At 44.3% G+C, this 60,948-nt stretch overlaps 1 protein-coding gene across 1 annotated transcript; it reads left to right on the top strand.

Annotated features, from left to right (window-relative positions):
- Positions 1 to 9,861: 9,861 nt before the first annotated feature.
- Positions 9,862 to 30,792, top strand: CIMAP1D (CIMAP1 family member D). The gene is made up of 4 exons (XM_077475616.1): positions 9,862 to 10,216; positions 10,511 to 10,621; positions 11,092 to 11,205; positions 27,618 to 30,792. Exons 1-4 carry the CDS (start codon positions 10,165 to 10,167, stop codon positions 28,100 to 28,102), a joined length of 762 nt encoding a protein of 253 aa, XP_077331742.1. The 5' UTR covers positions 9,862 to 10,164; the 3' UTR covers positions 28,103 to 30,792.
- The last annotated feature ends 30,156 nt before the right edge of the window (positions 30,793 to 60,948 follow it).

The raw sequence follows: 60,948 nt of genomic DNA, 5'->3' as shown, positions 1-60,948 counted from the left end.
CAAAACATGTACTGAAAACATTATTAGTGCCGTGTGCACAGTGAGGGCAGTGTGCAATACATATAAAAGAATTATATATAGAACTTGCATATTTCCATTACAGTCCCCTCTCTTTTGATCAATATTTTGATCACTAACCATACCTGCTATCACCTTTAACCTGGAACCTCCACACGCTTAGGTGGAGGTAGTCCTGGCCAAAGAGGCAAAAACTCCATTGTGGATAAATTAATAGCTGAGCAGCTTTTTTCATCACAAAATGACTTTTCATTGTGAAAAACAAATGATTAATAAGACATATTTATAGAGTACTGGCTGTACACTCCTGTGGCCAGAATGGCCTTCTAGCTTAATTGCTGGTATGCTGACTTATCAGCATATGTAAACACAGACAATTCTACATACAATGGAAGAGATACAAAAGACAAATATGACTTCAACATGGCTAAACTACTTTTCAAATATATATATCCCTTACAATTAAAGTAATTGAATCAAAAAGTACCCTAGACTGTGATCGCAAGAGGGAAACTCAGAGATTTCTTTAATTTAGACATTTTTGCAGTGTCTGGTGTGGATCCAGGTGACTTTTCCTTCACGTTTTGCAAAACTGTACATGAAATAGATGCTGAATTGAGCCTCCAAACATTTCCTTATATATAAATGTCTCTTAACAATCCCCAAGTCACCTGGCTTTAGTTTTAGATCCTTCCAAACTTTTAGGATCTGGAATTGGGGAGAAAACAAATAAATTAGTTTGTCAAAAACCTTAAAAGATCAGCAACATTCTCTGTGAGATCCGAATGGAGGACTTCAGCTGATGAGACAAGATACAGTGGTGTGAAAAAGTGTTTGCCCCCTTCCTCATTTCCTGTTCCTTTGCATGTTTGTCACACTTAAGTGTTTCGGAACATCAAACCAATTTAAACAATAGTCAAGGACAACACAAGTAAACACAAAATGCAATTTGTAAATGAAGGTGTTTATTATTAAAGGTGAAAAAAAATCCAAACCATCATGGCCCTGTGTGAAAAAGTGATTGCCCCCTAAACCTAATAACTGGTTGGGCCACCCTTAGCAGCAACAACTGCAACCAAGCGTTTGCGATAACGTGCAATGAGGCTTTTACAGCGTCCTGGAGGAATTTTGGCCCACTCATCTTTGCAGAATTGTCCTAATTCAGTTACATTAGAGGGTTTTCGAGCATGAACGGCCTTTTTAAGGTCATACCACAACATCTCAATAGGATTCAGGTCAGGACTTTGGCTAGGCCACTCCAAAGTCTTCATTTTGTTTTTCTTCAGCCATTCGGTGGTGGACTTGCTGGTGTGTTTAGGATCATTGTCCTGCTGCAGAACCCAAGTTCGTTTCAGCTTGAGTACACGAACAGATGGTCGGACATTCTCCTTCAGGATCTCTTGGTAGACAGCAGAATTCATAGTTCCTTTTATCACGGCAAGTCTTCCAGGTCCTGAAGCAGCAAAACAGCCCCAGACCATCACACTACCACCACCATATTTTACTGTTGGTATAATGTTCTTTTTCTGAAATGCAGTGTTCCTTCTACGACAGATATACTTGGACACACACCTTCCAAAGAGTTCCACTTTTGTCTCATCGGTCCACAGAATGTTGTCCCAAAAGTCTTGGGGATCATCAAGATGTGTTGTGGAGAAATTGAGACGAGCTTTGATGTTCTTTTTGCTCAGCAGTGGTTTCTCCTTGGAACTCTGCCATGCAGGCCATTTTTGCCCAGTCTTTTCCTGATGGTGGAGGCATGAACGCTGACCTTAACTGAGGCAAGTGAGGCCTGCAGTTCCTTGGACGTTGTTGTGGGGTCTTTTGTGACCTCTTGGATGAGTCGTCGCTGCGTTCTTGGGGTAATTTTGGGCGGCCGGCCACTCCTGGGAAGGTTCACCACTGTTCCATGTCTTCGCCATTTGTGGATAATGGCTCTCACTGTGGTTCGCTGGATTCCCAAAGCTTTGGAAATGGCTTTATAACCCTTTCCAGACTGATAGATCTCAATTACTTTCTTTCTCAATTGTTCCTGAATTTCTTTGGGTCTCGGCATGATGTGTAGCTTTTAAGGATCTTCTGGTGGACCTTACTGTGTCAAGCAGCTCCTATTTAAGTGATGCCTTGATTGTGAACAGGTGTGGCAATAATCAGGCCTGGGTGTGGCTAGAGAAATTGAACTCAGGTGTGGACAACCACAGTTATAGTATGTTTTAACAAGGGGGGCAATCACTTTTTCACACAGGGCCATGATGGTTTGGATTTTTTTTCACCTTTAATAATAAACACCTTCATTTACAAATTGCATTTTGTGTTTACTTGTGTTGTCCTTGACTATTGTTTAAATTGGTTTGATGTTCCGAAACACTTAAGTGTGACAAACATGCAAAGGAACAGGAAATGAGGAAGGGGGCAAACACTTTTTCACACCACTGTATAAGCAAGTGAGTAACACACTCCCAAACCAAATCCCATAGGGAAAGAGTCCAACATCCACTTAGGCGAAAGAGGGAAGGGGGCTCTCAGTGGATCAAAAGATTCTAGTGTGGTGGTCTCATCCCTGATACATTTTGAACAAAAAAATCCCCCTATATAAATGGGATTATGAGTGACCACCAACACCACACACAAATCAAAAACATGAATATTTTATTAACAAATACAGAACAAAAGATACACATAAATACATTTAAAACCAGAGGGACTACTAAACAAACAGTGTCCCAATGGTGTAGCAAAATGTTATAAACACATAATTACATAAAATATCTTCACCCCTGAGGAAAGTTTTCAGCAACTAGAAACGCGTCGGGTGTGGGGTCATCAGCTTAGAGTATGATTAATATTTATTGGTTGTTTTTTTTAAATGTAATTATGTGTTTATAACATTTTGCTGGTCACTCATAATCCCATTTATATAGGGGGATTTTTTTGTTCAAAACATCCACTTAGGGCAGGGATATGCAATTAGCGGACCTCCAGCTGTTGCAGAACTACAAATCCCATAAGGCATAGCAAGACTCTGACAGCCACAAGCATGGCACCCAGAGGCAGAGGCATGATTGAATTTGTAGTTTTGCAACAGCTGGAGGTCCGCTAATTGCATATCCCTGACTTAGGGGCTTGATAAAATATAATAAAACATTCAGGCAAAAGTTTTCTAGTTTCTTACTCTACTTTGTCCGCTACATTGTAGACAGTAGGGGGTGTAAAAATAAAACCTCAAAACTTCTAGTAAGGACTCTCCTATAAAAATTATTTCCTCTGTTACTCTCTGTAGATTCTGCACTCTGTACTTACAAACTACTTCTGATAACACTTTTTACTGTGGCCTTTTGCAGTAGCATTTGCCACTGGACATCCAGAAAACATGTCCATACAAACAAAATACATACTCGTAAGATTCTGACTTGATTATCTGGATATATCTTTTTGTTATCTCTGAAAGGAATGTTCAGCTGTTGGTAACACCTTTGGTAACAGGTAAAACATGAAGTGGTATGTTATAAAAACAACTGTGGTGAACCCTGGCTCTATCCTACGCTCATTTACTTAGGCAGCCATAGCTACTTGTGACTGATGACACAGACCATGTGTCAAGCTGGAGGGAAAAGAGTGTCTGGCAGACATAAATTATCACCTTTTCCAAATCATGCTTCCAGAAGGTAGCCAAGGTCCAGCGCACCTCTTCACTCCCCTCCTTGCCGGAGGAGTACCGCGATTTTAGCGATGTCTTTGACAAAGGTAAAGCTAGTAGTTTGCCTCTATATCGGCACAATTGACCTTCAAACTGGTGCCATAACCCCCCCCCCCCCCCGGCCGGGTTTACCCTTTGTCAGTCTCCGAGGATAAGGCAATGGAGGAGTATGCTGCAGACACCCTTTCTCAAGGTTTCATCCACAAATCCTCATTCCCTGCTGGTGCTCGTTTCTTCTTTGGGAAGAAGAAGAGTGGTGAACTGAGACCTTGTATTGATTATAGGAGTCTCAATCGTTTCATGATTAAGAATGCCTTTGCCTTTGCCTCAGATTCCATTGATTACGGCGTTATTTGACTGCCTCAAGGGAGTAAATCTTGATTTGAGAGGGGCATACAATCTCTTGAGGATTAAGGAGGGTGACGAGTGGAAAACTGCATTTAATACCAGAACAGGCCATTATGAGTACCTCGCAATGCCTTTTGGCCTTTGTAACTCCTCGGCAGTTTTCCAGGAATTTATTAACGATGTCCTCTGAGATTTCTTGCAGTTATGTGTGGTGGTTTATCTCAATGATATCCTCATATGTTTCAAGTCCCTGGAGAGCCACCACACAGATGTCTGTTGTGTGTTTCAGAAACTAAGAGAGAACAATCTCTATTGTAAACTGGAAAAGTGAGAGTTCCATCGTGAACAGGTTAAATTCCTGGGGTATGTAATTTCCACTGCTGGTTTTTCTATGGACCCAGAAAAACTTTTGTCAGTTCTACAGTGGCCCCAACCCATGGGTTTACATCCTCTGCAGCGTTTCCTGGGCTTTGCCAACTATTATCGGAAGTTTATTCATAACTTCTCGTCTCTGGTCAAGCCCCTGACTGATATGACCAGAAAGGATGGTAACCCACAAAGTTGGTCTCAGGAGTCCATTAAGGCCTTTGAGAGCCTCAAGGCTGCCTATGTTTCTGCTCCTGTGTTGGCACATTCTGATCTTTCGTTACCTTTTATCCTTGAGGTTGATGCTTCTGAGATTGGTGTTGACACCCTTCTGTCTCAACGTCATACCTCTGAGAGCGCTATGCATCCTTGTGTCTACTTTTCCAAGAAATTGTCACCTGCGGAGTGAAATTACGAGATTGGTGACAGATTGCTGTTGGTGAGCATTTTAGCCCTGAAAGAATTGAGACATCTCCTCGAAGGTACCACTGTGCCGGTTCTCATTCTTACTGACCATAAAAATCTCACATTCTTGTCTGAGGCTAAACACCTCTCTCCCAGAATAAGAGGTCTTGCAATTTTGGTTCAGTTTCAGAAAGCCACACCAAAACAATGGGACATCATAGAAGTTTGTGGGAAAACTATGCTAACCCATACAAAATCCGTGGATTAGCTACGCCTTATATGATGTCTGGCAGTTTTGGTGTGGTTTCAGAAAGCACATCAAGGATGCAGCATGCATTAGTTTTCATGCACTTTCTGAAACCGTACCAAAACCACAGGACCTCATAGAAGTCTATAGGAATGGGCAGCTAACCCACACAAAAACTGTGGGTCAGCTGCTCTGTCGGCTGAATCTGGGTAACAGGAGTGCAGAGCTAAGGGCACTCCTGTGACCAACTGGAGAAGTATGACCAAAAGAACTTTGTGCTACAAGCGAGAGTCTACAAGACATGTACAAACTTCAGTACACTCCTTTGTAAAAAATGTAATTCTTTAAGGGAAAGCGCAATTAATCCGTGCGAAAACCACGGGTTAGCTGTGTTTTAGCAATAGCTTAGCGGGGGAGTGTGAAGCCACCTTGGTGCTTATGTATCACATGCTACCTAGAAATAAACCTTAAAATATGTGATCAAAAAAGATGAAAACACTAAATGCAAGTTTCACAGCATGGCTGCATCAAAAAAGCACACCTGCGTTGCATGTGTTTATGTGATATGCATTGTGAGATCCCATAAAAACTCTGAGTAGATTTGATATAGCTATTCCACTGCTAGAAAAAATGCTTAGTATCCTAATAATAGCTGCAGACTTAGGCCGCGTACACACGGGCGGATTGTCTGCCCAACTAAGTTCGTCAGACAATCTGACAGACAGTCCGTTCAAAATTTGAATGAACGGACTTGACCACACACGATGAGCAGACAGTCCGCTGAAAGCGTGCGTGATGACGTGTACAGCACGTACGACGGGACTAGAAAAACGACATCCTATACACTGCAATGCAACCTTCGGCCGTGTAAATCCTTTCTGAGCATGCGCCATACTTAGTCCGTCCAACTTGCCTACACACGAGCGGACTGTCCGCTGAAACCAAGTTTGGACGGACAAAACCAAGTTTGAACGGACAAAATTACGGAAATTCCGTAAGACTTTGTTCGTCAGACAGTCCGCTGAAGCCCACACACGAGCGGATTGTCCGCTGAAACACGGTTCAGCGGACTAAGTTGGACAGACAATCCGCCCGTGTGTACGCGGCCTTATACTTTTTGTATTGATAAGTACTATGAATATAGAGTTATAGTAGAAGTTCTGCATGAGCTGTACTGGTTAGTTTTTTTATGAGAAAGATATACTAAGCTCTGAAAGGTGAGCGTAACATTTACTCAGTTTTATGTTTCATGCTTCTGGAAACATGCCTTGTATGACATGGTGTGTTGTTCTAACTTCCCAGAAATCGCTAAGGGTCTTTCACACCATCACATTGGAAAAAAAACTGCTTTTTATTCACTCATTTACTTATAAAGCTTTTTTAACCTTTAAAATTGAACAACACAAGACACATTTTACATGTATATTAAATGCGTTTTTTTTAATGTCTTCTGAAAACATGTGAAACCATGTATGTCTAAATGAAAGTGCACAAAGTTAAAAACTTTTTGGTGCTTTATGGTTCACTTTAATGTAACGTGTTTTTCCAAAAACCACACAAAAAACACAGAAAGCTAATTTTTTCTAAAACAACACACTGTAATGTAATACAAAGCACTGATGTAAACATTTTCATACAATATAAATGAAACCTTTTCATACGGATTTGGGTCTCTATGGTGTGAATGGGTCCTAAAAACAGAATTAGATATTTAATACAGTGTACTGGAAAACAGAAATGAGAGAACAGTTACAGTAATTTTTAGTTCAATATTTATTGAAGTTTCAAATATACAGAATGTAATAGAATTATACAGAAGTATACAGGGAGATTAGATATCATATTCTATTAACAATAAAGTATAATATCGAATCATAATGGTTGACAGAAGTTTAAGAAATGGTCACACTAATACTGTATATGTGTAATGATTGAGAAACAAACCAGGTTGGTTAAACCTCAACTTTCATATGTAGTCTCGGTGCTTAAAGAATATACGGGTAGAAGCTGGCAAAAGCATTAAGAGTGGCATCACTGTATTAACTGTAGGGGGGGGGGGGGGATTACATGAGTAGAGAGAAAAACAAAAAGAAAGGGGAATGGTCAGGTACTCCACCATGGCCCTGGAATGGTGCAAAAATGTTAATCAGCAATCCAGTTTGGAATGCAGATGAGAGTTGGAATACAGTTACAGGATTTTTTTTAAATGAAAACACAGTTATACTAAAAGTCCCAAAATAAAAAAAATAAAAATTTTGCTACCTTCTTGCAGAGTATGCTGTAGTGAATGCAGAAAAATATTATTTCACAGAAAATGTGCAGTGACCTGTTAAAGTGATTGTAAAGGTTTAACCTGTTGCTGACCAGCCACCGTCATTATACAGCGGCAGGTTGGCGCGGCTGTGCAAACCACTGTAGGTGTACGTCGGCCTGTTTAAGAGCTGTGGAAGGTGCCCACGGCGTGACGCGGGAGCCGATGAGCGTGGCCGGCTCCCACAATGTCTGCCTACCATCCGCGTTCGCTCCACAGAGAGCCAGAACTGAAATCTGTCAATGAAAACAGACAGATCCCCGTTCTGATAGGGGAGTGAACAGGAACAGCGATCTCTCTCCTCCTCCAGTCAGTCCCATCCCCCCACAGTTAGAAACGCCTCCCAGGGAACACATTTAACCCCTTGATCGCCCCCTAGTGTTAACCCCTTCCCTGCCAGTGACATCTACACAGTAATCAGTGCATTTTTATAGCACCGATCGCTGTATAAATGTCAGTGATCCCAAAAAAGTGTAACAAAGGGTCCGATCTGTCCCCTGCAATATCGCAGTCCCCCTAAAAATTGCTGATCACCGCCATTACTAGTAAAAAAAAAAATACTAATAAAAATGCTATAAATATATCCTCTATTTTGTAGACGCTATAACTTTTGCGCAAACCAATCAATATACGCTTATTGCGATTTTTTTTTTTTTTTTTTTTTTTTTTTTAGCCAAAATATGTAGAAGAATACATATTGGCCTAAACTGATGAAGCATGGATCCAGCAGCCTCACAGGACAAGCAGGAGAGAATGGAAACTCCTCCTACAAGCTTTAACCAGTGCTCGGCTGAACACTGATAGAAGACACAAAACTGCTATATCCTGCTGATGAGAAAAGGTATTTAGCAGTTCATATTTACTAACTGTATTGCATTTCAATGTTCTGTGGGAGACCAGATTTAGTGACAACAGGGTCTTGGGTTAAGTAACACTTTAACCTTTTAAAGAAAAACTAAAACAAACATGCTATACTTACCTGCTCTGTGCATTTTGCATAGAGCAGCTTCGATCCTCCCCTTATGGGGTCCCTGCCGGTGCTTCTGCCCCGTCCCCGTGCTGAGTGCCCCCATAGCAAGCCACTTGCTATGGAGGCACTTGCGCTTACTTGCTCCCAAGCTCTGCTCTGTGTATCCATAAGACTACTGCTGTGTCTGAGCCAATGAGGAGGGATAGAGCCTCTGATCTCGTACACATTGCTGGATCGAGTTGGGCTCAGGTGAGTACAAGTGGGCGGGGGGGGGGGGGAGGCTGGGGGTGGGTTGCTAGGGAGCTGCATACAGAAAGTTCTTTACCTTAATGCATACCTCCCAACACCTATCAGAAAAAGTATGCAGGCATAGGACACACACCCTGTCACGCCCCCTTAAAGGAGAATTGTACAAAAAAACAAGATTGGTTATACACACAAGTGCTTTTTTTTACCACTACTATTCCTTTATATTGACTTTTGGAATTTACAAATGCAGCAATTTAGAAATCAGATGAAAGGTTTAGTGCTGGAAAACACTTTTTGATAGATAAAAAGTGCATTTTATATACATCTATATGGATCAGACCAAAATGAGGGACAAATGAGGAGGAATGAGGGACAGAGAGACATTGCTCCAAATCAGGGACAGTCCCTAAAAATCAGGGACAGTTGGAAGCCATGCCTAATGCATTGAATGCATGATATGAATGCATGAAATGATAACTACTTTACTATGGGGGTTATTTACTAAAGGCAAATCCACTTTGCACTGAAAGTGCACTTGGAAGTAGAGTCACTGTAAATCCGAGGGGGGCATGCAAGGAAAATAAAAAACAGCATTTTAGCTTGTACATGATTGGATAATAATATCAGGCATAATGCTCCTACTATTTCCTTATCCTCAAAAAGGTCTCACAATGTACTGTATATTGGCACCTGATACTTAAATTGCAGGTTACAATGTCAGTATTGAATTATGAGACAATTATGAAAGAATTATAACATTTGAAAGCTTACTTTAAAAAAATAAAACAAAAAAAAAAAATGATGTGCATGTCTGAGGGATATCGTTTTTCAGAAATCTTCAAATCTTAAGAATATATTTGCAGACTGCCCATGAATGCTCATGGGAATGCAGATAAATCTTCAAATCTTAAATTATTAAACAGTGTCTTTTTATTTAATGCTATTGAAAATGTATAAATATGTTTATCAATGGTGTCAACGGTTTCCATTATTAACCAAAACACTCTCTAAATTACAAATATTGGATGACCAATATCTATATTGGATCTATGTAAAGGTGCTCAATCTTTTTTTACAGTGCTTTCCTATACTAGGGGCATGAATCCATCATTATCTTGTAATGCTCCTAAATCTAGATGTACAGGGCAGAGAAATGGTTAAGTAACATTCATGAACTATCATAATGAAGGTGTTCTTGCTCCAGTGGCTTGGAACCCGCAGGAGAGGGGCTGATGGGTGTGTTTGGGAGGGAGGTGATGAGATAGCATACGGATAAGCTTACACATATTGGAACATCCTCAGGTCACATTACCATGATGTGACCTACAGGATAACTGAAGAGCATCCTTGACAAGAAACCCCTGTTTATCAACAATTGCATCTGATTAATGAGCAAAAACCATTTGCTATTTTTTATACATTTTCTATAACCCATAAACGTTACCTCTGTATGGTCTTTTGAGTTTTCTGTGTATATTTTATTGCTTTACAAGAGCTTTGAAAGGGAAATAACAAGGAGAAATAACATAGGCGAAAAGCTGACATTGGATAAAATGGGAGAGCACACAGAAAGAAAAACACCAATGATTGCAGCTAAGGAAACAGGTAGGTGAGCATGTATTGCTTGATACTACTATGTAACTTTTTTTGTTTCTCTGCTCAAACATTTTTGGAAGGTATCCAGTCATGTAAAGCAAAGTTTAAAGTAGACTGATTTAGTTTGGTTTCTGATTGAGTACTGTAAAGAATATGTTTTGCACCGATTTGTTGCTAGAAAGAACCAGGAATATATAAGTATCTAATGTCTCCTTCAAATAATATTAACTATTCTGTTTCCTCCATCCTATATTCCCAAGTACCTCCTTCATTATGTAACTCTTGCAACATCTTCTACTACAGGTCCTGGTCCAGGTCGTTACAACTTGCCGCCAACTGTAGGGTTTGTAGGTCATGATTATACAAAACATTCCAATCCAGCTTATTCTTTCCACGGACGACCAAGCCATTCTGGTGCGTATGATCTTTATGAAATCTCTGTTAAATTATTGTAGGTAAAAAGATAATTTCACTAATTCATATCAATGTTTACATGTAGTTACTTCTTTATTTTTCCATGTATGTTCTTGAAGGTTACAACATCGATTTAATGGTGTAGTGGTTACAATTATTGACTTGCAGTTCTCCATTCTTGGCCTGGAGTCAACCATAGCTTTACTTTGCATAGAGTTTATAGATGCTGCTGTGTTTGCATGGATTTTTACAAAGTGCTTCCCTTCTAACATAATATTAGGGTAGTTTAGATATTTTTTTAACAGGTAATAATATGCTTGAATGTTTGACCTTAGGAACATTAGATTGTAAGCTCCACTGACTCTGTCGAGGCACTGTAAAAATATATATAATTAGTACTCCTTTTTATTTATTTCCTACGTATATGTTTCCAATGTATTTCTGTATGTTATTTCCTTGCTTTCCAATAGCTCATGTTAATGATTCCAGCCCGGGACCTCGCTATTACGTGGAGCCATGCCTGACACGCTTTGGCAGAAGTGCTGGACCTGCTTACTCCATTCAGGCTCGGGGAAAATCAGCTGGTAGGTCCAAACAACACTAAACATTCAGTCTGTAACTTAAAAGCTTTTTTAAAACATAAAACAATATTCTGAGTTCATGGGTGTAATTAGAATTTAAAGAGTCCATAGAAAACTCCATCCAGCAGAAAAAATGCTTAAACACCCTTATTAATACAGTGATGTAACACAGGCCTTACCTACATAATGTGAGTACTATTTTCCATCATATACATATATAAAATAGATAATACATAAAATACAAACGGGCATATGTTCTTTGTCAGCAAACAGCGTGGCTATCCCAACTGTTTGTTGCTGTTTTTAACTTGGATCTTGTAAGTGTTACTTTATCTTTTTAATAAATGATGGTCCATCAGAATTATGCTATGGTGAGTTCCCTTTTCATTCTGGGCAACATCTGAGCAACATCTGAATATTCTGAGCACTCTGGTGGAACCTCCTAGCTCGGGAGATCCGCGCTGTTTGCTGACCATATCTCTAGGATCCTATTGAGGCATGGTTTCCTTTCTGTCCTCGATAAAGACCCTGGCCGGGTTATTGGCCTGTAAGCATACATAGCTTGCCTTGCGGTAAGCGTGCATTCTTTGTGGTGCTGACACTTTGTGGTGGAGGAATTGTCACTATCAACATTTTTTTAATACACCTGGTTTATGGATTTCTGTCAAGGACAATTTTTTTTACTGATGAACAGTCATATCACTGATAAACTTTATTCCACATTCATTATTTTGTTTGATTAATATCCATTTCACCTATATTATCCTTATGTATATATGTTAGCACTTACTATTACTTATTACATGGGATGTTGTTTTTGTGTCTCTAGAATGTCAACCTGGAGTGGTGATCCCACTCTTGAAGAAAGGGAAACATAGGGTGTATTCCAGCTTAACAGCCTGCGGGTAAAAACATTTGCCAGAATACTGTAGAGAGAGCCCCACTTTTTTTAATCCTATTATACAGGAGGAACAATATGGATTTCATCCTGACTTTGGAATGGTGGACCAGCTCTTTTCAATTTACAGCTATGTGAGGGGGCATGGAAATTTGGTAAACTAGTCTAAAAGTACCTTGTGGACTTGCAAACCCATATACCATAACCTTATACCAAGATATATTTCCAGGATGTGCTGCATATGCATGGATTAACAAGCCCACTTTTTTCAAAATTTCTGGACTCTGCATTTATTCAGTGTTGTCTTTACATACTTTGCATCAAGACAAACCTGTTGAGGGTTAGGCTAAGGCAGGCCATACATGTTTCGAATCTCAGCCAGTTCATCAGGAACCGGCTGAGATTCAAACCTTGTATAGGCAGGCTGAATGTACCAAGTTTTTCGATCTATCAACTTAGGTACAACCAAAATGCTGGGATTTACCTGTGATTATCAATAGGACTGCTATAACCTCTAGCAATAATCACTATCTTCTCCCGGCGGGAGAGTTTTCCCCACTCCCCTGTCGGTAGAAGACAATGGCCTGACATGAGGGTTTTCCACATCAACACTGTCTGTGTTGATGGGGGAATTTCTTTCCTGCAACCTGTGTATGGCCCACCTAAGGTGAAGCTGAATCTTGTGTCTATTACTTTTCCTTATATTCATGGATAGGATATGAAGGTGCAGGGACTGACAAATAGTGTTGAACTCTGAAAATGTCATTATCCTGGTCCCTCTTGCTGTTAACTTTATAAAGTGCAACATGGCACAAATGAAGAGCAGCACCTTTAAATCTGAAACCACTTTCTTAGGAAGGACTTACTGAATAAATTCACTTTCAGGCAAATTGCACTTCTTGTTTTTGTCTGTTTGTACTGATCTTAACGATCCCACCCTCTCCCTCTCAAGATGGTTGCAGCCTTCGTCATTTGTTTTACATTCAGCGGTGAAAGGCTCCCTCTTCTGGCCAAGCCAGGAGATGGAAGTACGGTAAAAGAGCTGCCATTTTCCAGAATGGGGAGATATATATTCAACGTGAATGAACTCATACATCCATATAAGTTGCACCTACAAGGTTATTATATTACCCATCCCAGCTTTAGGGATTCTTACAGAAAAAGGTGCAGAGCAAAATCTAACCACACACTAAACAAAACAATTGAGACCAAAAGCCTAAAATTGACAGTCCAGCACAGAAATCAACAATTCCTCTTTTATTGCAACACTTACATGTCTGGAACGAGCTAAGCCATTCTTCCTAGGTTGCTAAGAAGTGCTTGCAAAGCTTTTTTTTTTAAAGCTTTGCAAAGGCTACCATGAAGCACCATTAATGCTTGTCAAACAGTAGCGGTTGTATAGTCAAAATTTGAACTTTCACCTACAGGTAAGCCTATAATAAGGCTTACCTGTAGGTAAAATAAATATTTCCTAAACCTGTATGGTTTAGGAGATATTCCCCTCGCAATGAGCCGCTGACTGCAGCGGTGCATGCACACAGGGGATTCTCGTGTGGAAGCCCCTACAGACGCCAGACCCTGCTGGAAAGGAATCTCCCGCACACATGCGCAGGAGTGACGACATCGCGGCTCCGGCAAATCACAGCGCCGGAGCTGCGATACCCAGAAGACACGCCGAGGGAACATGTCAGCTCCCTCGGCGTGGATCGGGTCAGATGTCGGGGCCTCGTTCTAAGGTAAGTATTTCATAATGAGCTAGTATACGGTGTATACTAGCTCATTACGCCTTTTGCCTTACAGGTGTGTAAAAAAATAAAACAAAATGTCAGCAGATATACAACCGCTTTAACGCTGAGAATCACTGGACATGGTTTTGATTGTTACAGCCCAAATAAATAAAGCCTAATAGCAAAGTTTTGAAGATTTTTCAATTTTTTTTTAAACCACCTCACAAATTTGTATTTGGTTTTGTTTTGCTTTTTTATGTTTTTTCATAATGGGAGAGTTGATCCAAACAAAAGACTATTCTGAACAAAGTCTGATTATTTTATATCACACAAAGTGGACAAGCAATGCCAACCTGCTGCTAACAATGCAAACAGAATATTGGCATGCATTAAAAAAGGGATTAACTCCAGGAATAAAGCGATAATTCTCCAGCTCTACAAGACTCTGGTCCGGCCTCATCTAGAGTATGCTGTCCAGTTCTGGGCATCAGTTCTCAGGAAGGATGTGCTGGAAATGGACCGAGTACAGAGAAGGGCAACAAAGCTAATAAAGGGTCTGGGGGATATTAGTTATGAAGAAAGGCTGTGAGCACTGAACTTATTCTCTCTGGAGAAGAGACACTTGAGAGGGGATATGATTTCAATTTACAAATACCATACTGGTGACCCCAAAATAGGGATAAAACTTTTTTGCAGAAGGGAGTTCAATAAGACACAGGGCCACTCATTAAAATTAGAAAAAAAGAGGTTTAACCTTAAACTGCGTAGAGGGTTCTTTACTGTAAGAGCAGCAAGGATGTGGAATTCCCTTCCACAGGCCGTGGTCTCAGCGGGGAACATCGATAGTTTCAAAAAACTATTAGATAAGCATCTGAACGATTGCAACATACAGGGATATACAATATAATACTGACATATAATCACACACATAGGTTGGACCTGATGGACTTGTGTCTTTTTTCAACTTCACCTATGTACTACTATGTAACCATGTAAATACACAAGAAATTTGAATTCCAAAACATTTTAAACACTGCTGCGCTTATTCTGCAGATAAAGCCTATATTTTACCAATATGTTATGCAGCTTTGTGGACTTTTATGTATCCACTAGATGGAGACACAATACCGCAGTACTGCTGCAGCTACAGTATTTTAAAGAGAAAGAACAGTGAACACTTGTTATTGTTACACTTGTTATTTTTTTGCTAGGTTTATCTTAACCACTTGAGTACCAACCTATATATACCCTTTTGTTACCAGGTCATTTTTAAGTTTTTAGTGCTTTAATATTTTGGCACAGGTCCCTCTGTCGGCAGGGGCAACATATTTTTATTTGTTCCATTTGGGATTCCCTGGGGTTTTTTTTTTTTTTCCCCTCTCTCTCTCCTCGGTTCTATAAGTCCCTCACGGGATTTAAGGCCTTGGAGCAGAGGGTTGTTGAGGGGAATCGTTTTTGTAATATTGTTAGTTGTTTAGAAGGGGAAAAAAAGAGGAAAAGAAAAAGGAAAATTCGCAGGAATGCAATGTGTATCATTGGTTAAATTAATAAGTTTTTGTTTTGTAAATTGATTTGATAAGTTGATCTATGTAATTATTATTTATTTATTTATTTTTTGTGATCTTTGTCATGTATTCCTGCAGAGAAATAAAGTATAAAAAAAAAAAAAAATATTTTGATCAACAATTACTTAGGTAATAGTGTACCCAAATACATTTTTGAGACAGACAAAGATTTAATTTGGTTGCTTTTAATAACTACTCTTTTGTATGTGGTGTGTGTGTGTGTGTGTGTGTGTGTGTGTGTGTGTGTGTATATATATAAAAAAATATATACACAAAATCTATAAATTAAAACAATTACATAGTTACATAGTAGGTGAGGTTGAAAAAAGAAACAAGTCCATCAAGTCCAACCTATGTGTGTGATTATATGTCAATATTACATTGTATATCCCTGTATGTTGCAGTTGTTTCTTGAAACTATTGATGCCCCCCACTGAGACCACCGCCTGTGGAAGGGAATTCCACATCCTTGCCGCTCTTACAGTAAAAAACCCTCTACATAGTTTAAGGTTAAACCTCTTTTCTTCTAATTTTAATGAGTGGCCACGAGTATTGTTAAACTCCATTCTGCGAAAAGTTTTATCACTATTGTGGTGCCACCAGTATAGTATAGTATTTGTATTTGTATATTGAAATCATATTCCCTCTCAAGCGTCTTTTCTCCAGAGAGAATAAGTTCAGTGCTCACAGCCTTTCCTCATAACTAATATCCTCCAGACCCTTTATTAGCTTTGTTGCCTTTCTTTGTACTCTCTCCATTTCCAGTGCATGCTTCCTGAGGACTGGTGCCCAGAACTGGACAGCATACTCCAAGTACTTTAAGCAAGACCAGAGTCTTGTAGAGCGGGAGAATTATTGTTTTATCTCTGGAATTAATCCCCTTTTTAACCACTTGCCGACCATCCGCCGCAGTGGTACTACGGCAGAGGGGCACGGCTGGGCGAAAAACAACGTTATGTAAAGTCGCTTCCCCCTGTGGCCACTATAGCACTGATTGCTGTATTAATGCCAATGGTCCCAAAAATGTGTCAAAATTGTCCGATGTGTCCACCATAATGTTGCAGTCCCAATAAAAATAGCAGATTGCCGCCATTACTAGTAAAAAAATAAATTATAATAAAAATGCCATAAAACTATTCCCTATTTTGTAGACGCTATAACCTTTGCACAAACCAATCAATATGCGCTTATTGCGATTTATTTTTATTTTTTACCAAAAATAATAAGAAGAATACATATCGGCCTAAACTGAGGAAAAAAATTTTTTTTTATATATTTTTGGGGGATATTTATTACAGCAAAAAGTAAAAAAATTATGCGTTTTTTTCAAAATTGTCAACGTCAGTTTTGTTTGGGTGCAACGTAATTGTCAGTTAAAGCGACACAGTGCTGAATCGCAAAAAGTGCTCTGGTCAGGAAAGGGGTAAAATCTTCTGGGGCTGAAGCACTTAATGCATGCCAATATTATGTTTGCTTTGTTAGCAGCAGCTTGGCATTGCGTGCCATTCCTGAGCCTATCATCTACTAGGGCCCCCAGGTCCTTTTCCCTCCTAGATTTCCCAGAGGTTCTCCACCCCAGTGTATAGATTGCATTCATATTTTTGCCACCCAATTGCATTATTTAAAATTGTTCTACATTGAACCTCGTTTGACATGTAGTTGCCCACCCCATTCATGTATTCAGATATTTTTTTCAAGGTTTCCACATCTTGCAGAGAAGTTATTGCCTTTCTTAGCTTAGTATCATCTGCAAATACAGAGATTGAACTGTTTACCCCATCCTCCAGGTCGTTTATGAACAAATTAAATAGGATTGGTCCCAGCACAGAACCCTGGGGGACCCCACTACCCACCTCTGACCATTCCAAGTAATCCCCATTTATCACCACCCTCTGAACTACCCCTTGTAGCCAGTTTTCAGTTCATGTACTCACCCTATGGTCCATGTCAACGGACCTTATTTTGTAAAGTAAACGTTTGTGGGGAGTGTTTCAAATGCTTTTGCAAAATCCAGATACACCACGTCTATGGGCCTTCCTTTATCTAGATGGCAACTCACCTCCTCATAGAAGGTTAATAGATTGGTTTGTCAAGAACGTTTCTTCATGAATCCATGCTGATCACTGCTAATGATACCGTTCTCATTTCTAAAATCTTGCATATATTCCCTTATCATCCCCTCCAAGAGTTTACATACTATTGATGTTAGGCTAACTGGTCTGTAATTCCCAGGGATATATTTTGGGCCCTTTTTAAATATTGGTGCTACATTGGCTTTTGGTTCCTGTGATGTGTCATGAGGATAAACATTGCAGTTTTGGTTACTGAAGCTCCCGATTCCCTCGTGAAGACTGAGGAGAAGAATAAATTCAATACCTTTGCCATCTCCTCATCCTTTGTAACCAGATGTCCTTCCTCATTCTTTATGGGGCCAATATGGTCTGTCCTCCCATTTTTACTGTTTACATACTTAAAGAATTTCTTGGGATTTTTTTTTGCTTTCCTCCGCTATATGTCTTTCATGTTCTATCTTAGCCACCCTTATTGCACCCTTACATATCTTGTTGCATTCTTTATAAAGTCTGAATGCTGATGATGATCCTTCAGCCTTGTATTTTTTAAAGGCCTTCTCCTTTGCTTTTTATGCATTTTTACATGAGAGTTAAGCCATAGAGGACTTTTGTTCGCTCTTTTAAATTTATTACCCAATGGGATGCATTGGCTAATGCTCTTATTTAATATGCTCTTAAAGGAAACCCATCTCTCCTCTTTGTTCTTTGTTCCTAAAATGTTATCCCAATTTATGCCTTCTAGCAAGGTTTGTAGTTTAGGGAAGTTAGCTCTTTTGAAATTCAGTGTCTTTGTATTCCCCTTATGTTTCCTGTTTGTGTGGTTTTGTCACGTACCTTACAGCGGAGTCAGACTGCTGGGGGTGGCCTCTAGCACGGTTCCGGTCTCCACACCCCTGGAAGTGGCAACAGGAAGTGTGGAGGCAGCGAAAGGGTGCAGGTGCCTGCGGCTTGGAGATGCAGACCTGAAGATACTTGGTCCTCCCGGATGAAGAGGCGTAGGCCGGTCACTGGTGGAATACAGCGGCAGCCAAGCAGGTGTGAGGAAGACACTGCACGTCAGGAACAGGCTAGGTTGGCAACTGGCAGGCAACGAGGTACACAAACGGAAGGCAGGTGCGTAGACAGGGGCAAGCAAGGGGTCTGGTAACGTGCTGGCAATGAGGTACCAAATCAGGAAGCAAAGCCGAAGTAGGAAGTCCAAGCCGAGGTCAAAAATAGTCCAGGAAACAGTACACAGGGATGATCCGAAAGAATAGTTGAACAAGCCGGTAGTCAGGAACAAGGTTACAGGTACAAGAACGATCAGGTATTCCAGGGACAGGCTGAAGACGATCCAGCACTGGTATCAAGTCAGGATCCTGTTTATATAGGGCGAGATGTGCCCGGATTGGTGGACGTGGCCGTGCGTGCGTAATTACGTGCAAACGTTCGGTTAGCGCGAGTGCGTCCACGTGTTCGTATTGGCGTGCGTCCGTTCGTACTGAAACTCACACACCTCTGACACCGCACATGATCCTTGGGACGAATGTGAACTGATGCTACACGGGGATGGATCTTCACATGGTGAGTTCTCTGACAGTGCCCCCCCTTAAGGGCAGCCTCCGGATGCCTCTTCGAACCAAACTTTGAGAGCGATGAAAGGCCCGTATGAGCCTCTGGGCATGGAGGTTTGCTTCGGGTTCCCAGGAATTCTCCTCAGGACCAAAGCCTTTCCATTTAATTAAGTATTGGTTTTGTCCTTGGCGTTTCCTGTAATCCAAAATGGCTTCGATTTCGAACTCCTCCTCCCCATCTACCAACACAGCTTCTGGAGGGCCTATCTCATGACCTGGAAAGGAATTGGGTACATCAGGTTTAAGTAAAGAAGCATGGAACACAGGATGGATCCTGAATGAATCAGGAAGTTCAAGTTCATATGCCACTGGATTGATTTTCTTTTTAATTGGAAAAGGTCCCAAATATCTGGGTCCCAATTTTCTAGAGGGACATACCAGTTTTAGGTTCGCGGTTGAAAGCCATGCACGATCACCAACCTTTAAATCCAATTCTCCCCTTTTCTTCTTATCGAAGAATCTTTTATTGTCTTCTTGTGCTTTGGCAATGGTTTCCTTAAGTACCTGATTGTTGGTAACAAAGAAATTTAGCCTATCCTGGACAGCTGGTACAGGAGAATCCACTACAAATGTTGGCAAAAAAGAACGATGAAAACCATAATTAGAAAAGAATGGTGACTGGTTCATGGTAGAGTGAGTAGAATTATTGAATGCAAATTCTGCCAAGGGTAATAATGAAGCCCAATCCTCCTGGGAAAAGGAAGTGAAACAACGTAAATACTGCTCCAACGTCTGATTAGTACGTTCCGTCTGTCCGTTGGTTTGGGGATGATAGGCTGAAGAAGAATTCAATTTGATACCTAGTGCCTCACACAATGACTTCCAGAATTTTGACGTGAACTGAACTCTACGGTCAGAGACAATATCACTGGGAATTCCATGGAGCCTAAAAATTTCTTTAATGAATATTTTGGCTGTTTCAGTCGCAGATGGAGTTCCTCTCATGGGAATGAAGTGTGACATTTTAGAAAACCGATCCACCACCACAAAAATGGAAGAAAACCCTTCAGATGGAGGAAGTTCAACAATGAAATCCATTGCGATTTTATCCCATGGTCTTTCAGGAATGGGTAGTGGTCTCAACAGTCCCCACGCAGGTTGGGCAAGAGTTGACATAGTCCCTACAGTCCTTTGCAAGATTTGGCCACCAGAAGTGTCTTTGAACTAGATTCATAGTCTTGTGACCCCCAAAGTGACCAGCCAGAGGATAGTCATGGCAAACCTGTAGAACAGAAGTGCGGAGATCTTGAGGGATGAAAAGTTTGTCTTTCTGCCAGAAGAGACCATCCTTCTCTTGGAGGTTTGTATCTGAAGGGATTAACGTTCCTTGGGAGGACTGACGAACCTGTAATAAGAAACTAGGTTGTGTTAATAAGAAATTTCCAGCTTGCAGGATAGTGTCCGGAGGAGATGAGACTTCAGTTTCTGTGAACATACGGGATAACGCATCAGGTTTACTGTTTTTGGATCCTGGTCTGTAAGTTATATGAAAATTAAAACGAGAAAAGAGATGGCATTTTCTGATGCATCCACTTCCAGGGTATAAGGCAGAGCAGGGTCAGGACGTTTTAGTATTGGGGCAGATGTGAACAGTCCTTTTAATTTATCAAACGCAGCTTGAGCTGCAGCAGTCCATTGAAACCGACTTTGTTTTCTTGTGAGTTGTGTGATAGGTGCTATAATGCTGGAGAAATTCTTGATAAATTTTCTATAGAAATTAGAAAACCCAATAAAACGTTGTACCCCTTTCTTGTCGGTTGAAGGTGGCCAGGATAAGATGGCTAAAACCTTCTGAGGATCCATTTCCACACCCTCAATCGATATCACCAGGCCAAGAAAGTGAATGGTCTGGTGCTCAAACTCACATTTCTCGGCTTTGGCATAGAGTCCGTTTTGCCTCAGTCTGAGAAGAACCTGTTTTACATGGTTACGATGTGTTTCTAGGGAGTCTGAAAATATCAAAATATCATCCAAATAAACGATCACGAACAAATCCAAAAAGTCCCTGAAAATATCGTTAACAAAATGCTGGAAAGTAGCTGGTGCGTTGCAGAGTCCGAATGGCATGACCAAATACTCAAAGTGGCCAAAGCGTGTCCAAAAAGCCGTTTTCCACTCATCCTCTTCACGGATTCTGATCAAATTATAGGCCCCTCACAAATCTAGTTTTGTAAATATTCTTGCCGACCGAAGTCTCTGGAATAATTCCGGAATCAATGGAAGGGGATAGCGATTTTTAATCGTTACCTTGTTCAAGTCCCTGAAGTCCACGCATGGGCGGAGGGAATGATCTTTTTTCTCAACAAAGAATATTCCAGCACCGGCTGGAGAAGAGGAATGTCGGATGAACCCCTTCTTGAGATTCTCATCAATATATCCTTTGAGGACCAGAAGTTCAGGTTCCGATAAGGGAAATATCCTTCCGAAGGGAATTTCAGCTCCTGGCAATAATTCAATTGGGCAATCGTAAACCCAATGTGGAGGAACAGTGTCAGCCTTTTGTTTGTCAAAAACGTCTAGGAAACTGTGATATGTAGCTGGGACCAGTCTTTGAGCCTCAGATATGGGCTCTGAGCAGGCAAGAACTGGGACCAAGTGGTGGGAGATCTTGAGGCAGTTCTGAAGGCAGTAAGCGGATTGAAAAACCACTTCACCAGTCACCCAGTTTATTTGAGGATTATGGGCTTGTAGCCAGGGCATTCCCAGAATGATTGGAAATAGAGGTGAAGAAATAACGTCCAGGTGGAGTAGTTCCTGATGGTTGCGTAGTATGTTGGCGGATAGTGGTTGAGTCTCATGGGTCATGGGGCCAGATTTAATGTTTGATCCATCCGCTAACCGTATGGAGAGTTGACGTTGCGTGGGTATCAGAGGTATATTATGTTGAAGAACAAGTGCATGATCAATGAAGCAGCTGCAGGCGCCAGAGTCAATTATAGCTTGGACCTGGAGTGTTCCTTCTGGAAGCTGTAAGGAAATGGAAACAGCGATGTGAATAGATTTTGTCAAAGGCAATGCGTTGGGTTCAAGAGATGAAGGATGGAACTTACGGGTCTTGTTTGGGCACATATTTGCATAATGACCAGCTTCTCCACAATAGAGACAGAGATTGTTCCGACTACTGCGCTGTTTTTCTTCTGTAGATAACGGTGAATGAAGCAAGCCTATTTGCATTGGTTCTGGAGCTTCAGAAGTGGTAACAGGTGTATGAGATGAAGGAATGGAAGGATGATTCAGAACTTTAGGCAACATCCATGTTGGATGAATTTGGCTGATTCTCTCAGATCTCCGTTCCCTGAGACGACGATCAGTTTGAATTGACATTTGTATTAGGTCCTCCAAAGAACTGGGAACTCCGACATGGGCCAACTCGTCTTTTAGAGCCTCGGACAGTCCAATGCGGAACTGATAACGGAGGGCGGCATCGTTCCACTGAGTATCAGAACTCCACCTCCTGAAGTCCGTTACATAGTCCTCTACAGGTCTGTGACCCTGCTGAAGGGCATGGAGACTGGCCTCTACAGTTGTGGCACGCTGAGGGTCATCATATAACTTAGCCATCTCATTTAAAAAAGAGTCCATGGTATCAAGCAGAGGGCTGCCTGTTCCAACAGGCGGTGAGCCCAGGTTTGGGGTTCGCCCTGAAGTAAGGAAACAATGAATCCCACCTTTGTGCTTTCCAGGGAAAAAGTACGAGGCTGCAGCAAAAAATATAATTGGCAAGCGTTCTTGAAGGCGCGAAATTTGCTGCGATCTCCGGAAAACCTCTCTGGGGTAGGAATTTGAGGTTCTGGGGGTGGCACCACTACTGCATGTACAGATGCTGATGTTGCCAGAACGGAGGATCAGGATGCTGTGGCCCCTTGGAGAGCAGCGGTGCTTGGTGTTAATGACTCCACTCTCTGCCCAAGTTGGTGATAACCATCTTGCAGGCCCTGGACTGCTTGGGTGAGGGTGGAAATTTGTTGGCACAAGGCTTCCAAAGGTGAGGCCCCCCTGTCAGACTCCATTTCTGGCTGGATTGTACTGTCACGTACCTTACAGCGGAGTCAGACTGCTTGGGGTGACCTCTAGCACGGTTCCGGTCTCCACACCCCTGGAAGTGGGAACAGGAAGTGTGGAGGCAGCAAAAGGGTGCAGGTGCCTGCGGCTTGGAGATGCAGACCTGAAGATACTGCGTCCTCCCAGATGAAGAGGCGTAGGCTGGTCACTGGTGGAATACAGCAGCAGCCAAGCAGGTGTGAGGAAGACACTGCACGTCAGGAACAGGCTAGGTTGGCAACTGGCAGGCAACGAGGTACACAAACGGAAGGCAGGTGCGTAGTCAGGGGCAAGCAAGGGGTCTGGTAACGTGCTGGCAATGAGGTACCAAATCAGGAAGCAAAGCCGAAGTAGGAAGTCCAAGCCGAGGTCAAAAATAGTCCAGGAAACAGTACACAGGGATGATCCGAAAGAATAGTTGAACAAGCCGGTAGTCAGGAACAAGGTTACAGGTACAAGAATGATCAGGTATTCCAGGGACAAGCTGAAGACGATCCAGCACTGGTATCAAGTCAGGATCCTGTTTATATAGGGCGAGATGTGCCCGGGTTGGTGGACGTGGCCGTGCGTGCGTAATTACGTGCAAACGTTCGGTTAGCGCGAGTGTTCGTGTTCGTATTGGCGTGTGTTCGTGTTCGTATTGGCGTGCGTCCGTTCGTACCGGAACTCACACGCCTCTGACGGGGACACCGCGCATGATCCTTGGGACGAACGTGAACTGCTGCTACACGGGGACGGATCTTCACATGGTGAGTTCTCTGACAGATTTATACTGAAGCTAATTGACCTGTGATTGCTGTAACCTAAATTGCCCCGTATTTCCACATCCGTGATCAGGTCTGTATTGTTTCAGAGTTTCATAGTTAGTAAGGTTGAATAAAGACACCAGTCCATCCAGTTCAACCTGAGTGAATGTCTACAATTGTCCCTATCCCTGTACATTGCACACTCACATCACACGTCCCTACCCTCAAGGAGCCCACAATCCAAGGTCCCCATTCATATACTAGGGCCAATTATGGACAGAAGCCAATTAACCTATCTGCATGTCTTTGGATTGTGGGAGGAAACCGGAGTACCCAGAGGAAACCCACACAGGCACAGGAAGAACATGCAAACTCCAGGCAGGTAGTGTCGTGGTTGGGATATGAACCAGTGACCCTTCTTACTGCTAGGTGAGAGTGCTAACCACTACTGACCAGTAATGCTTTATTTTTAGTTGGTGCGTCTGCCATCTGACCCATAAAATTGTCCTGCAAGACATTTAGGACTTGGCGAGCCTTAGGCCGCGTACACACAGGCGGATTGTCTGCCCAACTTAGTCCGCTGAACCGTGTTTCAGCGGACAATCCGCTCGTGTGTGGGCTTCAGCGGACTTTTTCAGCGGACAGTCTGCCGGACTTTGTCTTTCGGAATTTCCGTAATTTTGTCCGTCCAAACTTGGTTTTGTCCGTCCAAACTTGGTTTCAGCGGACAGTCCACTCGTGTGTAGGCAAGTTGGACGGACTAAGTATGGCGCAGGCTCAGAAAGGATTTACACGGCCGAAGGTTGCATTGCAGTGTATTGGACGTCGTTTTTCTAGTCCCGTCGTACGTGCTGTACACGTCATCGCGCAAGTTTTCAGCGGACTGTCTGTTCATCGTATGTGGTCGAGTCCGTTCATTCAAAATTTGGACGGACTGTCTGTCGGATTGTCTGACGAACTTAGTTGGGCAGACAATCCGCCCGTGTGTACGCGGCCTTAGATGAATACACGGTTCCCTCCACTCAGTCTATGTCTGGATAATTAATATCCCCCATTATAATAACACTTCCCATCCTTGCTGCTAATCCAAATTGTGATAGGAGATCTGTCTCCCCTTCTTCCCTCATGTTAGGGGGCCTATAGTATATGCCCAGTATTATTTTTTCCTTAGCTTCATCTCGTTGGAGCTCTACCCATAAGGATTCCACCTCCTCCCTAGCTCTGACCTTCTCCGTCATCCCACTGTCACACTAGTTGTCTCTGATTGGTACAGGTTTTCTCAGCGGTATTTCAGTAATTCACTGCTAAGAGATGAAAAGCACAATGCTTACAGTTCTAATTTATTGTATACAGTCATTTTCCCGTTTATTTGTTATCGAGAGATGTAGGAATGGGCTATGGAGCTCATGTCGGTTAGTGAGGGGAGGCTCCCACCATCCCTGCTCTCCCAACAATTTCCCGGTAATTTGGGGGAAATCGGCTACTGGCCACAGAAGGGTCCAGTGAGGTGGGGAGAAGGGGGTGTGTGCCTGCTTGATTAGTGTATAACCCTGACCAGGGTAGTCTAAAGGTCCCCTTTCTTACCTGTTACCCATTCCACTCCAACCTCCTCCCATTTTTGACCCCATAAATTATGAGACCACACCTTGCTTTGGAGTAAAATGGCCATAACAGCCTTTATTACAATACTCAAAACACTCCAATCAAAATATATATATACATCCATATATAAATAACCAAACATATATAAATATAACCATATACATATAATCATAACACACATCTGGTAACGAATAGCATATAGCTAACATGCCCAGTCTGGTGATCTCTGACGGTGACCCATAACTTTTACCAACCAAACAACTCACTGCGGTACCCACTTCCAACTTTTCCAGGCCTCCAGCTGTGACCGCTCGGAGACAACCTCCGCAGTCATAACCATAACCGTATTCCCTCTAACGTTCAGGAATACACCGGAGGGACCCATAATAGCAATGGGCCCCCCACCCCTTATCAGATGACTTCTGATTTACCGCCAACCATCAAAGACCACCAGACACACACCGCCAGCATCCAATTCCATCCGTACAGCTGTCATGACATCCGATCAACGCCACCTGAAAAAGAAGAACAGAAACAACACCGGCATACCCCAAAAACCCTAAAACTAGGGAGGGAGGGTGGGAAAAACTGCTTCCCCTCTCTGTCCCCTCCGTCGAACTGACCTTTTGCTCCGCCCCTCCACCTTTTAAAGGGCTCCTCCCCCATCCCTCACAATCTCCCCCCAGTTTTAACACTTTAAGGCCCCATTCCTGAGCATTTTGTAGCTTGAAGCCTGAAGCTACAAAATGGTGGAGGGGAAAAAATCTATTATTCTCAATGGAGATGGTTCACATTTCCACTTCAAGTTGCTTGAAGCCGAACGCCTGAATCTCAAACAAGTTCTGAACCCTTTTTTGTCACTCGAATCGGGCAGATTTGGGCGTTTTTCTTCTTTTTACATTGGTGACCTTTTGCCCTGCACAAAATCGTGGCAAACGGCACAAAATCGCAGTAAAAACGCTGCAAAAAAATGGCATAAAATTGCGCGATTTTCTGCCTGAAAACGCTATACTCAGGTGTGAATGGGGCCTTAGAGTCACTTTAGCATACCTCCCAACTTTTTGAGATGGGAACGAGGGGCAGTTAGTAGCAAAAGTATGTAGGCATAGGACACACCCCCTGCTATGCCTCTTTAAGAATTATACAAAAAAATTATTAGTTAAACCCAAAAGTGCTTTTTTTTTTACCACTATCACTCATTTTATACTGGCCTTTGGAATTCACAAATGCAGCAATTTAGAAATTATATGAAAGGTTTAGCACTTGGAAACATTTTTGGGATGGGAATGAGTATATTTTATATACAACTATATAGATCAGACCAACATGAGGAACAAATGAGGAGGAAAGAGGGACTTTGTTCCAAATCAGGGAAGTCACTTGTAATCAGGGACAGTTGGGAGCTAAGCTATAGTGTTACAGCTTTTAGAAACTAATAGTAGTAATAGGCAAATCAGAAGTTTTGGCTTTACTCTAAATTTTCTGCAAGCTTGCTTCAGGTCAGTGATTATAGCTGGCCATAAATGAACCGAATTTTGATCCATATATGTGCACTGTGGTTGTACAGAAGTTAATCTACCGACTAAAATCTGTACAATAACCCTGTCAGGTTTTCCCTGCTCGATCAACACCTCAAGCTAAAGCCTGCAATGCGTATCAGTGTATTTTGATGGTGAGGAAGCTTCCCTGCTGTCAGAATACAAGAGGTCAGTGTGGAGGATTCCTCCATCCACCTAGAATGTGTGGATGGGGGAATCGGGCCAATTTTTTTACATTTAACCTGCTGATAGAATGAAAACAACTCACATATGTACAGGCTGCTTTAGAAAGCACCAGTAGGAGACAGCCAGGCCACTGGCATTTTCAGGAGACGTAAAAGGAGCCCACATATTTCACTTGGTACAATGTTACCTGTTTTGTTAACAATAAATAGCCCTCCGGCTGGGTTGTCCTTTTAGATAGCACTGGTATGTACTGTATGTATGGTTTTGGACATGTTGCAGTCAGTCAATACTTTACCAATGGATAGATTGTAATGTTACTGTTTTAAATGCACAAACCTGTAATATAATACATTGGACTGCTAAGAAATATGACTATGAGATGTCTGTATGACTCATTCACTGTAATCGCTGATTTATTTTTTTACAGATAATAAGGAAGCTGTACCTGGTCCTGGAGTTTACAGGCCTGAGAAATGTATCATTCCAACCCATCGCAAACCTCCCTCATACTCCATGGGCTCCAGAACCCGTTACAGAACAGTTGATCAGGTTCCAGCACCTAACACATACTCCCTGCCTCCAGTTCTGGGTCCAAGAGTTGCAGGGAAAGCTTCTGCCCCAGCTTTTACTGTGTCTGGCCGGACACGTCACGGAGGGCATTCTGAAGATTTGGCTGTTACACCAGGTCCAGCTCACTATCATCAAATAGATAACAATACCTTCATGAAGAAAGGTCCAGCTTATTCCATGCTTGGACGACATCAAGTTCCAAAAACACAGTTTACTACCCCAGGTCCTGGAGCTTATAGTCCTGAAAAGGCAACAAACAACAAAAAACGAGCACCTGTGTTCTCAATGGGTGTTAGGCACTCTGAGTATACCACACCTCTCATCATAGAAGTATCTAACTGATCCTTCCCCATTCAATTACTACTTTGAAAACAGAGAATTTACTACATTTCTCCAAAGCTAAGACCCGGTTCACACAGGGGCGACTTGTCAGGCGACTTAGCTGCGACTTGTCAGGTGACTATGGAATCGCTCTAACAGGAGCGACTCAAGTCACTCTGACTTAGAAAAAGGTTCCTGTACTACATTTGGGCGACTTGCATTGACTTCTATACAGAAGTCATTTTGCAAGCCGCTGCTGAAGTCGTGTGCAGGTCGCCTCTGAGTCGCGCTGCAAGTCGTGCTGCCTCTGTGTGAACGGCACAATAAAAAAGATGAAGAACATAGTAAACACAATCTGGTTAGCTGCTATGTGTTATGGTATGTAGAGAATAGAATGTACATTTTTAAATGTATTTATTGTGGTATTAACCCCAGACCAAACATGTAATACATTGCAGCATACCAATCATTGGATGTGGTGGGTGTATTTGTTTACTTTTTTTAAGCTTTTTTCCCCTCTGGTTTTCACCTGTTTATTTGGCCAGTAGCACACCTCCTGTATTAGAATGCCCCTACTCTGGATGAAGGAGCACAGGGGGCGCCTTTGGATGGCAGCATCGTCATTCTGGGGAGAGGGAAATGTTAGATGGACTAGCAGATTTAGATAAACAAACAAATAAAAGCTGAACTTTCTCTTACACTGCTTTTACACAAGCTGTTACAGTAACTTTTTTCTGGATAAAAGTCTTACATAAAAAAAAAACTGATCATTTTAAGTGCCCCGTCAGTGATAAATGGTTTTCAACACTTTGATACATTTGGAGGAGAGCTTGTTCTGTTGAAAAACAACAGACTGGCTTCCAGCCACACCAAGTGCAACTAAAGGAAAGAAAGCCTTAAAAAGAAAATAAATGCAGCCATCACATCTAAAAATTGGTAAGTTGCAATATAATAAATATTTGCTTTTGGGTTTAATACCACTTTAAAATTTTCACATTATTCAGTAACTCATATAGCCCTGTTTCACAACATAATGCAGCATGCAAAACTAAAAGACCTGTTTACCTTTCCAAACTGCTTATAATGGTTAATTTTTGATTGTCCTTATTATAAAAATAACAAAACTATAACAAAACCACCCCTAGAAATGTTAAAGCGGTAGTAAACCCGCAAATTATTATTATTTTTTTTTAAACCTGCAAAGCAAAAGGCATAATGAGCTAGTATGCACCGCATACTAGCTCATTATGAAATACTTACCTTAGAACGAGGCCCCGACATCTGTCCCGATCCACGCCGAGGGAGCTGACATGCTCCCTCTGCGTTTCTTCCGGGTATCGCGGCTCTGGCGCTGTGAGTGGCCGGAGCCGCGATATCGTCACTCCCGCGCATGCACGCGGGAGATTTCATTCCGGCCGGTCGGCCACTGCCGGATTTTCAGGCCGAGAATCCCCTTGTGCGCATGCGCCGCTGCAGTCAGCGGCGCATACCGAGGGGAATATCTCCTAAACCGTACAGGTTTAGGAGATATTTTTTTTACCTACAGGTAAGCCTTATTATAGGCTTTCCTGTAGGTAAAAGTTAAAAATTTGAGTATACAACCACTTTAAGTAAGGTCAATCTACAAACAAAGACTAGATAATATCAGGCTTTTTATTTTTTGCATACCATACCTTGTTTTTTTCTTTTTCTGCCCATTCTTCTCATGGTGGCAATTTTCACGAAGGGCAGATGAATCCGTCTCTTTACTTACATATGTCAGGAACTTCCCAAGCTGCAGCTGTCAGGACAGGGTTATATCACCAGTGCCTCACTCAGCTAGAAAGTGGAAAAAGAGTAATTGTAAGTAAGAGCACAAAATGTTTGTTTAACCACTTGACTTCCAGGTCAATTCTGACACCTCTCACATATGTGCTTTCGTTTTTTGCTAGAAAATTATTTAGAGCACCCAAACATTATATTTTATTAGCAGATGCCCTACAGAATAACATGATATTTACACAGCGTTTTTTCAAATGCAATTATTGGGAGAAAAAAAATACACTTTGATGCATTATAGTGTACACAAACACTATATAATGGCAATTTTTTAAAATAAAAGATTATGTTATGCCAAGTATATAGATACGCTTTTGTTATGCTTTAAAACTGCGTACACCCAGGGAACGGCACCAAACTACTTTTACCTAAAAATCTCCATAGGCAATGTTTTAAAAGCCTACACAGGTTACTAGTTTAGAGTTAAGCCTCGTACACACGATCGGATTGTTGGCCAACATAACTATGGACTTTTGTCCGAAGAGCGTTGGCCCAAACTTGTATTGTATACACACGGCACACAATTGTTGGCCAACAAATACGAACGTAGTGACGTACTACATTGTTTTTCAGTTCTTTATCGCCACCCTTTGGGCTCCTTCTGCTAATGTTGTGTTAATTCGCACTTTTCATTTTTCACTTTTTAGTTAGTTTCTGAACGTCAACGAGACATGTTGTGGAATCGGAGGAAATAACGTGTTATTTATTATTGGCCTGGGTGTTATTGCTTTGACATTATTTTTTTGTTTGAATAACGATTTGATTTGTTATATTTTCTATATTTTTGGATGCATAGAATGCACTTTTTGGTTAAGTTCTATTGGCAGATAGCATGTCTAATTTTATTTGTTTTCTTTTTTTTAATGCACAATAAAAAAAATTGTGTAGAATAATACTTGGCTATGTGTTTTACTTCAAATGAAAGTTTGGGAGTAGGCAGTTACATTTAAAAAAATCTAATTTTATAATACAAAATAAATACAAAAATAAAATTGAAAAAGGAACACCAACATAGTTGTATCTTTGATCTTAAAAACTATGGGATAATGGTGTTGTGGTAACTTGCCCAAATTAAAAAAAAGAAAAAAAAGCATATTAATACTATTCTTGATATCACTAGACAAAAAAGCCTTTGAAAATTAGTTTGCAATTACTTCCATCAGTGTCACCAGCAAAGCAGCTTCATTATTATCCCATTAACGAAGAAGAGAATGTGCGCTGCATTTGGAGATTTCATAATTTGCTGCATCACTGTCATCCCTTGTGACAGTAATAAGCAGTGACAGGTACTTTTTATGGAGGGATCTGGGGTCTACAAGACCCCAAACCCATCCTCTGCACTTGAAAGTATTTAAAATGTATTTGAAAACTGGTGCTGTTGGCTCCCGAATAAACTGGAAGTGATGTCATGATGTCGCTTTCGGGTTACCATATTCGAGATCCGATCAAAGCCGATTCTGCCTTTGTTTGAGTCTCTGGCAAGCTGGTGGATGTTGCTGCTGGTCGCTCGGGTCTTCCGGTGGGACGAACAAGCAGCAGATGTCCTCTCCTGCTGCTTATATTAATAGCCGAGCAGCTGCTTAGGCACATCGGTTGTTATTAGAAGAGAGCCTATCGTCGGCTCCAAAAAAAGGTGCAGGGGTACAGCTGTAGGCATCACTCTGGTACAACCGCTTGAAGGCAATGACATACAGGTACGTGATTTGGCAGCAAGTGGTTAATCCATTTTGGAATAAGTCGGTAACATAACAAAATGTGGAAAAAGTAAAGTGCTGTAAATAATTTCTGGATGCACTGTAGGCTGAAGAATGGTAGCTTCCTCACTTTTTTATAAGATAGGATTTCCATAAGCTTCCCACCTTGGAAGCTAGGTATTGGTCTACCCCATGTATGCTGTCATGTTTGCACCCAGAAAAAGGAAAATTGTACCACTTACTGCAATTTTTCTTTTCTGGCACCAGTTCATGGCAAAATATAGAACTCGCCCAGTTTGTTCCTAGCACTTAACAGGGGATGGGCTATTGTATGGGTGTCAACATTATTATAGCTTTGCCCTTGTCCTGTGGAAATAGGCAGAGCTACTACTACACATGTATGCTGCCGTGGATTGGCCCAAGGAAGGGGACATTACAGTAAGTATTGCATAGCTCCCAACTGTCCCTGATTTGGAGCAATGTCCCTCTGTCCCTCTTAGTTGTCCCTCATTTTGGTCTGATCCATCTAGTTGCATTTAAAATGCACTTTTTATCTTTCAAAAAGTGTTTCCCAGTGCTAAAACTTTCATCAAAATTTTAAATTGCTGCATAGCAAACTCCGAGACTTCTATAGGTAAATCATCAGTCATGCAAGGAAAGGCACCCAGCCAGACATCACGTCTGCATGTGTAGACACACTATCTCTTATGGCAACAATCTTGAACAGTTTCTAACAAAGGTTGTAATGAATTCTTTCACTTCCACCACAATCTCCTTTTTAGATCTTCAGTCAATTGAGCTCCCAGTCTATCACTTAGACCCGCTGATCTACTGCCACTGGATCTCCTGAGCTCTTCCAATCTTCTCACTGAGTATCTTGGGTCCCTGGCTTGACCTCTGTTGAAGTTTCCCAATTCTTCACTGTCCCTGGTTGGTGAGAATGCTACTCAGATACTTGCTTCAGCTACTCACAGTGGTCGCTGATAATAAGGGGCATGGTCCCTTAGTGGCGACAGCTTCCCCTCTACCTCTGACCATGACAGGTTCTCTGGACTGCAGAACCGTTACTCCTGGTTGTACGTCAAGCTGCAATCCCAACCCTATGCTGCTCTCTTGCTTCTGGATAGGCCCTCAGATAGCCTAGTAGCCAGATGTCCCTGGGATAGGCCTCAGGCTCTGGCCTAGCAGCATAACACATGTCCACCCAGACAGCCAACCAGGTGGCACAGAACCCCGATCACCTGACTCCACCCAAATAAAGAGGCTCTCCCAGCAGGCCAAGGGACCCAAGAAAATCCTTGCCTATTGGCTGAGACACCCCATTCATTCCTAATCTGTCCTTGCAAAGCCCTTGTCTTATCTAATGTCACCAGTAGGGATAGTTGAACAGAGTCTGGCCCGAGTATAAGTTTGGGCCGAACTTTGGTTGTTCGGACATTCGGCGAACAACGAACAATATGCAGTGTTTAGGGATGAGCCGAACACCCCCGGTTCGGTGCGCACCAGAACTTTCGAATGGACCCCAAATTCGTACGAACGTTAGAACCCCATTGAAGTCTATGGGACACGAACGTTCGAAATTAAAAGTGCTAATTTTAACGGCTAATATGCAAGATACTGTCCTAAAAAGGGTTTGGGGACCTGGCTCCTGCCCCAGGGGACATGGGTCAATGCAAAAAAAAGTTTTAAAAACGGCCGTTTTGGTGGGAGCACTGATTTTAATGACGATTAAAGTGGAAAAAAAAGTGAAATATTCCTTTAAATATGGTGCCTGGGGGGTGTCTGTAGTATGCCTGTGAAGTGCCACGTGTTTCCCGTGTTTAGAACAGTCCCTGCACAAAATGAGATTTAACGGAAATAACGTCATTTAAAGCTGCTTGCGGTTTTAATGTTATATCTGGTTCCTGCAATATGGTTGAAAATCATTGAGAAAAATGGCATGGGTAGCCCTCCCTGCCCATTACCAGCCCCTTTGGGTCTTGTACGCATATTAAGGGGAACCCCGTACCCATATTAAAAAAAGGAAATGCGTGTGGCCCCCAAGCCCTATATACTCAGAACAGCAGTATACATGCGGTGCAAACAAGACAGGGACTGTGTAGGTTTGTTGTGTTAAGTTGAATCTGTTTGTAATTTTCAACTGGTACATTTTTAAAGTGTAGCTCCAGTCAAAAAAAAAATTTTTAAGCTTTTTGGAAAACATAGGGAAGGGTTATCACCCCTATATAATTTGTTTTGTCGTCCATCTTTTTTCATCTCACTTGCTGTTGTCTCCTTCCGTTTGCAAGTAGGAGATGTTTGTAAGTTGGATGTTTGAAAGTAGGGGCCTGCCCTATATGCTCTGCAGAAATGGCGGAACAAGGTGTTGGTTTTGCCACAACATTGTAAGCCCTCAAAGTGACTCTTGGTGGGCGCTGGAGCGCCCTGCTGTGAACAATGATATCAAGAATTGTAATTACATGCCATTGTTGAACAGTGGTAGAAAAATTGACCTTTGGTGGTTGTGGTGCTGGTGCCACAACACTATAAGTCCTCACCGTTACTCTGGGTGGGCACAGGAACGGGCCCTCCTGTGAAATATTATATCAAGAATTGTAATTACATGTCCCTGTTAAACAGGGGCAGAAAAATTGGGCCTTAGGCACTGGTGCTGGTGCCACGACACTGCAACCTCTCCCATATACTCTAGTTTTATTGCAGGAATTAGCCCTGCTGCAAAGCATTGCATCAAAAATTGTAATTAAACGCCCCTGTTAAACAGGGGCAGAAAAATTGGGCTAATGGCATCACCCAGAAACAGAAACATATCATCGGAGGAGGAAGAGGATAGACAATCAACATAACAGGACAGTCACTCAGCATCAGCATAGGCAGTCTTGAAGGGATGTGATATTTCCCAAAAAATTATTCGGTTGCATCAGCTTCAGGTGCTTGGTAGCTGTGGGTGATCCAAGACTGATTAATCTTGATGAAGGTCAGTCGATCAACTGATTCGGTAGACAGCCGCACCCTGTGATCGGTAACAAAGCCACCAGCAGCACTGAAGGTGCGTTTCGAAAGAACACTGGATGCAGGACAGGCCAGTAGCTTAATTGCATACTGTGCAAGCTCTGGCCAGTGATCCATCCTCAAGACCCAGTAAGCCAGAGGATTTTCAGTGGGAAAGGTGTCCAAGTCTGACCTTGCCCCTAGGTATTCCTGCACCATGTAAATCAGACGCTGGCGATGGTTGCTGGAACCGATCATACCTTGGGGCTGCGGACTAAATAATTGTCTGAAAGCATCAGTCAGACGGCCACCTTCTCCACCGCTCCTTCTGACCGATGCCTCAGCAACACGTTGTCCAGGACCAGGAGTTTGTAACCTCCCAGTCTCTGGGAACGCGTTGCACAGACCTTTCTGCAAGGCCTCCCGGAGATGTCTCATCCTCTGCTCCCTCTGCGATGGCAAGATAAGGTCGGCAACCTTACCCTTGTACCGTGGATCAAGGAGAGTGGCCAGCCAGTAATGGTCCCTCTCCTTGATCCGAAGAATACGAGGATCCTTCCGCAGGCTTTGCAGGATCAGGGAGGCCATGCAGCGTAGGTTAGCTGAGGCATTCAGTCCGGAGTTCTCTGGGTCACTAAGGACAACATGATCCGCAGCTACCTCCTCCCAGCCACGTACAAGTCCACGTGTTTCTTGGGACTGTAAATCATCCCTACAAGACTGCTGCTGCTGCTGATGCTGATTGCCAGCCTCCACCTCCATGCTGACACAATCATCCTCCTCCTCCTCTTCCTCCTCCTCATCCTCTTCCTGTGTGATGGGTGGCACAGCAGGAACACTGTCTGGATAAAGGGGGCCTTGAGAGGCAAGGAAGTCCTCCTCTTCCTGCCTCTGTTCTGCCTCAAGTGCCCTGTCCATTATTCCACGCAGCGTATGCTCCAAGAGGTGGACAAGAGGTACAGTGTCACTGATGCATGCACTGTCACTGATCACCATCCTTGTGGCCTCCTCCACTGTCCTCGGTGACAGGACAGTGCATCATGCCCCACTGGCATGGTGAGAAAAAAATCGAGCTCCCCTGACCCTGTCCTGGTGCCGTAGTCGCACAGGTACTCATTGATGGCCCTCTGCTGCATGTGCAGCCGCTGCAGCATGGCCAACGTTGAGTTCCACCTGGTGGGCATGTCACATATAAGGCGGTTCTTGGGCAGGTTCAATTCCTTTTGGAGCTCAGCCAGCCGAGCACAGGCATTAAATGATCGGCGGAAATGCACACAGACTTTCCTGGCCTGCTTCAGGACATCCTGTAAGCCGGGGTACCTGCCCAAGAACCGCTGCACCACCAGGTTAAGGACGTGAGCTACACAGGGCACATGGGTCAGTTGTCCCTGTCGGAGGGCGGAGAGGAGGTTGGTGCCATTGTCGCAAACCACCATTCCTGGCTTAAGCTGGCGTGGCGTCAACCACCTCTCGGCCTGCCCCTGCAGAGCTGACAAAACATCCACCCCAGTGTGGCTCCTGTCCCCCAAACAAACCAGCGCAAGCACGGCATGGCATCGTTTTGCCTGCGTACTTGTGTAGCCCCTGGAACGCCTACGGAGCACCGCTGGTTCTGAGGACAGAGCACTGGAAGAGGCCATGGAGGAAGAAGAAGAGGAGGGGGTGGAGGAGAGAGGTGTGTCACAACCAATAGTAGCATTTTGGAGGCGTGGTGGCGGAACAACCTCCAACACTACTGCACCTTGTCCTGCATCCTTCCCAGCTGCCAGAAGAGTGACCCAATGGGCCGTGAAAGACAGGTAACGTCCCTGTCCATGCCTGCTGGACCATGAGTCAGCGGTAATATGCACCTTACCGCTGACCGCCCTGTCTAGCGAGGCAAGGACTTTGCCTTCCACATGCCGGTAGAGAGCCGGAATCGCCTTCTGTGAGAAAAAGTGGCGTTTGGGGACCTGCCACTGAGGAACCGCACATTGTACAAACTCACGGAAGGGGGCCGAGTCTACCAACTGAAAAGGCAGCAGTTGAAGTGCTAGCAATTTAGCCAAGCTAGCATTCAACCGCTGGGCATGTGGATGGCTGGGAGTGAACTTCTTTCGCCGGTCCAGCAGCTGGGGCAGGGACATTTGCCTGCTATAATCGGACGTGGGTGTACTGCTAGCAGAGTGCCCGGGAAGCACTTGGCTGTGACACACCTAATTCTACACCTTCATTCCTCTCAGAGCAGGTTTCAGAGAGGACTGAAGGTCTAGTGGGGTTGGAGATGCCAGCTGATGAGGAGCAAGGAGAGGGCCGCTTTGTTCTTTGGTGTGGGTCTTTGAGGTACGCTTGCCAACGAGCTGCATGGCAGGTCAACATATGTCTGGTCAAGCATGTGGTGCCCAAGCGGCTGATGTTTTGGCCACGCGAGATACGCTTGAGACATATGTTGCAAATAGCAGCGGTGTGATCTGATGCACTCGACTCAAAAAAGGCCCACACCAAAGAACTTTTAGAATAACGTGCAGAGGCAGCGCCATGCACAGGCGGAGCTCTGCGGTGTGATTCAGTCGGTGTGCTGCCCCTAAGCTGGCCCCCGGAGGGCATCCTGCCTCGTTGGACATGTGCCTCCTCTTCCTCCTCCTCCTCCTCTCTCCTACCAGGTACCCACGTGGAGTCAGTGCCCTCATCATCCCCTCCCTCTTCATCGCTGTAGCAAACCTGGCAGTATGCTGCAACTTGTGGAACATGACTGCCAGATTGCTGTCCTTCTTGAGCATCCCCTCTCTCTGCATTCACGCTACTGCCTTCCTCTAGCTGAGTGTCATCATCAGAGGCTACAAAACACTGGGCATCCTCCTGGAGCATGTACCCAACACTGTGCTCAAAGAGTTCAGGAGACTCCTCAGGAGGACGTGGTGGGTCTAGGGAAGGAGTCACTGATGATGACATTGAGAGGAGGGAAGACGATGCGTTGGCAGCTGCTTTGCTAGTACCCTGAGACTGGGTGACAGAGGATGAGGAGGATGAAGAGGGCTTGGTCATCCACTCTACCAAGTCGTTGGCATGTTGCGCCTCAACATGTCCAGCTGCCGAAAAGAAGGACAAGCGTGTCCCATGGCCACGTGCTGATGACAATGCACCGCGTCCACGACCAGCACTGTTGTCTCTAGACACAGAGCCTGCTTGCCCTCTTTTATCGGCTCGCGCCTGTCTGCCTCTCCTTGCTGGCCTTCCAGACATGGTAATGGCCTGAAGGGAGTTGGGTAAAAAAGCAGTTGGGTAGTGTATATTGTGCTAGAGGCACACAACACCCACTAACTCCTGCAGATGCCTTTATTATAGAACACCAGAGATAAAGGGTTATATACAGATGTATACTGTGCTGTGCTGGAGGCACACACAACTTCCAATAACTCCTGCAGATGGCAAGTGGGCTCAAATAGAGAAGAGCTATGTAGGTGGATATAGCGGTATGTACTGTGTACAGAGCATGCAGACAGCATGCACAAGCTCCTAACACTACTGACTGCAAGCTCTATTATAAAAGATAGATCACTAGCTATATAGGTGAGGTGAATATAGCGGTGTATACTGCGGTCAGGGCACGCAGACAACAACCACTACACAACAGCAAGATCGAAAATCGGCCGAAAACGATCGGTGTGTACTGTGTTGAAGGTACACAGAACACCCACTAACTCCTGCAGATGCCTTTATTATAGAACACCAGAGATAAAGGGGTATATACAGATGTATACTGTGCTGTGCTGGAGGCACACACAACTTCCAATAACTCCTGCAGATGGCAAGTGGGCTCAAATAGAGAAGAGCTATGTAGGTGGATATAGCGGTATGTACTGGGTACAGAGCACGCAGACAGCACGCACAAGCTCCTAACACTACTGACTGCAAGCTCTATTATAAAAGATAGATCACTAGCTATATAGGTGAGGTGAATATAGCGGTGTGTACTGCGGTCAGGGCACGCAGACAACAACCACTACACAACAGCAAGATCGAAAATCGGCCGAAAACGATCGGTGTGTACTGTGTTGAAGGTACAGAGAACACCCACTGCTTCAGACGCCAACACACTACACAAGGCCGCCGCGCTGGCGGCCTTATATATTGTGGGGCGTGCACCACACAGCCTGAGCTATGATTGGCCACAGGCATCCTGCCTGTGGCCAATCATGGCTCTCCTCGCTGCTAGCGCTGCGATTGGCCAAGCATGCGGGGTCACAGTGCATGCTTGGCCAATCACGAGCCAGCAATGCACTGCGCCATTGCAGTGCATTGTGGGCCGTGAGCGCCACACGAATTTGGCGCGAACGGACCAAAACGTTCGGACTTCGCCGAACGGGCGAACAGCCGATGTTCGAGTCGAACGTATGTTCGACTCGAACACGAAGCTCATCCCTAGCAGTGTTTGTGGCAAGCTGCAGAACCCCATTAAAGTCTATGGGACACTAACACAAAAAACAAAAGTACTGATTTTAAAGGCTTACATGAAAGTTACTGTCATAAAAAGTGTTTGGGGACCCGGGTCCTGCCCCAGGGGACATGTATTTTTTTTCGGGAGCAGTGATTTTAATAATGCTTAAAATGAAACAATAAAAATTAAGTATTCCTTTAAATATCGTGCCTGAGGGTGTCTATAGTATGCCTGTAAAGTGGCGCAATGTTCCCTTGTTGAGAAGTGTACCACAGCAAAATGACATTTCTAAAGGAAAAAAAGTAATTCAAAACTGATCGTGGCTGGAATGAATTGTTGGGTCTCAGCAATATAGATAAAACTCACTGAAAAAAATGACATGGCCCTCCCCCCAGTCCATTACCATGCACTTTAGGTCTGGTATGGATATTAAGGGGAACCCTGTGCCAAAATAAAAAAAATTGGTGTAGGGGTCCCCCCAAAATCCATACTAGACCCTTATCTCAGTATGCAGCCTGGCAGGCTGCAGAAAAAGAGGGGGGGATGAGAGAGCACCCCCCCGAACCATACCAGGCAACATGCCCTCAACATGGGGAGGATGCTTTGGGGTCCCCAAAGCACCTTGTCCCATGTTGATGGGGGCAAGGGCCTCATCCCTACAACCCTTGCCTGGTGGTTGTGGGGGTCTGCGAGTGGGAGGCTTATTGGATCCCTTATTGGATCCCTTATTGGATCCCTGCCTCCCCCCCCCCCTTTTGCTATACATTGTACCCCTACCATTTCACAAAAAAAATCTGAAATATTAAAAGACCTCTATAAAAAAAAACACGAGACATCCCAGTGGATCAAGGGGGTTTGAAATAATCGGTTGAGTAGGGCCAGTACCCCCGTACAGTACCTGTGGAGTTTGGGGCAGCGCCAGAGCAGATGTATTAGGTCTCCCGGCACTATCCTAGACTTGCCGCACAGCGGGTCTGGCATTTTACCCATCTTATGCAGTTTTACTGGGGTGTAGTGTACTCTCAGTAAGATGTATAATTGGGAGAATTTTTGTCATATGTTTAATGAGCAGTTGTTAACAGCCTGAAGGGCCTCTTCCCATTGCTCGCCTGTGATGGAGCCCAAGTCTGCCCCCCACTGTGAAGTGGCCTTCATGGGGTGTCCTTCCAGAAATGAAGAAAGAAGCATGAGGTAACATTGGGATATTATACCCTTTGTGTCTGTTGCATTTTGCAGTATGTGGAAAATAGGGGTGGGAGACTGTACCCATTCCACTGCGGCACCCTGAGCCTGAACAGCATGTCTTAATTGTAAGTAGTAGAAGAGCATGTTGGAAGGTAGTGCATATTTAGATTGCAAATGTGCGAATGAGAGTAACTTCCCGTTATGGAAGACATGTTTGAGGTGAGTAATTCCCATGGGGTGCCACCTGGGACCCTGTTGAAGTTTGGCCAGTTTCCCATAGGACTTATTCCCCCAGATTGGGCTGTAAGCTGTGTACCCTGTGACATGTTGCAGCTGTTTGACCTTGTTCCACACTTTCTGAAGAAGTGTATAAGTGGGCATTTGTTTGTTAGGCAGTTGAAACACCTGAGCCTCCAGTCCCTCTGGTACCGATTGCGCTCCTGTGCCAATCAGCAGAAGTTTAGCTGACGAGCCTGAAGGAGACGGAGCCATAGCTCTGTGCAACTGTGCAGCCAGATAGTATATCCAAGGGTTGGGGAGTGTCCTTTGGATATTGTAGCTGTTCCAATTTGATCCTGGGGGGGTTAGTGTGCCATAATAGTAATCTGAACAATTTTTAGTGGAATAACTACTGGCGTGTTATGTAGCAGGTAAAGGAGTTGGGGCATCAGGATCATCTTGACGAGATTCGTCTTTCCTGCCAGGGACATCTTGAGTCTGTTCCATATATTTATTTTATCTCTGAACCGAGTCAGCAAGGGATATATGTTTAGCCTATTGTAGTCAGTTTGGGGGATATATAAATGCCTAGGTATTTAAAGGAAGTCACTATGGGGACAGGACAGGGAAGATCTGCATTCACACCAGGAGTCCCATCCAAGAACATCAGTGAGGACTTAGACCAATTAATGGTAAAGCCTGAATAGTGGCCAAAGTCTGCAACGAGGGACATTGCATGAGACAATGAAGCATCCACGTCCTCCAAAAAGAGGAGCATGTCATTGGCGTAGAGCATTATTTCCTCCTGCAATTCGCCATACCGAAATCCCTCAATTTGCGGGCAATCCCTCACCTGTACAGCAAGGGGTTCGATAGCCAGTGCAAATAGCAGGGTAGACAGGGGGCAACCCTGCCTAGTTCCCCTGCTTAGCGCAAAGACGTGTGACATCTTATCTGACATGCGTATGGCAGCCTGTGACTAAGTCTCTGGATAAGCGAGCCATCTTGGTAGAAGGGAAATGTGGAACCCCCTAAAGAAGACCACAACCTCTAAGGTCGAAATGCATTGGGGCATTTTATAAACATCGGATAGTATAATTTTAATTCATCAATACTGTGAGGGAGTACCCTCTGATGTATATTGTTTATCAGTTATATCACATGGTACTATCTACTGTTTGCTTCCCCTTCTTAGTTCAAACTCCCTCGCATTGTGTACACCAGAGCTCATATTTTAACTTTTGTACCATATTGATGACCAATTGATGATGATTTAATGATTAAAATAATATTTTTTATAAAAAAAATATTTTTTGACTTCTATTTTCTGTTAAAAATCCCCATGGGGAATTCTCCACTTCCGTTCAAATACCCCCCAAATGACCCGTTTTTGAAAAGTAGTCAGTCAAAGGTATTTAGTAAGAGGCATGGTGAGTTTTTTGAAGTTGTCATTTTTTCCCACAATTCTTGGGAAAATTAAGATTTTATTTATTTTTTCACAAAATTGTCATAATAACAAATTTCTCACGCACAGCATATGCATACTTCCATTTACACTCCAAAATACACTGAGATGAACTGTGACAGGTACTCAGATGAACTGTGACAGGTACTCGGGTACTCTGATGAGATGTGACAGGTACTCGGGTACTCAGATCGGTGGTGACAGGTACTTAGATGGGCAGTGACAGGTACCCAGATGGGCTATGACAGGTACTCAGGTACTCAGGTGGGCTGTGACAGGTACTCAGATGGGCTGTGACAGGTGCTCAGGTACTCGTATACTCAGATGAACTGTGACAGGTACTCAGGTACTCAGATGAACTGTGTCAGGTACTCAGATGAACTGTGTCAGGTACTCAGGTACTCCGATGGGATGTGACAGGTACTCAGATGGACTGTGACAGGTACTCAGGTACTCGGATGAACTGTGACAGGTACTTGGGTACTCAGATGGACTGTGACAGGTACTCAGATGGACTGTGACAGATACTTGGGTACTCAGATGGACTTTGACAGGTACTCGGCTACTCAGGTGAACTGTGACAGGTACTCGGCTACTCAGGTGAACTGTGACAGGTAATCAGGTACTCGGGTACTCAGAGGGGCTGTGACAGGTATTCAGGTACTCACATGGGCTGTGACAGATACTCGAGTACTCAGATGGACTGTGACAGGTACTCAGGTACTCAGATGAACTGTGACAGTCACTCAAGTACTCGGGTACTCAGATGGGCTGTGACAGGTACTCAGGTATTCGGGTATTTAGATGGGCTGTGACAGGTACTCTGGTGGGCTGTGACAGGCACTCGGGTACTCAGATGAACTGTGACAGGTACTCAGGTACTCAGATTGGCTAAAACAAATACTCAGGTACTGGGATACTCAGATGAACAGTGACAGGTACTCAGGTGAACTGTGACAGGTACTCAGGTACTTGGGTACTCTGATTGGATGTGACAGGTACTTGGGTACTCAGATGGGCTGTGACAGGTACTCAGGTACTCAGATGAACAGTGATAGGTACTCAGATGAACTGTGACAGGTACTCGGGTACTCCGATTGGATGTGACAGGAACTTGGGTACTCAGATGGACTGTGACAGGTACTCAGATGAACTGTGACAGGTACTCAGAGGGGCTGTGACAGGTACTCAGGTACTTACATGGGCTGTGACAGGTACTCTGGTACTCAGATGGACTGTGACAGGTACTCGGGTACTCAGATGGGCTGTGACAGGTGCTCAGGTACTCGGGTACTCAGATGGGCTGTGACAGGTACTCTGGTACTCAGATGGACTGTGACAGGTACTCGGGTACTCAGATGGGCTGTGACAGGTGCTCAGGTACTCGGGTACTCAGATGGGCTGTGACAGGTACTCAGATGGGCTGTAACAGGTACTCAGGTACTCGGGTACTCAGATGGGCTGTGACAGGTACTCAGGTACTAGGGTATTTAGATGGGCTGTGACAGATACTCAGGTACTAGGGTATTTAGATGGGCTGTGACAGGTACTCAGGTGGGCTGTGACAGGTACTCGGGTACTCAGATGGACTGTGACAGGTACTGGGGTACTTAGATGGACTGTGACAGGCACTCAGGTACTCAGATGGGCGGTGACAGGTACTCATGTGTTTTTATATATATTGTGACATTGGGGGGATGTTTAACTCAGTGGTAAAAGCCTTTTAAGTAAGTTCACAGCGAACAGGAGCTTTAGTTTAAGGGCATGGTAGCCTACTTTTATTAAGAGGAACAAAATAAAGTTTATATATGCACTTGGTTGCCCACACAGGGGTTCTTCTCCCAAAAACAATAAATGAAAAATGCTGAGCAACCTGGCTCTCTTCAGCAGTACTGCCACTTAGGCTTTACGCTTCAGCCCTCTGGACCATATAACAGGGTTCCCGTACAACTACTGTACCTCTTTTCAGCTTCCTTGCTGCTCAGGCCTTCCACTTCAGGCTCTCATCTGTCTCCTTAGATGCACACAGCTTCAACGCACACAGCGTCTATCTAGAAAGCAGCTCCTCACTGCTCTGATCCTCAGACTTGGGTCTCTGGCTTTCACTAGTGCACACCTGCACACCTGCACTCTCTGGACTCCTGGAGACCTCCTGTCTCTCTGGGTGGAGCCCAGAACCCTAATCCTAAGGCTGCTTTCACACTGGGGCGGTGCGGGCGTCGGCGGTAAAGCGCCGCTATTTTTAGCGGCGCTTTACCGTCGTTTTAGCAGCGGTCTGCGGGCGCTAGCGGGGTGGTTTTAACCCCCGCTAGCGGCCAAAAAAGGGTTAAACCCGCCCGCAAAGCGCCGCTGCAGTGGCTCTTTGCCAGCGGTATTGCCACGCTGTCCCATTGATTTCAATGGGTAGGAGCGGTTTAGGAGCGGTGAATACACCGCTCCTTCACCGCTCCAAAGATGCGGCTAGCAGGACTTTTTTCACCGTCCTGCCAGCGCATCGCTCCAGTGTGAAAGCCCTCCGGCTTTCACGCTGGAGTGAAAGGGGCCGTTTTTTTTCAGGCGCTACACAGGCGCTATTTTTAGCGCTGTAACGCCTGAATACCGCCCCAGTGTGAAAGCAGCCTAACTCTCATATAAGCCCAGGACCCACCTGCTCAATCAACCAGCCAGACTCCAGGTTGTTCCCAAAACCCGGTCCCAGGATTGGAGATTCCGTCCCATTCATAATGCTATGGAATCTCCGGGCTCCAGGTCCCCAGCTGGATTTTACAACCTTTGGAGGAAACTGATAAAACAGATTCCTCCACATTAAATACCCCTGGAGCCCCTCAACCTGCCTATTTGAGAACCCTGGGCGACAATTACTAGGACAGGAAACTGTACTGTCACTATATATATATATATATATATATATATATATATATATATATATATATATTTATAGAGTCCATATATATATTAGGACTGTGGAAATTAACGATTGATTCCTTGATTAGTCATACATTTTTTTGATCGGTAGGCTGCCTGACCTGGGGCCGCTTTGGCCGAAGCTGTGGCTGCAGCACAGCGCCCCGCTCCCTCCTCTTCCTCCTCCACTATATGTCATACACAGTCTGCAGGCATCTCCCTATGTGTCTCCGAGCTGAGTGATAGACGTCTATCACACAAGCTGATCTATGAGGGGGGCGGGACTTTTCTCACAGCGTGGCCAAAGTTTTCACACTCAGCTCAGGGACACAAAGCGGGAGATGCCCGCAATAAGAAAAGTCTGTATAATATGGTGGACCAACATAAAAGGGAGTGGCTCTGATGAAGAGGGAACCCCTTGAAACGTGTCAGCCCACCCTTAGCACTTGCCCTTGTATGGGCATATCTAATTCCTAATTTTAATGTGTATATTTGTAACCTAGTTTTTATGAATACGTAGATACTTTTTGTAAGCATTTATCTTTTTTGTATATGAATAAACTGTAACATATTGATCAATGCGTCAGTTCACGCGGCTTCCACCTCTTTCTTACACCTGGCTTTCTTCGGACAACCCCTGGTCAGTTTAGGCAGCAGGACTCGCATGATCATCTTTTAATAAATTTTTTCCTTTCAAAAATATTACCATTTTATATCAACAATGCCTTCATGAGTGCAGGAGAAATTCTTTCTTTGTTTATATTTACACTGGTCCAAAAGTGCAATTATAGTAAATTCTGCCCAGACTACAGTATACTCATGTTTTATTGGTTGCTCTTAGTTACTGTACATCATCATTAATTCTTTGCATTGCTTTGCTTTATATCAGTGTACATTTTCCCAGATACTGTAGCTGTACAGCACTTCACAACCTAATTTTTTTCCCACCTTCCCCCACTGCTTGCGTCACACAGTCTTTCCCCCCAGCTATGTAAAGAAAATGAATTATGCAGAATCTAGTTTTGTTTTATGCAAACAAGTGTCTCTGATGAATATGATATACTGATCTCTGTGTTTGAAATAGGCATAGTAGAGCAACAGCAATGAACCGCAATGTGGAAGCTGGAGGTGATGGAGGGAGATAGATTAATTGAACACCAGTAGCCTGATGGACTATTAGAAAGACTAATGCCTTGTACACACGATCGGACTTTCCGACAACAAAACCGTGGAATTTTGTCTCAAGGGCGTTGTCTCAAACTTGTCTTGCATACACACGGTCACATAAATGTTGACCAAGAATTACGAACGTAGTGACATACTAGATGAACGACGTGGTTTTTCATCTCTTTAGTGCCACCCTTTAGGCTCCTTCTGTTAATTTTGCATTAGTAGAATTTTGTGAGTGTGATTCACACTTTTCATTTCACACTTTTCATTTTGCGCTTTTTATTTCGTATCTGAACAGCCGTTCATCAACCAGACATGTTTCAGAATCGGAGGAGATAACATGTTATTTATTATTGGCCTTGGAGTTATTGCCTTGACATTATTTTTTTTGGTTGAATAATGTTTTGATTTGGTATATTTTCTATCTTTTTGGATGCATAGAATGCACTTTTTGGTTAAGTTCTATTGGCAGATAGCATGACTAATTTTATTTGTTTCCTTTTTTTTTTTTTAACAGAAAAAGTTTATTTAAGTTTCAAGATATACAAAGGAAAGCAGTGGTACAATCTTATCGACTATACATCAAGCACCCAGATAAAATACAATATAATCTGTAACATTAGAGCAGGTTAGTGGCAGCAGAGCAAGAAAGATAAATCCTTCAGCAGGAACACATCAGGGTGGAGCTAGAAGCACAGGAGGTAGGGGTGATAGGAGTTCCAGAAATCTGAACTGGGGCGGATAAGAGGAGAGGCAAAAAGGGAGGGGCCAGCAGTATGGCAGTAGGTTCCTCCACCATTGTATCAAAATTGTACCCTCATTGCACCTCTTCCTACCCAAATCTGACCTATTGCTTCCGTCCGAGTCCTAATCCAGTGACAACCTCTGCTCGTGTACCCATGCTGCCCACAGTTTGTCAAATTTTTTAGGGCAATTGTGTCCCATGTATACCAGTTCATATAATGGCAGCGCCAAGTCTATCAGCATTTGCCATTATTGTACTGTTGGAGGAAGGGGCTTGTTCCAATGTAGTATGATTGCTTTTCTAGCATAGAGGCCTGCGTAAAATACAAAGAGTTTTTTAGATTGTGGGGCCTCCAACGTGTCGCAGACACATGCAACAGTGGTAGTGGGTCACAGGGGACCCTCATTTTGCCTATGGAGTTTATCACTCCGACAACGTCCATCCAAAAGGGCCTGATCTGCGGGTATGACCATACTACATGGAAAAAGGATCCAACCTCAGTGCTACATCTGTGGCACGTCAGTCGTCTATCAGGGTAGATTCTAGCAAGCCTCTCTGGGGATTAGTAGACCCGATGTAGAAACTTCAGCTGAGTGAAGCGATCCCTGGCCGAGATTATCAATGGGATCTATTGCTGGATGCCCTCCTCCCAGTCATCGTCAGCCATCTCTGGGATATCCAATTGTCATACCAAAAACAGCTGGGAGACTTTGGAGGTGTCAAGGCTATAGAGTGGAAAGAGTTCCACCCGTTCCCGGGGCTCTCAGTGCGGCCTCGATTGCATGAACTTCCAGGTTTATAGTGGGAATTGGGCCTGAAACATGTGGCGCAACTGTAAATATGTAAAAAACATACGGTTAGGTAGGGACCGGATTCTTTTAAGGTCGTCAAAGCTGAGCAGCCTCCCATCAAATACAATGTCACCCAGGGTTTTAATTTAAAACCGTGCCCAAAACACTGGGTCAGGGATGGTTTCAAAATGGGACAGTCCAGGGTTTCCCCACAATGGGGTGTGTGGGGACCAAGTGTCTGGTTTTCCCACCTTGGGCCACACAGCTTTAGCGTGGTACCTATAGAGGCAGTGATACAGGGATTGGACCGGGGCCCCCAGTGTATCAGGTTCCTTAGTTCGGCATAGGACCCCAACAGAGCTGCCTTAAGTGTGGCCGCCGGGTTGGCTGGCTCCTCAGAGAGCTACCAGTGGACCGTGACCAGGACTGCAGTCCAATAGTATTTGACAAAGCAGGGCAGTGCCAGGCACCCTAGGGACATCGTGAGTTGCAGGGTCATTTTTGCTATTCTTGTCGTATTACCTTGCCAGAGAAATGTCGTAATTATACTGTCCAGTTTTTTTAAGAAGGCTAGCAGTATAGGAATCGGGGTTTGCCTAAAGAGGTATAAAAATTTAGGAAGAATAGTCATTTTAATTAGATTGACCCTACAAACTAGTGTTCTGGACAGGGAAGAGACCACCGGGGTCAGGTTGAGGTTGATACATTTTGACAAATCTTTGTGGATACTGACACCTAGGTTTTTAAACTGGGAAACTATTTGTAGTGGTGTGTTGGTCAGTATGGCTACATCTGCGGGGGACAGCGGAAACAGGACAGACTTTCCCCAGTTGATACAAATGCCCGAGAACCTGCCGAATGTGTCTATGATGGATAAGGCCATTCCCAGGGAGTCTATGTCTTTCCTCAAATACAAAAGGGTATCATCATCATAGAGAGAGATCCGTTCTTGTATTGGGCCCATGGTTATTCCACCCACTGTCTCTGAGGAGTGCAGAAGGATCGCCATTGGCTCAATAGCCAGTGCAAAGAGGGTCGGGGACAGGGGACAGCCCTGCCTCATGCATAGCTGGAAGGGTGGGGGCAGGGTGGACCCGGTTCTCACTCTAGCCTTCGGAGAGCTGTACAGGGCCTGAACCCATGAGATGAAATTAGGTCCAAAACCAAATCGGCGCAGGACCCCCCACAGATAGGCCCACTCCATCGAATCAAATGCTTTTTCAGCATCAAGAGAGGCCACCGAGTGAGAAAATCAGTGGATGCCAGAACAGCATACAGCCTCTGGAGATTAATATCTGTCCCTTTACCGGGCATGAACCCTGATTGAACCTTGTAAATCAGGGTGAGGATGACTTCATTCATCCTACCGGCCAGAAGTATCTTAATGTCAACATTAAGTAATGATATGGGCCGGTAGGATGTGCATAGTTCCGGGTCTTTGTCTGGCTTGGGGATTACTACAATGATCTCGGCCATGGAGGCTGGGAGAAGTCCCCCCTCCAAGGCCAGAGATACCATGTCATGTAGTTTAGGTAACAGTTGTTCACCGTACTGACGATAGAATTCAGTTGGTAGCTGTCCCAGGGGTATTTCCCACCTGTAGGGTGCCTAGAACCTGCTGTATCTCCTTAAATGTGTAATCGGGGCATCCAGTCTGTCCCTATCTGCGTCAGTGAGTTTAGGAAAGGTGATTTGGTCCAGATAACCACCCAGTTCAGCAGTGGAGTATGTCGCTCTGGAGGAGTATGGGGCTTATAGTAAGAGGTAAAATGGGCATTTATGGACTGAGAGTATGTCACCACCGCCCCCACATCATCTTTGATGCAAGCTATGCTGGTGACCTGCTGTTGTTCCCTTGCTAACCATGCTAGAAGCCTGCCAGTTTTTTCCCCCTGCTCAAAAATGCACTGTGTTTCTGCCAGTTGGCATTTTTGGCCTTGGTAACTTTCAGAAGGACCACTTCCCGATTGACAGCCTGCATGTCCAGACAAGTGATTAGGTTTTTGGTTAGGACATATTGAGACTCTAGCGAGCGAGCTCTAGACTCAGCCTCCTCTACAGCCACGGCTGCATCCTGCCGTGCTCTCGAGATAGAGGACTGGTAGCAGCCTTGGACATAAGCCTTAAAGGCGTCCCAGACTCTCCCCCAGGAGAGTTTGTGAGGTCATTCAGCAGCCAGAATTCAGAGATATGTTTGGCCTCTTCAAAGTCTATAGTAGGGTTTGAAATCCAGTATCGGGAGAGTCGCCACACCCTCTCAGACGCTGGCATCTGGAGGCAACAGAGTAGGGGAGCAGGGTCTGATATGCCTTGTGGGAGCATCTCAACCTTGCTCACCCTTGACAAAAGCCCAGAGCTAGCGTATATCAGGTTTATCTGTGAGAGAGTGCGATATGTTGCTGAATCTGTCAAACCATACAGGGAGACCCAGCTACACAGGGGGATCCCACAGCAGTGCTTGCAGCTAGTTTGTCTATAGAGGGACTCGGAAGCATATTAAAGTCCCCGACTACAATAATATTATCAGTTGCATAAGTAGACATGATTGGGACCAGCGTCTTCAATAATGAAGTGGTAGCAGGTGGAGGTATATACACTCCTACAATAAGCATTCCAAATGTATCAATTATTGCATGCAGTAACACATTCCTACCCCCTGGGTCAAGTTTCACATCCAATAATTCGAAGGTCGGGGACTTATTTACCAGGATGCTAACTCCCCTAGCATAGCTAGAGTAGGTAGCAGGGTAATAGTGTCCCACCCACGTTTTTTTGAGGCTCATTACCCTGCTACCTACCAGGTGGGTTTCCTGTAGGATGCATATTTGTGGGTTGTGTTGTATAAGGAAGGCCATGACGAGGGACCGTTTCATTTTGTCATTGAGGCCCTTGACGTTCCAGGAGACAATTCTTAGGGGGGCCATGCAAGGTGTCTGTGTAAATTATCCACTGGGTAAGAAATGTGATCTATGTCCCAGAGGGGGGGTGTCCACATCTCCCGCCACCAGCTCCACAGTCTCCCCAGCCCCCCACCAACCAACCAAACAAATCCCAGGTACAGCATGCATCATCAAAAGAGAGGAACCACTGCATTTACCGAACTGAGATAAAAAAAAGAAGAAAAAGGAAAAAAGAAAAAGCATGTAGCCAACCCCCCCCCCCACCCCCCCAGCACCCCACACACATTAGAAAAGAAAACATGGAGTGCTTAATCGCCTCAACTTAATTTACACAACTAATAATCCCCACACAATGAAATGAAATTCTCCTATAGGAACAGTGAGACAAGCTAATAACTGAGAAGTGTGATCTACATGTCTGCAGGCCATAACCTAGGTTACCTGCATGGATATTTGAACAGAAAACAAGAATGCAGGTCATGCAAAGTAAAAGTAAATAAAACCAGAGAAAATAAAAAATAAAAATAAAATTTCAACCAGAATTCTAGTTGTACCCTTCGGGTGTAGGCTGATTTGCTTTTGGTACCAGCAGCAATTATGAAAAGAAAATGGCTCGGTCCATCTCCAACGCATGTACTCCCCATCACTTGAAAAAGACAAAGAAAGTTCTCCTGGGTCTATCCATCCTGGGGCATACCACAAACGTGAAGGCCCGTGGGCAGCCAGCAGGGCCCCCACACTGCCATAGCCAGAGTGGGCATGCAGGTGTAGTCAGCCCTGGTCCGCTACAGGGGCGGTCTCATTAAAGGATTCAGCACGTGGAGGGCAGCCATGATATGGGTTAGGTGACCTTCACAGGGTGTATACCGGTCCTCTGGGGGCCCCAGCTCACATGGCCAGTGCAATAGCATGCCATTCATGGGGGAAAGAAAACCCAGGGGGCCCCAGGAGCATCAGGGCAGGATGTTAGTCAGAGACATGAGGCTCCTTTGGAGCGTGATCAGGCACATGGTCAAGGGAGCATGCCATATGTGCATTACAAGCCCCACATTGGTGAAAGTAGTTCCCCAACAGGTGCACAACTAGGATGGCACAGTAAACAAGATGTCTGCCACAAAGGGCAAAGGCAAAGGGAAGACAGTTACCTCGCTTTAGGTAAGTGGTCGAGCCATTGCAAGGCATCTTCCGGAGAGGTGAAATATTTGGTGGATTCGCCATCTATAACTCGGAGGCGTGTACGGAACAGCATGCTGCATTTCATCCCTCTTGTGCGCAATAGGGTCTTGACATGGTAGAAGGTGCATAGCCTCTGCCTTTCTACGGAGTAATCCGGGAAGATCATTAACTTGGTGTTCTCGAACCGGAGCTTGTCTTTCATCTTTATGCCTTGTGGAGAACAAGGTCTCAGTCACGGAAGTTCAAGAGCCTGAAGATGAAAGTGCGTGGTGGAGAGCCTTGTGGGCCCCGGACAGCCGACATCCTGTGGACTCTCTCCACAATGAAGTGTGGGGAGAACTGTGCTCCAGGTAACAGGGTGTGCAGGAGCTGTTCTGTAAAGGTAGTGTCAGAAACCATGAACCAGACCGAGACAGAAGTACAATTAAATCAAACTTGTTTATAATAAAAAAATAAAAGGTAAATAGAGTAAGCGTAGTCAAAGCATAGCCAGAGTCCAATAACCGGATTGAGTAGTCAGCCAGTCCAGAGTTCAATAACCAGATCGGTAATCAGCCAGGCCAGAAGTCAGGGATCCAAGTGGAGCAACAGCAGGCAGGATAAGGAGCCAGAAGGGATGTCAGCAAGCCAGTCTTTAAACTGAACCGCAGGAGATAGCTTCTTGTGATATGACCAAGGCGAAGGCAGAGATTAAGTGAGCTGGACAGCTTTAAGTAGGCAGGTCAGACGAGCAAGATCAGGAACAGCTGGGTGACTGTGGAGAGAGATGAGAGCTAGCAATTAGCCGACAGCTAAAGCAGCCAGCCCAGAAAATGAAGGGCTAAGCCAGCCCTGACAGGCAGGCGGACCACACATAGGTTGTTCCGCCTGCTCCTGTTCTCGCTGTCTTCAGCATGGGACTCCAGCGCTCTCACTTTCACCTGCAGGGTACGGATGGACTCTCGGTGGTCTTGTGTTGTGTCCTCCGTCTCGCCCACCCGGCGTTCCACGTCACTGATTCGATCGCAGAACTTGTACATGTCTCTCCGCATAAGCCCAATATCATTCTGCAGGAAATCAATCTTCTCCATAAGGGGGGTTTTACAGCTGGTAATGGCCTGTATAAGGGCCTTGAAGAAATCTTCCTCCAGGGTGGTTGGGTCCGCCGGCGCCATCTCGTTCTGCACATGGAGGCCCGCTTTTGTTGCAGCGGGGAGGCCTTAGGAGCTGAGGCACCTTGTCAACTTGACCCGGTCTTCCCTTTTCTCACACCCTGAGGTCTCTCTGTGTGTGGAGTATGCTGCAGGCTTTGTAGGGTGGTGCAATCTTGTAAATAATAATAGGAGCAGGTAGGAGCGGAGCACCAATCACACGTGTCCGTTTAGGTCGCCAGCTTAGCCACGCCCCTTGTTTCCTTTTTTTAATGCACAATAAAAAAATTGTCTAGAATAATACTTGGCTATGTGTTTTACTTCAAATGACAGTTTGGGAGTAGGCAGTTACATTTAAAAAAATACAATGTAAAATTGACAAGGGACACCAACATAGTTGTATCTTTGATCTTAAAAACAAACTACGGGATAATGGTGTTGTGGTAACTTGCCTATAAAAAAGAAGAAGAAAAAAAAAGCATAATAATATTATTCTTGATATCACTAGAAAAAAACAGCCATTGAAAATTCATTTTTCAATAACTCTCTCAGTATCACCAGAAAAGCAGCTTTATTATTATCCCATTAAAGAAGAAGAGAATGTGCGCTGCATTTTGAGATTTCATAATTTGCCACGTCACAAATGTTAATTCTCCATTACAAATGCTAGTTTACAAGACCGACCACTTCTGGCTCGTCCTTGATTCCAAGTATGCGTGTCTGTACGTTGGAATTTTGTCCGACGGACTTGTGTACACACGCTCGGAAAATCCGACAACAGACATTTGTCCGCAGAAAATTTTAAAACATGCTATCCAACATTTGTCTGCAAAAAATCTGACAAAAATAGTTTGATGGAGCACAGATCTGTATCTTTGGTGCTGATATCTTGGAGTATCCTCCTAAGATACTCCAAGATATCAGCACCAAAGATACAGAATTCTTTTACCTGGAACACCTGTCTGTGGAGAGCAACCAGAGGATCATGGTCACATTTGCTCTGGAGCTGGATCACATGCTGGTGACACTGTGATTCACAGATCTGAAAGGTGCAGTCCTGGTGTCCGCCAGTGAGCTGCTGAGACGCCTGCCTTTTCCTTCCCTATGAGACCTTGACGTAACTGCTGCATTATCAACACCAGTCGTGGGGATATTATTAACCTCCCAGGAGTAGGGATACAATTCCGGGATTGCCTATCATTTTACTGCTTTGCTGTTTACCTTACAGCAGTAAGGTAAGGGGCCACTCCACCTGGTGTGCGTTGAGCACCGAAGAGGCACAAGAGTTTACATTCACTGTTTTTTGGCACTCTTTATTTGGAGAAGCACCTTATGAGCCACGTGTCACTTTATGTTTATATAGAGACTCAAATTCATTTTTCTATTTGCTGCATTTGCACTGTGTGATTCACATTTATGTCAGTATTGATATATTTGTTTATTTATTGTGCTTGATTCTGCTCTATTTATGAGGAATCTGATTGCACTGTATTATCGCACTAATTGGAGGTTTGAATTTCACATATGCGATTTTGGATATATGGACACTTTATTCACTTACTGCATTGTTTGCTGTTGCTGCATAACCTGTTTTTTAGAATCCTCTGGTTTATACTGTTTTGCACTTTTATATAATTGTTTACTTTGGGAATATCTACTAGGGGTTACACATTGAATTTGCTAATTTCATGCACTAGGCACTTTAGTTTAGCGTAATATTTTAAGGTAGCGCAACACCATTTATTTGATTTTGACAAACATTAGGGGGCGATCAAGGGGTTAATTGTCCTAGGGAGTGATTCTAACTGTAGGGGGATTGCCTCACTAGAACATGACAGAGATCACTGCTCCCGGTGCCAGGAAGCAGTAGATCTCTGTCATGTTGCTAGGCAGAACAGGGAAATGCTTTGTTTACATGTAGTCTGTGGGACCCGCGGGCACGCTCACGGAGTGCGCGGAGGACGAATTAAAGGAGACGTACCTGTACGCCCATTTGCCCAGCTGTGCCATTGTGCGCGGCTGGGCAAAATATTTCTTACCTTTCCAATAGATTTTTTTATAGTGCAGGATTATACACAGAACTCCATAGGCAGTTTGTATTGTCCAGAGTAACTTGTAATGTACTTATTATATAGGAACACTTCAGGGACAGATTGGATTAAAAGTGCATTAACGTAAAAAAGCCAAACCCAAGCTTTAATATCTTTAACCAGTTCCGGACCAACCGCTGCTGCGGCAGTCTGGTCTGGCTGCATGAAATCACATTACTATACGTGATGCGCATGGCCGGCTGGGGGGGGACGTGCCCCCCCGCCGTCCCAGACGATCAGATTCGATCAGGAGCTGATCAATCCCCAGGTCCAGGTGAATTAAATCTGGCCTGGACCTGGTGATCGCTCCTGACGAATGATATCCTTCCCCTGTCGTGTAAGTGTAAACACTGACAGGGGAAGTGATGTCATCTTTCCTCGTGTCAGTCTTTTCGTGCTAGACACCAGGTCACATAGGCACACAATTCACCCCCCGATCACCCCCCCAGTTAACCCCTTCACCGCCTGTCACTGTGTCACCCAGTACAGCAATCAGATTTATTTTTGATCGCTGTACTAGTGTCATTAGTGACAAAAATCAGTGTTAGGGTAATAAGTCTTTGGCCTATATAGTTCTAGGGACCCCCTAATCCCCCAATAAAGGTTTAACCCCTTGATTACCCCCTGTCGCCTGTGATCACAGTATAAGTGTTACGGATGACGCAGTTGAGCTAGTTTATTTTTTATAGTGTCCGGGCACCCGCCGTATTTTACCCAATTAAGGTTTAACCCCCTGATCACCTGGTGGGCATTCAAAGTTAGATTTTAGCCTCAGATAGGGTCTGCGTCGCCCCAGGCAGTGTCAGATTAGTGGCAGTACCACTAACACCCACGCACGTACCATACGCCTCCCTTAGTAGTATAGTGTCTGAACAGATCGATATCTGAACTGACCAGATCTATATTAGTGTCCCCAGCAGTTTAGGGTTCCCAAAAATCCAGTGTTAGCGGGATCAGCCCAGATACCTGCTAGCACCTGTGTTTAGCCCCCCCCTATCAATCGATCACTGTCACTTACAAAACACATAACTGCAGCGTTCGCAGAGTCAGGCCTGATCCCTGCGAACGCTAACAGTTTGTTTGGTAGCGTTTGCTAACAGTCAGGAGCTTTTTTACCTGTGAGTCTCACTAGTGTACTAGTAAATTTAGAGACCAAAATGTAAAATCAAAGGTACACTAATGAAGAGACCTACATGTTTCTGAGCATGACAGATGGTGAAGAGGAAGTCAGATTCAGGCTCAGAATATGATCCTGTAGATGACAGCGGCCCCCTGACAGCTCTGACAACAGAGTTGTGGTCCCTGCCAAGGTCAGGTGTACCAGACCCGATCTTTTTCTGCTGTCGTTGAGGTGCAAGAACCACAGGTTCCTCGTATGGAGCAGAGAGCCAATACTAGCGCTGCTATTCCTTCTGGTGAACTGGCAAGCACCAGCGGCCTAGTACATCCTGGTCATACATCCAGCACTGCAGTAACACTTTGTGATGTGGCGAGTCCTATAAGTGCAGTTCAAGCTGGCGAGGTGGCAAGCACGAGTAGTGTCCCATTGCCACCAAGAAGAAGACAAGCACAGGTCCGTCAAGCCCATAGTACCCTTCCTGCTGCATTTGCCAATCCTAATTGGGAACCCACCACTTCTGCAGCACCCGTACTTCTCCCATTCACTGACCAACCCGGAATTCAGGCGCAAACAGTTGATTTTACCTCACTTGATTTTTATGTTTTTCACCGAAGATCTCTATAGATCTATTTTGGACCAAAGCAATTTGTATACTGGTCAATTCATTGCAGCTAATCCCCAGCTGACCCTTGCCAGAGATTGGAGACCAATTGCAGTTTATAATTTAAGACCTTTCTGGCCCTATCCCTCCTCAGGGGCAAAAACAAAAAGAGTGAGTTGTGGTCATATTGGTCCACTGACCCAATTCACCATATGCCCGTGTTCTCTGTCTTCATGACCAGGACACTATACGAGCAGATCTTGCGGTTCATGCACTTCAGCGACAATGAACACTGTCGTCCTTGGTGTGACCCTGGATTTCATAGACTCTACAAAATTCAGCCCCTCGTAAACCACTTCAACCAACGTTTTGCAGCCCGATCAAGTTGTCTGTGTGCATTGAGTCCCTGATTACGTTTTCTGGCCGCTTGTCTATCAAACTGTATCTTCACAGCAAGCGTGCCAGATACGGGGTCAAGATGTATAAGCTCTGAGACAGGGCAACAGGCTATACATATAGTTTTATGGTTTAAGAGGAAAGAGATAGTCATGTAGAGCCAGAGAACTGCCCAGGTTACATAGGGAGCGCTGGTAAGATAGTGTGGGACTTGGTGTCATCCTTATTCGGGAATGGGTACCACTTGTACGTGGACAATTATTACATGAGCGCGCCACTTTTTAGTCACCTTTTTGATTATGGAATTGGCGCATGTGGCACTGTGCAATCTAATTGCCAGGGCTTCTCCCAATGGCATGTAGAATCCCGACTTAGATGGGGGGAGAGAGCCTGCTTGAGGTGTAATAATTTGTGTTAGCAGTGAAGTGGAGGGATTCACAGAATGTTTTCGTTCTGTCCTCGCTTCACGAAGACACAGCAGTCCAAATTCCTATGGTGACTGGTGTTGTGGAGAAACCCCTCTGTGTCCACGAATACAAGCTTAACATGGGAGGGGTGGACCTCAAAGATCAGTTGTTGGGGCCGTACCTAATTGCTAATAAGGCCAAACGCTGGTACAAAAAAAGTGTCTATACTTATTTCAATTGGGTTTGCTGAATGATCATGTGCTATACAGAGCTTTAGGATGGACTGGATCCTTCTTAAATTCCAGGAAATCATCAGAGCCCTTCTGTTTCCAGACAGTGCTCTTGTCCAAATTCACAATCCAAATGCAGTGAGCCGGCTGCATTAGAGGCATTTTCCTTTTGTCCTCCCTGGTACCCCTACCCAAATAAACCTCCAAAAAAGAGGTGTCTGCAGCAAATGCAGATTTAGGCATAACACCCGCTTTTATTGTCCCTCCTGCCCTGACCAACCTGGTCTCTGCATTGGTGAATGTTTCAAACGCTACCACACAGAGTTTTAGCGTGGGGTGCAGCACCACACAGTCCTAGGCACACTAACACAGGGTCTCGGGGTCTCGAAAGATATGATGGCCATCACATTTTGAGAGACTCTAATCTGCAATGTTCAGTTTACAGTTTTTTTACTTTTTTTTATAAAAGTGAAAAAAGTAAAAAAACAAAAAAAGCAAACAAAAACACAAAAAAATAAAATAAATAGCTGTGGTTGTATTTTTCTCCTCTCTCTCTATTGTTCTCTCTCTTATGTTCACTCTCTACTGTCCACTCTACTGTTCACTCACTATTGTTCTATATCTATTGTTCTCTCTATTTTTACTATGTTTTATTGTATTTGCTTTGCATGTATGGTATGTTATATTGTAATGTTTGTTTTATGGTTAACCATAATTTTCTTAGAAGGTATGCCATTGAGCTGCAGCATGGGTTTATTTATCTTGACAGCAACAGCGTTCGCTCCCACAATACATAAAGCCGTGACTCCAGCACTGTCGGAGGTGATTTCACCACCACAGCTAAAAAAAAAGAACATACATGCTGAAGCATGGGGGCAGGGGTGGAGGAGCGATTTGCTCCTAACATTAGGGGCGGATTGCCCCCATGCTTCGGCATATATTTTTTTAGGCACAGATTGCAATGTTTTATTTTTACTATGTTTTATTGTATTTGCTTTGCAGGTATGGTACAGTGGTGTGAAAAAGTGTTTGCCCCCTTCCTCATTTCCTGTTCCTTTGCATGTTTGTCACACTTAAGTGTTTCGGAACATCAAACCAATTTAAACAATAGTCAAGGACAACACAAGTAAACACAAAATGCAATTTGTAAATGAAGGTGTTTATTATTAAAGGTGAAAAAAAATCCAAACCATCATGGCCCTGTGTGAAAAAGTGATTGCCCCCCTTGTTAAAACATACTATAACTGTGGTTGTCCACACCTGAGTTCATTTTCTCTAGCCACACCCAGGCCTGATTATTGCCACACCTGTTCACAATCAAGGCATCACTTAAATAGGAGCTGCTTGACACAGTAAGGTCCACCAGAAGATCCTTAAAAGCTACACATCATGCCGAGACCCAAAGAAATTCAGGAACAATTGAGAAAGAAAGTAATTGAGATCTATCAGTCTGGAAAGGGTTATAAAGCCATTTCCAAAGCTTTGGGAATCCAGCAAACCACAGTGAGAGCCATTATCCACAAATGGCGAAGACATGGAACAGTGGTGAACCTTCCCAGGAGTGGCCGGCCGCCCAAAATTACCCCAAGAGCGCAGCGACGACTCATCCAAGAGGTCACAAAAGACCCCACAACAACGTCCAAGGAACTGCAGGCCTCACTTGCCTCAGTTAAGGTCAGCGTTCATGCCTCCACCATCAGGAAAAGACTGGGCAAAAATGGCCTGCATGGCAGAGTTCCAAGGAGAAAACCACTGCTGAGCAAAAAGAACATCAAAGCTCGTCTCAATTTCTCCACAACACATCTTGATGATCCTCAAGACTTTTGGGACAACATTCTGTGGACCGATGAGACAAAAGTGGAACTCTTTGGAAGGTGTGTGTCCAAGTATATCTGGCGTAGAAGGAACACTGCATTTCATAAAAAGAACATTATACCAACCGTAAAATATGGTGGTGGTAGTGTGATGGTCTGGGGCTGTTTTGCTGCTTCAGGACCTGGAAGACTTGCCGTGATAAAAGGAACTATGAATTCTGCTGTCTACCAAGAGATCCTGAAGGAGAATGTCCGACCATCTGTTCGTGTACTCAAGCTGAAACGAACTTGGGTTCTGCAGCAGGACAATGATCCTAAACACACCAGCAAGTCCACCACCGAATGGCTGAAGAAAAACAAAATGAAGACTTTGGAGTGGCCTAGCCAAAGTCCTGACCTGAATCCTATTGAGATGTTGTGGTATGACCTTAAAAAGGCCGTTCATGCTCGAAAACCCTCTAATGTAACTGAATTAGGACAATTCTGCAAAGATGAGTGGGCCAAAATTCCTCCAGGATGCTGTAAAAGCCTCATTGCACGTTATCGCAAACGCTTGGTTGCAGTTGTTGCTGCTAAGGGTGGCCCAACCAGTTATTAGGTTTAGGGGGCAATCACTTTTTCACACAGGGCCATGATGGTTTGGATTTTTTTTCACCTTTAATAATAAACACCTTCATTTACAAATTGCATTTTGTGTTTACTTGTGTTGTCCTTGACTATTGTTTAAATTGGTTTGATGTTCCGAAACACTTAAGTGTGACAAACATGCAAAGGAACAGGAAATGAGGAAGGGGGCAAACACTTTTTCACACCACTGTAAGTCTTATGCCGCGTACACATGATCAGACTATCCGGCGGACAATACGCCGGACTTTGCAGTGGAGGTCCGCCAGACTTTCCGAATGAGAGGACTTGCCCACACACGTCCACACACGACCAGACTTTTCTGGCAGACTAAGTCCCGCGGAAAATCCGCCGAACTTTTGAAATGAACGGACTTGCCCACATAAGTCAATGTTGCCGCCTCCATCGGCGAGATTGACACCTTGCGAGCCCCATTACCTGGTATGGATTTAAAGGGGAACCCCTACGCCGGAAAACAGCGTGGGGGTCTCCTCAAAACCCATACCAGACCCTTATCCAAGCACACAGCCTGGCCGGTCAGGACAGAGGGTGGGGACGAGCAAGCACCCCCCTCCTGAGCCGTACCAGGCCGTGTGCCCTCAACATGGGGGGGGTGCCATGTTGATGAGGACAAGGGCCTCTTCCCGACAACCCTGGCCGTTGGTTGTCGGGGTCTGCGGGCGGAGGGCTTATCGGAATCTGGGAGCCTCCTTTAATAAGGGGGCCCCCAGATTCTGGCCCCCCACCCTATGTGAATGAGTATGGGGTATGATGTACCCCTACCCATTGACCTGGGGGAAAAATGTGTTCATAAAAAAGCACAACACAGGTTTTTAAAGTACTTTAATAGACAGCTCCGGGGGTCTTCTTCCATCTTCGGGGGTCTTCTCGCTGGGCTCCGCTTTCTTCTGGTCTTTTGCCGCTCTTTTGCTAGTGGAGGAGCCTGGCTTTCTTCTTCATCGTTGCCCCTGTCCGGGGGTCTT

Source organism: Lithobates pipiens, unplaced genomic scaffold, assembly GCF_037356315.1.
Source record: "Lithobates pipiens isolate NorthernLeopardFrog02 unplaced genomic scaffold, aLitPip1_a1.2 Scaffold_13, whole genome shotgun sequence".
Lineage (NCBI taxonomy): Eukaryota > Metazoa > Chordata > Amphibia > Anura > Ranidae > Lithobates > Lithobates pipiens.
The sequence above is the reverse complement of the archived record's forward strand: the minus strand, read 5'-3'. Positions and strand labels throughout refer to the sequence as shown.

Bases quoted from the DNA above. Each gene is read 5' to 3' on its own strand.
- CIMAP1D (XM_077475616.1), top strand. From the start codon at position 10,165: ATGGGAGAGCACACAGAAAGAAAAACACCAATGATTGCAGCTAAGGAA. The intron at 10,622-11,091 runs GTGCGTATGATC...GCTTTCCAATAG, and splicing joins CGGACGACCAAGCCATTCTG to CTCATGTTAATGATTCCAGC. The intron at 11,206-27,617 runs GTAGGTCCAAAC...ATTTTTTTACAG, and splicing joins GGCTCGGGGAAAATCAGCTG to ATAATAAGGAAGCTGTACCT.